We start from the raw sequence: 72,089 nt of genomic DNA on the forward strand, positions 1-72,089 counted from the left end.
AAAATCGAGCCGCCTAAATTCTAAGTTTTTTTTTGAATTATACAGGGGTATCCTGGCCCCACAGAAGTGGTCCATACTAGTCACGTGTTGCCACGTGTTGGTCCCCTGTCCCTGGCGATGCCAAAATATTAATTCCCAGTTGCCGGAACTCGAACCCTGGTGGTTTCACCGTATTGGGCTTTTTACCCTCAAGTTAATCACCACCAGGAAACAAGTCCTGGTTAAATTCTAAGTTTTCTTAAGCTAGCAGAGTTTTTCTAGGTCTAAGAATCTCTCCCTCTCACCCATGGCTTTAGATCCTCTTATATATCATTGTAAGTTGGTTCCCCCTTCCTTTTTTGCCCTTGGTTGAGTTTATTACTTCAGGGAAACTTCCCATTTTCCTTTGATCTTTTGTGTTTATCCTTTGAAAACTTAGCACTTATCTCCCGAACTTTACATTTATCTTCTCGTGCACATAAAAGATAAACCGTCATATCGATTGGGCTTGATTCTGTACAAGGTCGCGAGTGGGCTGCTAGCCTCTTTCCGGGCCTTTTCGGGCCGTTTCTCGGCTTAAGCGTTTTTCACGACTTATCGAAGAGTGCTCTCGAAACGACGTCGATTCCGAAGAAAGCCTGGATTTCTCATACGATTTAGGCAGTTCAAGGTGTTTAGTTAACCGTCGCCATTTCATACGATAAATCCGAACTTCATACGAGATAATTGTGGTTTTTAAAGTCGTAAAGTTCCAACGGCGCCTCTGATCGAAGTGAGAAAAGAGCAAGTTTGATCAAATTTCAGGGAGGAAGCTTTGCGGACGGGACGAGAACAACACGATCGTCCCAGCTCGGCCATCCGCCGATGGCCGAGCTGGTCGCATGGTCGATTCAGCTCGGTGGATGGCCGAGCTGGTCGCGTGTTTGATCCAACTCAGCCATCCGCCGAACTGGACTGGATCAGTTCGTCGAACGGATGAGCTGTACTGTTTGTTTTTGGTTTCGGGGTTCATCTTTCTTTGAAACTTATGGTCGGGACCTTTTGTCAAGAGTGTGTCAAGAAAGCCTCCGTTAGGAAAGGTGATATTAGACGCTGATTTCGAGATAACCGTTTTTGACCCCAACACAGAGGCTTTCTTCCAGCCCCAGATCCTTATCTACCAGTATTATGTTGTTGCCGGAGCTTCCATTATCTAACCAGTATCGTTTTCACCAGGCAATTCAATACAGCGAGCGATATGAAAATGGTGTCATGATGCGGAGTGAGCACTCTTTCTTGCTCCTTGGCCATGAAGCTTATTTTTTCCGTGTCTAAGAGCAGGCGTTTTGGCTTGGCTGCCTCCAGGCCGTGCGTGGCGTCCCAAGTGCTCTTCTTTGCGGCTGCGTGGCTTATACCGGTGATTTCAGAGCCTCCTGATATGACATGCATTATTAGGTCCTGTTGAGATGGCGAGATGGGAGCAACTTCAGTGGGCTTTCCCGTCGTCCCTTTGCTTAAATGGCTATGGGCCATTTCGGAAAGGAACTCCCTGAGGTGTCCTTTCTTAAGCAATTCGTTGACCTCGATCCTTAGTACGAGGCAGTCGTCTGTTTTGTGACCGTGGTCACTATGGAAGTCGCACTAATGACCAGGGTTCCGGAAGGAATCATGTGCTTTCATCTTCTGAGGCCACTTGATCAGTTCTTGCCTTGAGATGGAGAGGTGAGAGATGTCTGGCCACATGGACACTGCCATCCTTTCTGCCTTCTCGATCAACCGGTTCTGGTATCTGCCCCGGCTTCTGTTCCCAGAATCCCTGGGGTGTCTTGGAGAGGGTCTCTCGTCTCGCTCATTTCGGTCTGGTCTGACCGCCTTGGGATCTTGCTTCAGTTGCGCCTTAGCGCGACTGGCGACGTATTCTTCCCATTTTACATGTGCCCAGGCTCGGGATAGCACATCTTCCATGGTCTTGCACTGGTATTTAGTCAGCTCCTTGTAGAGGTCCCCGTCGGGGAGCAAGCCTCTCTTGAAGGTAGAGATTGCAGTGGGGATGTTACATCCGGGAATGGCCACCTTCTCTTAATTGAAGCGGGCTATGTAGCCTCGCATGGGTTCAGCCCGATGCTGGACAATTTGGTATAGACCGTCAGAGGCTTTCTCTATGTCTTTGCTGCTGGCGAATGGCTCCACGAACTTGTTGCTGAGGATAGCGAAGGAGTATATGGACCTGGAGAATAGATTGATGTACCATTGCAAGGAGGGTCCGGTCAGGGATGACCGAATCCCCTGCACATGGTAGCTTCGCGTGACTCCTTTGGGAGTGCTACCGCGAGCATCCTTTGCATGTATTGGGAGACATGATCGTCTGGATCGTTAGTATCGTCATACGCTTTTATGCTGGGAAAGGATAATTACATGGGCATCTCAATCAGGGTGATCTCATCCGTGAATGGAGTTTCGGCGTAGGAGTCGGGGTTGCTTTTTGGGATAGGGGGGCTACCTCTAGGAGCCTTTCCACCATAGATTGCATGGCGTCAAGTCTCTTGGAGAATAATTGCTCTAGGTAAGCGGCCATAGGAAACACCATCTTTGCTGCTCCCTCGGGTGCTTCCTTGTCGGGTTCCGGCTCAGATCCGCTATCTTCTACATCGTATATCCGAGCACCCTTAGGCTTCTCGCGCGTCGCTGCGTCTCCTTGAGGGAGATTTGTGTCTGTTCCAGAGTTAGGTGTCTACAGAGTCGGCATGGGTCGGATCTGAGTCCAGAAGTGACACTTCTTGTTACTTGCCGTGTTGAGGGCTTGGTTTTTGTCTCAGAGGGTTAGGTTCTCTGATTCGAGCTGGCTGAGCTTCTCGGCGCACTACTCCAGTTGCTTGGAATGTTCATCGAGCTTCTCCTTCAAGCTCTGGACTTCTGAGGAGAGGTCTTGATTCTCCAAAACCTCTGTTCAGGTCGGTTACTTGACTTTGTAGACCGAGTTGCCTTTGGAGCTCGGCTTCTCTCTGGGTAGCTTTGGGTAGCTCGTTCTGCTCATCCATCTCTATTATAACGTAGTTTAGATTACTCCCTTCCTTCTAGTGCCAAACTGTTAGGGGATTTTTGTGTAGGATCTTTGTGAGTACCACAGAACAATGGATGAGTCTAGTATTTCGTATTGATTTGCAAGTAATAAGGTCGAAAGAGAAGTTTTATTAGATCAAAGAGTTGGAACTGCAATAGATTGGTGTATGAACCCTAGTTCTAGCCGCTCTAATCTCTAAGCCTCCAAATGTCGATCCCTTGTTCTAGATGCCATGGATTTGATCCACTTTCACCCAAGGTTTATAGGTGTTTTTACTACTAATTATTATTTTATAGAGTCTATTTATTATATTTATAAGATAAGGATTGATTTGGAGATAAGTGATGATTTTGGAGTATTTTGGAGATACTTCGAGCAAGCACCCGAGATGACCATCGAGCTCGACCATCGGTCGATATTGAGGAACGAATATCGATCTATGTTCACATCAGAACATCGATCGACAGCAAAACGCGCAGAAAGCCACTTTGGTCACAACCGACTTGAAGCCCAAGTCTTCACCAATTTACAAGATTACCCCTAAGGAGTTTTAACCTAATTTTATAAGCTTTGTCATCATGTTAGTGGAAAAGTGTGCTTTCTTGTGTTTCTTGTTTTACTATTATCAGAAAAAGGTTTTTAGGATTTTGATAGATTGGAGAGAAGATCCAAAGTTATATTTGTGATTGGAACTCCATTGATATCTGTCTACTATTCTAATGATGTTTTCTTACCTAATTGCTGTTATGAATTGCTTGGCCATGTCTGTGTAGTTCCATTGTTAGATTTTAGGGTTTAAATAGGTTATGAGGGATTAGCCCCAACTATAGATTGCTGAGTTGTGATAATAATCATTAGGATTGTCATTAATGTCAAATTCTAGATTAGCTACCTAGAACTTGCCCTATGATTGCTAGATAAAAGCGATAGCTTCATTCCCATCCTCTAACCATTCTAATTGAGCTACGATTCTTGCTAGTGTAAGGCGAGAGCTGATCTAGTGAGCTTAGTGAGCATCATTCAACCCCCGCATAAATCTTAACTAGAAGCACGTCGATCGATATCCATACTGGATAATCGATCGACGGAGTGAAAGGTGTATCGATCGATATCCCTATAGGATAACCGATCAACACTTTTTATTGATCGAACACTCTTGTTTGGGTCATTAGATCTAGTTAATAGACAAGTCCAGAAATGCGAGAGCTGATTGACTTGTTGTTTAATAGTTGAGCTCTACATTATCATGCATGCAACTCATTAGGCACCTGTAGGATTCTAATTCCAAGTTTCCTGAATAAAAATCTGAAGTCTAGCAATGTCCCTTTAAGCACCAAAACCTCAACCAATCAATCGAGCAATTACTTGCTCAACAAAACTGCAATTTTACATTTTAATCATTAAACCATCCTACTTAACAAATCCCATTAGATTTATTAGGTTTCTTAGCTCCTTGTGGATTCGATCCCTAAGTACTGCAATTGAACCTCTTATTTGAGAGAGTAAATTCACTCTTTAGAGAAATTTGAGTGATATCAAATTTGGCCCCGTTGCCGGGGAGCTTTGATCGCCTATTAGATTTAATTTTGTTAAGTTTCTGACATAAATATTTTTTTCTTGGATTTCCATGTACATGCCCAGCAGTACCAGAAACAACAAGGAAACTCAACTTCTATTCTCACCATATCCTGCAAGTTTGGAGCGTTCAATCCGCAAAAAAGCGCGCTCCTCATCAATCGACAACATCGCTTGTTCGTCGCTCGATTTTCGTCAACCACCGTCGACCCAGGCACTAGTCCCGTCGACCAATACTCACCCATCACCGTCGACCGAAGACACTCATCTCCCGTCGACCGACATCTTCCATCCGACATCGATCTATACTTCAGTCCGAACATCGATCGATACTGAGCCGCGAGACATGGTTGCAACTTTCATTCTTGTACGTGATGAGAGAGGAGATCTCAGCTGACACATACGCCACAATTATGAGACATCAGTTCAATCTTGAGAGTCTTGGAGATAGATTGCAGAAGATAGAAGATGCATCTACAATAATGAAGGACAAATGGCGCAGGGGAGATGAAGTAATGCGAGACTTCACTGGTACATGGTTCAACAAGCGCGAAGAAGAGATGGAGACTTGTTTCATGACAAGTGCCAACGTTCAACATTACTAGCCCAATCACCTCCAAAATCAAGCTAAATGATTATAACAAAGCGCTGAGTGGGAGGCAACCCACTATTAGGTAATATTTACTTGGTTTTTATTAATCTTCTATTTATGTTGATTTTAATTATTGCAGGTCATTATATATATTAAAAAAGAGAGATCCGAGTAGACGATTGCCGTGAGTATCGACCGACGAGACACTGTCGACATTGATGGACAGACCATCACCTACCGCGACCGATATCAACATCCTTACATCGTTCTGATATATCGTTCAAACTTGTTACATTAAGTACTTATGATTTAATTAACACCATAACTCTGACTAAATTTACACTGGGAACAGTGTAGTTTAAGTCTGGGGTGAAGTTTACTGATATTAGTTAATTCATGAATTTTATTAATATTTTCAAAAATAAAGTTTCTATTGAATCAAGAAGGGGATAATGAACTTATTAGATTTTTGCTTGTTATCTAACCACTCTTTAGCACCATTCTAGATTTACTGATTGCAGATAGTACTAAAGATGCTAAAGTGGATCAACCTGTCAACTATGTTACACTTGCTGAGATTGTTTGAAGGAACCAAAGCTGACCTCAACCACTAAAACTTGACACAACTGCTTGTTTTGGGGCTTGGTATACATGGGATCGGATTCGTCAAACAAGTCTGGAAGGTAAAGCCTTGTGTAGATAAATTTATCACCCTCTCTCTTTCTCTATGTTCGAAATATAGATATTAAAAAAAAATTATATATATACATATCTATTAGAGATTTATTAGAAAGGGATTCGAACATGACTTGGTGGCTACAACCATTAAGGCTTGCTTCATAATAACTCTATAGGTAAAGGATTAGAACATGACTTGGTGGCTACAACCATTAAGGCTTGCTTCACAAATAATCCTAGGATATGGATCAAAAAGAAGTGAACAGGACTTGGTGGCCATTAAGGCTTGATTCATGGAAGACTGTCCAATCTTAGTCAATGTTCTTCCAAATATAAGCAGACTTTGACTAAGAGTGAAAATTAGTAGAGAGAGAGGATATGAACTAATGTGTACCTGCAGGTCCAGATACTTGTTCAAAAATCCTTGCATCCTGTAATCGATACTCCCAAGGTAAAGCGTGCATTTTTATTTATGCTAAGAAATGAGGTTGGTAGAGGGGAATGTCAGACTAGATTTGCTAAGTTGTTAACTAGGTGAACTTGAATCTGATCCACGCAATTTTGCTCCTCAAGTCTTAAACGCGTGCCTCATCAAAGAAGTTTCGCAAGAAAGCATTCTTGATGTTGACCCAAAGTTTAGAGATCTTGTGGGTAGCTGCTTAAGCCAGTGCATCGCTTCTCCAGTCCTCAGGGACTCCATCCATACGAATAGCAGCGATAAGATCCTCGAACCTCTCCAGATGGTCCATAGGATGCTCGTGCGGTAACCCAAAGTAGGGTACCTGCGACACGAGTGTGTAGTACTAAGGCTTCAGCTCGAAATTCTCATTTTGAATCTCTGGAAGGCGAATAGCTGATCTGTTGGTGTAGTACTTGTCTGGACGATTTTTGTCGGCTAGTGCCTTTGGTGGAGCAGCCTCTTCTTCAGGTTGAGAAGCTCCTGTAGCATCAGCATCAGTGATTACATTCCCCTGAGCGTCTAGTTTCTGACCTGTTGCATTACGCAGATGACCATCCTGGTCATGCAGGTCTCCATTCTCATCCTGTCTGAGAATATCAATCACAACCATGCTTCGCGACTGAGGATCGATCGATGTACGCGGTGTAGAATTGATCGATGTACGCGGTGTAGAATTGATCGATGTCGAACGATGTGGATCGGTCGACAATGAAGGTCGGGTGTCGGTCCATGGGTGGATGCGATAATCAGTCGATGTAAAAGCTGCTGCGTCGAGCGATGTGGAACGTTGATCTTTGCGGATCGTGTGTTCCAAGTTAGTAGGATCTTCTGAGAATAGCAGGTGTTTTTCCTTGTTGCTTCTGGTACTGCTGGGCATGCACCTGAAAAGACAAGAAATTTTTCTTGTGTCAGAATGGGGGTAAAGAAAAGAAAAGAATTAATAACATTAAATCTAATGGCGATCAAAGCTCCCCGGCAACGGCGCCAAATTTGATACCACTCAAATTACTCTAAGGAGTGAATTACTCTATCAAATAAGAGGTTCAATTGTAGTACTTAGGGATCAAATGCACAAAGAGCTAGGGAACCTATTAAATCTACTAATTTATTAATTTTAAGTGTTTGTTGTTTTATGGTTTTAAAGTAAATAGCAATCCTAATTGAGCAAGTCTATTGCTCGACTAACAAGATGATTGGGGGTGTAACTTATTGGAAAGGTATTAGATGCAGGGTTTCTATTCAGGTGTTGGAGATTATAATCCTATAGATGCCTATCAGTTGCATGCATTATATACTAAAGCTCAAATTCTTGAACACAGTGATCAGCGATGGCAATGTTTCACTGGTTAACTAACTAGATCTTGGATCTCAACTGTCGTTTTTTGATCACAAGAAAGTGTCGATCGATGGTCCTATAAGGATATCGATCGATACACCTTTCGCAAATATCGATCGATTGTCAGAAGACGATATCGATCGATGCTTCTAGTTAAGCCCTAGGCGCAAGTTGATAATGCTCACTAGCTGTCTAGTTCAGCGGTAGCCTTTTTCTAGCAGTCTAGCCTGACATATTTGATTCAGGACTGGATCGTCAAGGATGCTTGACTCATGCATATTCCTAGGTTCAATATTCTAGTTAGCTAATCTAAAACAAGCATTAAGAACAATCAATCAATAAAATACCACAACTTAGTGATCTATAGTTGGGGCTAATCCCTCTAACTTATTTGAACCTTGAATCTAACAGGTAAACTACCCAGACATAGCTAAGCAATTCATGACACAAAATATAAATAAAAACTGCATAGAATTGAATAGATGAATCAATGGAGTTCCAATCACAAATCTCTATATGATCTTCTCTCCTAAAACTCTCTGCTGAAAATAAGAATACAAAGGTGGCCAAAGGCTCTCTTGCCTCCTAACACTTAGGCAAGTATCTAATTATTAGGTTAAAAACTGATCAGGGGTAATCTTGTAATTTGGTGAAGTCTTCGGTTTAAAGTCGGCTGGAACCAAGTTGTGCTTCCACGTCTCGACATCGGTCGATGGTACAGGATGTACATTGATCGATCAAAATCTTCAATCGTCGAGGCTTCTCTTTTGTATCGATCGAAGCCACTGGATGTGCATCGATCGATTGTTTCTTCTTCGTATCGACCTCTTATGGTCAGCTCGGATGAAATCTCATTTAAGCTCTTAAATGCTCCATAATCATCACTTTACTCCAAGATACTTCTGAACCTGAAAACATACCTAATAGGATAGAATATATAGTATATAGATAGTAAAATACTTATATACCATGGGTGAAAATGGGTCAAATCCATGATATATCAACGTGATGAGAGAGGAGACCTGTATGCCCAGGAAGATCATTGGCGTAATGCAACATGTCAGAGGATAGACTCTCAGGGGGCTGCTATCCATGAGTCTGATACTGAAGCTACATGAGCTACTCTACCTGTATATGAGGCCGCTCGACCCAGAACATTAGCTGACTACAACTGTCCAGATCAGTTCTACACCAACATATCAGCCATTCGACCTCCAATTATTCAGAGGGATTTCGAGTTGAAGCCACAGTACTACACACTCGTGGGACAGACACCCTACTATGGGTTATCTCACGAGCATACTATGTACCATCTGAAGAGGTTCGAGGATCTCATATCTGCTATTAAAGTTGAGAGAGTCTCTGAAGACTACCTCCTATGCAAGCTCTTCAAGTATTCACTTGTTGGAGATGCTTCACATTGGCTTAAGCAGCTACCACCAGGATCTCTCACATCCTGGAACGACATCAAGAATGCATTCTTATGCAACTTCTTTGATGAAACAGGTGCTGAAGACTTGAGGAGCAAGATTGCTACATTCACTCAGGAGCCTACATAATCATTCTGAAGCTCCTGGATCAGATTCAAGGCTTATCTGAGAGACTGTCCTCACCATGGATTCAATGAAGTATAAGTGCTCAGTACTTTCTACTGAGGCATCGCGGTGCAGTACCGGATGGCTCTTGATGTTTCCAGCAATGGGAACTTCAACACCATGAATCCAGAGGAGGCAGTAAAGGTCAATGAAAACCTAGCATACAGCAGCACCAAGAACACTGACTTTGAGAGGAGAAGATCTTCCACCATCCTTGGGGATGACCAGATGGATGAAGTGAAGGAAAAGCTGGACAGTGTTCACAAGCTTCTCAGGAAGCAAGTCTGCTTGGTTGAAGATGCAGAAGCTATAGACACAGAGTGTAGAACAGAGAAAACAGATGTGAACTTCATTAGTAGAACTGGATTCCAAGGTTCTGGAAACCAGGGTGGAAACAAAAACTCCTATGGAAGTAGGAGCAATTTCAATCAGAGTTTGCAGCACCAGAAACCCTACAACAGCAACTACAACAACAACTATAGCAACAACAAGGGTTATGGAAACTCTTACTACCAGAATCCACCACCGCCAACTCAAGAGAGCAAGATTGAGGAGATGCTTGATAGAGTTCTTCAGAGACAGCAGCGCATGACAGTGGACTTCAATGGAAAGATTGATTCTGTCTACACCAACCTGAACACAAAGTTTGAGACTTTGAGCACTCATGTGAAGAAGCTGGAGATGCAGGTTGTTCAGACATGAGAAGCTGTTAAGAGGCAGGGAGCCTTGACAAGAGGGGTAGAAGATGATGTGATGAAGTACCATGTGAATGTCATCACTGGGGGTGATTTCTGGCAAGTGGTGAAGGAAGAGAAGCTGCAAGAAAGAGATTTCAAAGTAGAAATTCTGTTGAGTTTTGGCGGATCGCATTGGTGTCGATCGACGCCGAGCCACGAACATCGGTCGACAAAAGTCATCCAAAACCGATCAACATCCTCTCTTGAACATCGATCGACAACACCTACGGAGTCAACCGCATCTTGCAATGCCGTGAGGATCATGACTCACAAAGATTTCGCAGCAAAACACCCACATCCGCTCAGCCCTGTCTACGTCAAAATCGATCGACATTCTGACCCCGTCATCGATTGACATCAGGAGACAGCCATCGATCGACAACCTCCAGCACCCATCTATCGACGAGTACCTCTTACGTATCGAGTGCAGATGCCGATGATAGATGTGGAACGTCTTAATGCACTCAGGCCCAAACCCAAACCTTCGAAAAACTCACTAGAGACCGTCAGGACACCTTCAGATGATGGAGTAGATCCTATGGAAGTCGATAGGGTTCCTATGGGAAGAAACCTAAGGAGAAGAAAAGAAAAAGTGGCGAAACATCTGAAGAGGGGCGCTAATGAAAAGGAAAATGAAAGTTTCCAAAAAAGAGTTTTCATGATTCCTCTAGATAAGCCATTCGTTAAAGCTTATTTTACCTACAAATTGTGGATGTTCTTCAGAGAAACTAAAGAGACAGAAGAAGACATTACGAGAATGTTCTGTGAGGCTAGAGAACAGATGAGGAAAAATATTACATTGAAGAAGAAAAGTGATCCAGGACAATTTGCAATACCTTGCACAGTGAAAGGTATTGAATTCCCACATGCCTTGTGCGACGCAGGAGCATCAGTCAGCATCCTACCTAGGATTAAGATTATGGTAGACCATATGGGTCTGCAGGTGCAGCGTTCCAAAGAATTATTTATTTTTGTGGATTGTTCTTAGAGGAACTCAGGAGCAATTGTGAGAGACGTAGAGGTGCAGATTGGTAATGTCCTAGTTCCAGTTGATTTTCATGTCTTGGACATCTAGCTAAACTGGAACTCTTCTCTATTACTTGGGAGAGCATTCTTGTCAAGTGTAGGAGTAGTGTGCAACTTCCAAACCAACCAGTTGTGTCTAACACTGATAGATCCTCATGTCCACTACAACCCTCTTCCAATCAAGAAGCCACAGACGACTCCCACAAGAATTAATGATATAGGAATCATTGCAGCATGCCACTGTGGAGCTGAGTACGAGATAGAATACTTGGCGTCGATCGAAACTAACACTGCCACATCGATCGACAGTGCCCAACAAAAATTGACCGACGCAGCAGGAGAAGAATCAGTCGACAGTAATCAAGGATAATGAGAAAATGATTACTACAATCCCACTATGGCAGCACACAACATGCATACGGAGGAGTATGATGAAGATTATGAGGAAGAAGATAGACTTCTCCATCATTCCTCTTGGAAAAAGAAGTCGCCATCGATCGACAGGAACGGTTCAACATCGATCGACACTAAACTTCATCAACCAAGCCACCTTCGAGCATCGACGGACATCGCCTATTACCCATCGATCGACACTAATGTTGACGCTACCCGAGATAAAGATTACTCAATTGGAAGTTGGGCAGATGATCGCCATCACGAGAGCTACGCAGTAGAGATTGCATACCGTAATTAAGGAGATGATGAACTGCATGAGGGTTTCACATATGAGGAACTTCTCAACATGCAAAGACGCGATGACACATATCAGAAACGAGCAGAAGCTGCTTGGGAAAGAACACATTTCAGCCATCCGATCGATAGAGCTATTCCTCCATCGATCGACATCAATCCTTCAACATTGATCGACATCAACCATACAACATCGATCGACATCCGTCCAAAACCAAAAACCACTGTAAGCGAAATAGATAAATTTGATAACCAATATCTAACTCTAGACGAATTTGGTATTTTCAAAGACCCAAATGGCTACGCAAGAGCAGTCGATGGACGTACACTGCATGTATCTCGAGAGGATATTGCAGACATCCTTCAGACGGCTAATGGAGCAGACAACCTCTTCGTGCAACAACACAACTTTCCAGACCACCAGCAGAAGGTTACAAAGAATTTCTGTGACACAGCTGGTGGCATAGATAAGAGCTTCAAACAAAGGTCTCGACATCCTACTCGACCATCGATCGACGTTGACGTCTCAACATCGGCCAACATACGTCCTGAATTTGGCAGAAGTGCCTTTGATCTTTCGGTACTAGGAAGTTTTATTGGAAAGAGAAGGATGAGTATGAAATCTACAGAGATGATCAGGGATACGCCAGAGACGTTGATGGACACACCATTTGCGTTCACAACAAAGATATCAGAAGACTTATGGATAGAGTTTCAAGAGATGAGCACACCTACATATGTTTTCCAGAACATGCTAGCTCATTCACACAAACTACGCTAATACCATAGATCCACACCAAGGACGAGATCAATGAGATCTTCTATGGAATCTGCGGAGAACAAAGAAGACTTCCAAATGAAGCTGGATGGAGTTTACTATGCATTGAATGATAGTATCTGTTGGCTAAATACTTGAATGGAAGAGATGAGGCAAGACTAGTTATATACCTTGGATTTGACCCATTTTCATCCATGGTATATAAGTATTTTACTATATATATATCTATGTTTTTTACTCTTCTATGTATGTTTTCAGGTTCAGGTGCATTTCGGAGAAAAGCTATGACTTTGGAGCATTTTGGAGCTTAAAGGACATTTCACCCGAGCTGACCACGTAGAGGTTGATGAGAGGAAGAACAATCGATCGATGGGCATCAGTGCTGTCAATCGATACCAGGAGATGCCTCGACAGATGAAGATTAATATCGATCGATGTACACAAGTACCATCGATCGATGTCAAGACATCAGACACGCGACATTTTGGATCCAGCGGACTTAAAACCCAAGGCCAAGCCAAATTACCAAAATGCCCTGACGAGTTTTTAACCTAGTAGATTATATACTGCCTAAGTGTTTTTGACGGCAGGGAGAGTTTTTTGTTACAGTTTTACTTTGAGAGAGAGAGAAGAGAGTTTTGGAGAGAAGATCACTTGTGATTGGAACTCCTTGTTTTTATTTATTTTCATCTATACTATGAGTTTCTATTTCTTCATTGTTATGAATTGCTTTGCTATGTCTGAGTAGTTCAATTATTAGATCCAGGGTTCAGATAGGTTTGTGGGATTAGCCCCAAACTATAGATCTGCCTTGTTGTGATATTCATGATAGATTTGTATTCATTGATTGTTTTAGCCTTGCTAACTAGAACTTGATCATAGGATTGCATACTCAAGCACCCTTGTTATCCCGTCCTGACATCTATCTATCTATCATATTAGGACTGCTAGAGAGGGCTAACCGCCAATTTAGTATCTTAATAAGGTATATCATACTCGCGCATAGACCTGGCTTGAACCCGTCGATCGATGTCCTCAACTGACTATCGATCGATGTTGGCAAAAGTGTATCGGTCGACGTCCCAATAGGACCATCGATCGACACTCTCTCGTTGTAGACATACTAACCATTGAGACACGAGATCTAGCCTGTTAACCAGTGAAACATGCGACAGCTGATCACTGAGTTAAGCGATTGAGCTCTAACATATCATGCATGCAACAAATAGGCATCTATGGGTATTATAATCTCCAACACCTGGATAGTGGCCCTGCATCTAATATTATTTTCAACCAAGTTACATTTATTATTTACTTCGCTTGTTACTATTGCTATTTCATTTAAACATTTACAACTCTTAGAATTAATAAACACTAGATTTAATTGTTCCCTAGCTCCTTGTGGATTCGATCCCTAAGTACTACATCTGAACCTCTTTTGATGAGAGTAACACTCCTTAGGGTAATTTGAGTGGTATCAACTAGCCAGAATTCAGCGTGCGACCGACGTTTCTTGCCCTACATCGATCGATAGATATCGACAGGCGTCGATCGACAATCGCTTACATGCATCGATCGACAATCGCTTACCAGCATCGGTCGACGACAATCCACCACAGTTACATACGACGAAGTCTAAACCAGATTTTCACACCATAGAAGAGATAGATCAGTTGGTAGAAGGGATCTATAGAGCTCTGGAAACTACAGAGGAGAGGCTTGATATGAGATGTGATGACATCTATTTCCCAATGGACATCACCATTAGTGCTTTGACTTCCAAGATAGAAGCTATTCAACAGGGATTAGTGGAGATTCAGAGTTACATTACCCGTCGACCAGAAGCATCAGCAACAAGATAGATTATTGAAGACAGAAGATGCAACTACAATATGAAGGACAAATGGCGCAGAGGAGATGAAGCAATTTGAGACTTCACTGGCACATGGTTCAACAAGTGCAAAGAAGAGATAGAGACTTATTTCCCAACAAGTGCCAGCTTTCAACATTACTAGCCCAATCACCTCCAAAGTCAAGCTAAATGTCTATAACAAAGCGCTGAGTGGGAGGCAATCCACTATTTGGTTATATTTATTTGGTTTTTATTAATCTACTATTTATGCTAGTTTTTAATTATTGCAGGTCATAAAAAAAGAAGAGAGATCCGAGTAGACGATTGTCGTGAGTTCGACCGACGAGACACTGTCGACATCGATCGACAGAGCTGAACTTGCAGCGACCGATATCAACATTCGTACATCGGTCGACAATCATTCCGGTCTGGTATATCGTTCTAACTTGTTACATTACGTACTTGTTGGGGTCAAAAACGGTTGCGACGAAGTTAACATTCAAAACGTCCGAGGAAGAAAATGATAATTTCTCCAATAAATACTTTTTCGAAATAGATTCTTTCTTACGAAAAGCTTTGCGGAGGAATAAATGAGACGTCCGACGAGAGCTCGAAAAAGGTCGTTACGCAGCGACTAAACGCGCCACGATCGGTCGCTACGTAGCGACCGAGCTCTTCCGAAACGTCGATACGACACCAGTCCATGCATTCTCGTCAAACCTTCGATGTTATCTCCCGAAGACCGTAGCGAACTCGGTTCATGTTTTCCGCTATTCTAAATCATGGATCAAACTATGCGGATTGAAACCGCGGAAAGTTTGTTCTTTATCGAAAGAAGTCGCAGTAAACGCTTCGAGTCGGAAGACGGCCCAAAGGGACCTAAAACACGACTCGAGGCCCACCCTACGATTTCTTAACCAAAACCCCGTAAACCGTATCACGGTTTACGCTTGGCGCGCAAGGAAGGATAAATGTCAAGTTTCTGCGGATAAATACAAAATTTTGAGGATAATTACGAAGATCGGAAAAAATGGAATATCTCCATTTTATGCTATGACGGCTTAAGGACAGAAGAGTAAAAGCGTAAACCGACCTTGGAGCGAGTATATAAGGAGTCCTAGGCGAGAGGCATGGGAAGGAACTTTTTCAGAGCAAACTTAGCACTTAGAGCAATTTAGGAAATTTTCGGTTTTTGTTATTTCGAGCTGTGACTCAATTAGGTTTAGTCGTCTTAGGGTTGCTAGAACTAGGAATCTCGCCGACAGCTCTCGAGCCTAGGCTTATACCTTGTTGTAAACGCTCATACGCAAATTCGGAATAAGATCTACTTTGCTCTCTTTTCGATTTCTTATACTTTATCGTTGTTTTTCTCGCGTTCTTATTGCTTGACTTGTGATATTAGCAGATATCCAGGTCCTTTGGGAAATTAGGGTTTTCCTAGTTTCCTTATTTAAACGGAAATCGACAGTGGGAATTTAGGTTTCCATAGTACTTATGATTTAATTATCACCATAACTCCCACTAAGTTTACACTTGGGACAGTGTAGTTTAAGTCTGGGAAGGTTTACTAATGTTAGTTTATTCATGAATTTTAAAAATATTTTCAAACATAAAGTTTTTATTAAGTCAAGAAGGGGATAATGAACTTATTAGATTTTTGTTTGTTATCTAACCACTCTTTAGCACCAGATAGTACTAAAGATACTAAAGTGGATCAACTTGTCAACTATGTTAAACTTGCTGAGATTGTTTGAAGGAACCAAAGCTGACCTCCAACACTAAAACTTGACACAGCTGTTTGTCTTGGAGCTTGGTATACATGGGTTCGGATTCTTCAAACAAGTCTGGAAGGTAAAGCCTTATGTATATATATTTATCACCCTCTCTCTCGTCTCTCTCTCTCTCTCCTCTCTCCTCTCTCTCTCTCTCCTCTCTCTCTCTCTCTCTCTCTCTCTCTCTCTCTCTCTCTCTCTCTCTCTCTCTCTCTCTCTATTTTCGAGATATTAAAAATAAAAATAAAAATTATATATATATATATACATATCTATTAGAGATTTATTAGGAAGAAATATGAACAGGACTTGGTGGCTACAACCATTAAGGCTTGCTTCATAAGAATTCTATAGGTAAAGGATTAGAACATGACTTGGTGGCTACAACCATTAAGGCTTGTTTCACAAATAATCCTAGGATATAGGTCAAAAAGAAGTGAACAGGACTTGGTGGCACCGACCATTAAGGTTTGATTCATGGAAGCATGTCCAATCTTGGTCAGTGATCTTGCAAATATAAGCAGACTTTGACTAAGAGGAAAAATTAGTAGAGAGAGAGGATAGGAACTAATGTTTACCTGCAGGTTCAGATACTTGTTTGAAAATCCTTGCATCATGTGATCGATACTCCCAAGATAAAGTCTGCACTTTTATTTATGCTAAGAAATGAGGTTGGTAGAGGGGAATGTCGGACAAGATTTGCTAAGTTGTTAGCTAGGTGAATTTTGTTGCTAAGCTAGGATATGGCATAATGTGCTTTTGTGATTAAGACTTCTTAGATGTGGATTGCAATATTGTAGAGGTGATGATTCTAACTTTAAAATTGTGTGAGTCCTTGCTGTTTTCAAACCTCTTTCAGAGAGACTGCCTGTTTGTTTTGCTTGAGGACAAGCAAAAGGGCAGTCTGAGGAAGTTGATAGACCATGGATTTGACCCACTTTCACCCATGGTTTATAGGTGTTTTTATTACTAATTATTATATTATAGAGTCAATTTATTATATTTATAAGATCAGAAGTGATTTGGAGATAAGTGATGATTTTGGAACATTTTGGAGATATTTGGAGCAAGTACCCGAAATGACCATCGACCTCGACCATTGGTCGATATTGAACAAATATCGATCGATGTTTACATAAGCCAGTTTGGTCACATACGACTTGAAGCCCAAGTCTTCACCAATTTACAAGATTACCGATGACGAGTTTTAACCTAATTATATAAGCTTTGCCACCATGTTAGAGGCAAAGTGTGCATTCTTGTGTTTCTAGTTTTACTATTATCAGCAAAAGGTTTATAGGATTTTGATAGATTGGAAAGAAGAGCCAAAGTTATATTTGTGATTGGAACTCCATTAATATCTATTTACTATTCTAATGAAGTTTTCTTACCTAATTGCTGTTATGAATTGCGTGGGCATGTCTGAGTATTTCCATTCTTAGATTTTAGGGTTTAAATAGGTTATAAGGGATTAGCCCCAACTATAGATTGATGAGTTGTGATAATAATCATTAGGATTGTCACTAAAGTCTGATTCTAGATTAGCTACCTAGAACTTGCCCTAGGATTTTTAGATAAAAGTGATAGCTTCATTCTCATCCTGAAACAATTCTAATTGAACCAAGATTCTTGCTAAGAGTAAGGCGAGAGCTGATATAGTAAGCTTATTGAGCATCATTCAACCTGTGCATAAAGCTTAAATAGAAGTGCGTCGATCGATTATCTCGATCGAAAGAGTGAAAGGTGTATCGATCGATATTCCTATAGGATAATCGATCGACACTTGCTATTGATAGAACAAGCTTATTTGGGTCATTAGATCTAGTTAATAGACAAGTCCAGAAACGCGAGAGAAGATTGACTTGCTATTTTGTAGTTGAGCTCTACATTATCATGCATGCAACTCATTAGGCATATGTAGGATTATAATTCCAAGTTTCCTGAATAAAAACCCTAAGTCTAGCCATTTTCTTTTAAGCATCAAAACCTCAACAAAATTAATCGAGCAATTACTTGCTCAACAAAACTGCAAATTTACATTTTAATCATTAAACCATCCTAATCCTACTTAACAAATCCCATTAGATTTATTAGGTTCCCTATCTCCCTGTGGATTCGATCCTTAAGTACTGCAATTGAACTTCTTATTTGAGAGAGTAAATTAACTCTTTAAGGTAATTTGAGTGATATCAAAAAATCGATAGCCAAAAGGACTACTCCATCTATGTGGAATTCCATGAATGAATGCAAAATCCTCTAAAAAACAATCAAATCATTAGTAAAGTGAACAAGACAATCAAAATATTTTTATTAGAAAAATATATGCATAACTTTTTTGAAAAAAAAGTCTCAACGCCAATGATATCTTCATAAGAACATTTTGCACATCCTCTCCAATTACCACATAGAGGACCTGTAAAATTTTCGCTGGCTTTTGTGCCACAAATTTCTCCTAAAGCAGGAATAGCTTCCATTATCCAAATCTGTAAACCAAACAAGAATCCTTCCATCAGGTACCCCTCATTCTGCTCCAATTTATCCCTTGTTTTATCAATTTGCTTTAGCAGGAAATCAAACTAGTACAGACCCCATGGGTAATTCCGAAGCTTCTCCAAATCCATCGCCAACTTCATGTACAAGTGTGGGAAATTCACCTTCTCATCCCTCCCCATCACCACACCCATAATAACGCAAAAATAGATCAGCCTCACCCTATCAACCCAAGTCCAGGTATTGCTCTCTTCCAAATACATTTTTTTCTGATATGCATGTTTATTTTCCCATATGTCTTTATCTGCGTGTTCCAAAAATCATCATCATCTTTCCATGTCACTAACCCACTGTTCTTCTCTTGCTCCACTTTCAGATAAGTGACAGCATGATACTCTTGCAATCCAAAACACAAAGGCCTTCTAGCAAAGGTGAACCACTTCTCATGTCTCTTGCTTGTCATCAACTCTTTACACAAGAAAGAGTGTACCAGCCTCGCCGAAAACTTCAGATTATTCTTCTTGATAACCATAATATGCGAGAAAAGGGGATCTTTCATCACATCATCAAATTTTGGCTTCATTTTATCCATCAGCAACTCGAGAAGTCCCAGTCGGCAGCTGTTATTAATCTTCTTAACCTGAGGTTCCAAGCCCTCACCTTATAGACGACTAGGCAACTCCAACTCCATACCTGAAAACTGAACACAATAAAACACATTAGCTATCAATAACCAAAATCACAGCTCAGTAAAATAATGTCTTTTAATACTCTATCAATAACCCATGTCAACACCAATGCAATTCAACAACTCGCATCAAAGGACTAGCATTCTCACAGTATCAAATCCAATTTTCGAGTCTTTTGATTTTTTTTTTAAGAACAAAACCTAAAAATCCTAAATCTATCCTAAAACTGTGTGGGAACCGAAATTCGTACTGTCGATTTCCGTTTAAATAAGGAAACTAGGAAAACCCTAATTTCCCAGAGGTCCCGGATCTCTGCGAGAGCCAACGACAAGTGACCAAATATATGCAGAAATTATGAAAAGATAACAAACGAGTTTAGAGAAAACAGCTGATCTTATTTCGAGTCTGCGTAACAGTGTTGCGATCATTACAAGCGATCATGAAAGCTTTGGCCGCAAAGACTGTCAGCGAGTTACTTAGTTCTAGCGGCCTAAAAGCTCAAACCTAGTTGAGTCGCAGCTCGATAACGAAAGACGAAATAGATAAAGAAAAGGTTTTTGATTGATTTCGGACTGAACCTTGTTAAAGGCTGCCTACGTACCCCTTTCGAGGATCAAGCCGAACGTAGTTCAATTGATAGAGCTGGACAAGAAATCGAACTGCCTAGGCGAGTTTGTCTAGTAATTGAGTGCCAGTCATAGAAACCGAACTTGTCGAGAATAAGCCTAAAGTTTCTAAGTGCGAAGAATTCCGAATCTAAAAAGTTCTCCCCTTGCTCCTCGCCTAGGACTCCTTATATACTAGCTCCAAGGTCGGTTTACGCTTTTACTCTTCTGCCCTTAAGCTGTCATAGCATAAAAATGGAGATATTCCATTTTTCCCGATCTTCACAATTATCTTCAAAACTTCCGTATTTATCCGCGGAAACTTGACATTTATCCTTCCTTGTGGACCAAGCGTAAACCAGGCTGTGGTTTACGGGCTTTTGGTTAGGAAAATCATAGGATGGGCCTCGAGTCGTGTTTTAGGTCCCTTTGGGCCGTCTTCCGACTCGACACATTTACTACGAGTTTTCCGCGGTTTCTAATCCGCGAAGTTTGATCGATGAATTAGAATGGCGGGAAAGATGGACTGAGCTTGCTACGGTCTTCGGGAGATAGCATTCGAAGGTTTTGACGAGAATGCAAGAACTGGTGTCGTATTGACGTTCGGAAAGGTTCAATCGCTACACAGCGACCGAACTTTGGCTCGAGCCCGGTCGCTACGTAGCGACGGAGCTTTGGCTCGAGCTCGGTCGCTACGTAGCGACCGAGCGGGACGATCACTCGGTCGCTACGTAGCGACCAAGCTTTGGCTCGAGCTTGGTCGCTACGTAGCGACCGAGCGGGACGAACGCTCGGTCGCTACGTAGCGACTGAGCTGTGTGCATGCTTGGTCGCCGCGTATCGATCGAGCTTGGCTTGTCTGCGGTCTAATTTCCATACTCGAGCTTGTCCGCAGCCGATTTGGATACATGTCCGTTGCCTTCGGACAATCGGTATTTAGTGGTTCGATTGAGATTTGGACGATATTTTACTGCAAGGCTGTTCGTAAAGATATCTTTACGAAGATTACTTTTCGTAAAAACGGGTATGCTGATTTTTACGGACTTTCAGACATTGATTCCGTCGTGACCGATTTTGACCCCAACAGTTAGCCCCCCAGCTCGTTAGAATCATGAGCTTCTAGCGTGAGGTTCTAGCGAGTGGCTTGGCAAGTTAGGCAAGTTAGGTGAGTTAGGCGGAATTAATGGTTGAAAAGGTCTGTGGTAAGTGATCTTCTCGCTCTCCTAAAAGTAGAAAACGCGATAAGATTGGGGCTGCGCCTTATGACGGCTGCCTACGTACCCTTGTTGAAGGGATCAAGCCTTTCGTAGTTCGTCTTTGAGTTAAGGATCTTATGACTAGTTTTCTAGTGAGACCTTTATGGTCTAGTTTTTATGTAGCGGTTATAAGGCGTGTTGCTGCCGATGGCATTTTGTATGGATGTAGAAGGAAAACTACGAGTTGTCATCTCGTAATCTAACTCTGTGTGAATTGCTATATCCGTAATCTGTTTCGAGAGTTTTCTGCAGTGTGTAAACTTGCGGGATTTCTGAAGATTCTCGAATATTGGCAAATAGACAAATTTTGGGATCTCGTATCAGGGTGTTTGATACTATGCCTAGAGATGTTAGAGACCAGTGCGCTGGGTTTAGGGCAAGACCTAGGTTTACTTCTGGTTTTAGAGGGTGCGATGACTAATTCGACTTACGTATCCCGTTTCAGTTTCATCCTGATTCCATACCGATTTAAAGTCCGCGATAGGTTCTCGGCTTATACGACTTGTATGGTTGGAATCGAGCATCTCTCCGGAGATCGGAAGTGCTGGACCAAAATTTCGGATTTCTTTTATAGCGCTATTATCCTTGTGTCGGATGTACAAGAGTCATCTCTACGAGATGGCTAAGTCTGTTTAGGACGTTGAGAGTTTGTTGTGATCAGCAACAAACTTAATGGTAAAAAATACCGTTTCGAGTCTTTGCGAAGGATATGTTTTGAGAAGATGTTAGTGCGTATGACTGTCTGGTCTTCCAAGAAAATGTTTTTATCGAGGAAGGAAATTTCGTCGAAGAACGAATCTTCAGGCGTCTGCGACGTCTCGCGATGCTGAAGATTTGTTATTCTTTCGTATGCCGCGTTTCGGGATTGAAATGTTCGCGGGTTTGTAGATGTTTCGCGATGTTGCAAGGGTTTAGTCTTAGCCCTGCGTTTGAGAAACATTCTGGTTTGACTACGAATGTTCGCAGCCAAAATTGTTGTTCCTGTTTGGATGCTAATAGTTTTATTTATCGAGGAATTATGACTGAGGTGTCGTGTAAATTTGTCCATGGGAACAGGCGTTTTTCTTCATAGTGTTTTGTGAAGTGTTGGCCTTCCGAGATCTATTTCGTGGATTCTTAATGATGTTTCGTATAGCTTTAGGAGCTTTGTTATGAATTTTTCCTTACATGCCGCGTATTACGGTTAAAACGTTCCGGGCTTGGAGGAGCGTATTGAACTTGGTCAATTTTCGAAAAGTTTAGATTTTCCGTTAACCGTTTGGTTGTTAGGACTTAGTTTCGTTACGAAGAATTTATCATATGATTTCCGACTGTGGGCTATACGATAATTTATCATATCACATAACCGATTTTACAGAGGTCGTAACTCAGTGATATGTACACATATGTCAAAGTAGCATTGTTTCTGCGGGTTCTACGAGAAACGTTCCCGCTGTGATTTTGATCTTAGGTGAAAGTTGCGTGGAGTTACCCATGGAGTATTACCGAAGTTTATTTCAATACGATCTAGTCGCGGGACGTTTTTCATAGGTTACGCTTGGACTGTGATTTGGTTGTTTCCACGTTGACGACTTGGGATATGTCGGTTCCGAGGAAATTGCCATAAATGAATCGGTTTTAAGACGACGTTTATGACTCTAACTTTTTCTCTTTTTAGGAAGCGAGCTTGATATGCATGGCGATCGTTTCTCGACTTTCGGAGAGTTTAGATCGGTTTGCAAGATCTGGATGACCAATTATGGAACAATATATCGAGACAGGAAAAAATCGCTTAAAACTTAGTTCGCTAGACTATCCGCCTAGGTTTTACGTTCCCTAAAGTTCTATGGCAGCCTCAAAGTAATTTCCTACGAAAATTCCAAGTCTGATTTCAAAAATTTCAAGTCGGAAATACCTTAGTTCTCTCGAAGATGCAGTTTTGTCCCTTCTCAGTTTTGCGTGCTCATTTCTGTTTCCTATTCTCGTGTATCTTCGCCATTTTCGATATTGGTGTTTATCCTTTGAAACTTGACATTTATCTTCCGAACTTGACTCTTATCTTCTCCTTAGATAAGACGTCGATTTTTGTAGAAAGGTCCAACGTAATCGTATAGTTAAGGCGGCTAAGGTGTTAAGTTAACCATTGCCGTTTTATACGATGAATCTGAATCCATGCGAGAAAATAGGTCTTTGCGGATTTTTTTTTTTCCTTATATCGTAAAGTCTCAATGGTAACTTCAATCGAGGCGAAATAAGAGACGTTTCGATCGAGATTCGAAAGTGAACGCAAAGATGGAGGTAGGGTGAGCAGAAACAAGCCAAGGAGTTTAAGATGAGGTTTACTTGTTTTTGTCGTAAAATCTCAACGGAAACTCCGATTGAGACGAAACGAAAAGCGTTTCGATGAGAATTCAAAAGAGACCGCAAAGGAGGACCCCTTTGAGGCCTGACAGGTCACTATAGCGAGTGAGGATGTCATCTCGGTCGCTATAGCGAGTGGAAGGGAGCCGAGACGAGTCCCACTTGTTTTCGTCGTAAAATCTCAACGGAAACTCCGATTGAGACGAAACGAAAAGCATTTCGAAGAGGATTCAAAGGAGAACGCAAAGGAAGGACCCTTTGAGGACTTACAGGTCGCTACGTAGTGACTGACAGTCTGACAGATCGCTAAGTAGCGAATGGAAGCAAGCCGAGAAGCGTCCTACTTGTTTTCGTCGTAAAATCTCAATGGAAACTCCGATTGAGACGTAACGAAAAGCGTTTCGACGAGGATTCAAAAGACAACCCAAAGGAGGACCTTTCTGAGGCCTTACAGGTCGCTACGTAGCGACTGACAGTCTGACAGGTCGCTACGTAGCGAGTGGAAGCAAGCCGAGACGAGTCCCACTTGTTTTCGTCGTGAAATCTCAACGAAAACTCCGATTGAGACGAAACGAAAAACGTTTCGACGAGGATTCAAAAGAGAACCCAAAGGAGGACCTTTCTGAGGCCTTACCGGTCGCTACGTAGCGACTGACAGTCTGACAGGTCGCTACGTAGCGAGTGGATGCAAGCCGAGACGAGTTCCACTTGTTTTCGTCGTAAAATCTCAACGGAAACTCCGATTGAGACGAAACGAAAACCGTTTCGACGAGGATTCAAAAGAGAACCCAAAGGAGGACCTTTCTGAGGCCTTACAGGTCGCTACGTAGCGACTGATAGTCTGACAGGTCGCTACGTAGCGAGTGGAAGCAAGCCGAGACGAGTCCCACTTGTTTTCGTCGTAAAATCTCAACGGAAACTCCGATTGAGACGAAACGAAAAGCGTTTCGACGAGGATTAAAAAGAGAACCAAAGGAGGACCTTTCTGAGGCCTTACAGGTCGCTACGTAGCGACTGACAGTCTGACAGGTCGCTACGTAGCGAGTGGAAGCAAGCCGAGACGAGTCCCACTTGTTTTCGTCGTAAAATCTCAACGGAAACTCCGATTGAGACGAAACGAAAAGTGTTTCGACGAGGATTCTAAAGAGAACCGAAAGGAGGACCTTTCTGAGGCCTTACAGGTCGCTATGTAGCGAGTGGAGAGTTGGCTTGAGCTCGGTCACTACGTAGCGACCGAGCAGTGTGTGTGCTCGGTTGCTACGTAGCGACCGAGCAGCGTGTGCGTGCTCGGTCGCTACGTAGCAACCAAGTAGTGTGCGTGCTCGGTCGCTAAGTAGCGACCAAGCAGCATGTTCGTGCTCGGTCGCTACGTAGCGACGGAGCAGCGTGCGTGCTCGGTCGCTACGTAGCTACCGAGCAGCGTGTGTGCTCGGTCGCTACGTAGCGACCGAGCAGCGTGTGTGCTCGGTCGCTACGTAGTGACCGAGCAGCGTGTGTGCTCGGTCGCTACGTAGCGACCGAGCAGTGTGCGTGCTCGGTCGCTACGTAGCGACCGAACTGTGTAATCGTTTTGTTGCGTTTCCTTTTTCCGCGATTAACATAGGGGTTTTTCAGCGGTTTTTTGGGAGAACAAGTTTTATCCTTCCGAAATGTTTCGGAAAATGTGTTTTGGTAAAACCCTTACGCATCGAGATTTGTTTACGGGGTTTTGATAAGATTTATCGTTTCCCTTCTTGTTTACAGGGAGAAATCGCGAGCTTGTTTTAGTGCTCTTCCTGTGACGGAAGGTCGCGACTAAGTTTTCGATTTTGTTGAAAACTACGGCGTTTGCGTAAGCGTTGGCCATAGGAGCAGTCAGTGCTGCGAGTTTGTCTTTCATATATCCAAACATCGTTTCGATGAAGCGTTTTGTGGCCATGAGTAAGAGTAATCCGTAACCCCCCCTCCTTCTAGCGCCAAACTGTGGGAACCGAAATTCGCACTGTCGATTTCCGTTTAAATAAGGAAACTAGGAAAACCCTAATTTCCCAGAGGTCCCGGATCTCTGCGAGAGCCAACGACAAGTGACCAAATATATGCAGAAATTATGAAAAGATAACAAACGAGTTTAGAGAAAACAGCTGATCTTATTTCGAGTCCGCGTAACAGCGTTGCGATCATTACAAGCGATCATGAAAGCTTTTGCCGCAAAGACTGTCAGCGAGTTACTTAGTTCTAGCGGCCTAAAGCTCAAACCTAGTTGAGTCGCAGCTCGATAACGAAAGACAAAATAGATAAAGAAAAGGTTTTTGATTGATTTCGGACTGAACCTTGTTAAAGGCTGCCTACGTACCCCTTTCGAGGATCAAGCCGAACGTAGTTCAATTGATAGAGCTGGACAAGACATCGAACTGCCTAGGCGAGTTCGTCTAATAATTGAGTGCCAGTCATAGAAACCGAACTTGTCGAGAATAAGCCTAAAGTTTCTAAGTGCGAAGAATTCCGAATCTTAAAAGTTCTCCCCTTGCTCCTCGCCTAGGACTACTTATATACTAGCTCCAAGGTCGGTTTACGCTTTTACTCTTCTGTCCTTAAGCCGTCATAGCATAAAAATGGAGATATTCCATTTTTCCCGATCTTCACAATTATCTTCAAAACTTCCGTATTTATCCGCGGAAACTTGACATTTATCCTTCCTTGTGGACCAAGCGTAAACCAGGCTGTGGTTTACGGGCTTTTGGTTAGGAAAATCATAGGATGGGGCCTCGAGTCGTGTTTTAGGTCCCTTTGGGCCGTCTTCCGACTCGACACGTTTACTACGAGTTTTCCGCGGTTTCTAATCCGCGAAGTTTGATCGATGAATTAGAATGGCGGGAAACATGGACTGAGCTTGCTACGGTCTTCGGGAGATAGCATTCGAAGGTTTTGACGAGAATGCAAGAACTGGTGTCGTATTGACGTTCGGAAAGGTTCAATCGCTACACAGCGACCGAACATTGGCTCGAGCCCGGTCGCTTCGTAGCGACCGATCGGGACGAGCGCTCGGTCGCTTGGCTGAGCTCGGTCGCTAAGTAGCGACCGAGCGGGATGAACGCTCAGTCGCTACGTAGCGACCGAGCTGTGTGCATGCTTGGACGCCGCGTATCGATCGAGCTTGGCTTGTCCGCGGTCTGATTTCCATACTCGAGCTTGTCCGCAGCCGATTTGGATACATGTCTGTTGCCTTCGGACAATCGGTATTTAGTGGTTCGATTGAGATTTGGACGATATTTTACTGCAAGGCTGTTCGTAAAGATATCTTTACGAAGATTACTTTTCGTAAAAACGGTTATGCTGATTTTTACGGACTTTCAGACATTGATTCCGTCGTGACCGATTTTGACCCCAACAAACTGCGATTTAAGGCATGGGCTGTGTGCGAAATCGTCTCTAATCATCACCTTAACACACGATTGAAGCCTAAACATCCCAACAAACTAAAAAAAAATTCATCTTTTACCTTTGTATTTTCAAACTCTAGAAGTGGAGATAGAGTTTCATACCTTTGCAGATTGAACAGAAGTGATAGATTCGTAAAAATCGTCCAAATCAGAGTGATTTGAGTGAGTTAGGGTTTATGAACTTGAGACTTTGATTTTCTCCCCCTTATTCATGGAGAAGATGAGAAATGATGGGTTTTTTCCCAAAGAAATCGAGTTTAAAGAGTTGAAAACGTGTTTGGTCGGTTCAAATCAAGTGGAAATCAAACCGGATATAACCGAAGAAAACCAGGAAATCGATTTGGAATACTTATTCGGGCACGGGATCGATTGGTCTACAATTAGAGATCGATCGATCCAAGTAAAATCGACCTTTGTTGATCGAGTGAAATAGACCATGTCAATCAGTATATGCTCGGCGTTTTTTTTTGTTATGCGTAATGATCTGGATCGATCGGTCAGATCGACCTGGTGATAACAGATCGATTGGTCCCGCTTGATCGAGCACATTATTTATTATATTTTAAAGGGATATTTAACAATTGTTTTGTTAATTATAATTACGAAATTAAAATTAAAATTATAATGGCATTATTACGATTTTAAAAATAATTAGTTTAATGAGACATAAAGTATATGAGATTAGTTTAAAGGGACATAATTGTCATTTTTGGTCTAAATAAACAATTGTCCCCTTTTCAAATTACATAGTTATTCTTTACTATAAGATGGAAATAAAGAAAGATAAAAGAAAACAAATAAGCATTAACTGGGCATATATATAAAAATTAACAAGAATAGATAAAAAGTTTAGAAGGCATGAAATCATGCAATAGATTTTGGAATTTCTACGCTAAACTTTTAAAGTTTAAGAATTTGTCAAAATTTAAATCTACTGGATTAATTTTAAGAAGTGTTAGAGCATCTCCAACCCCACTCCATTTTCTTAATTTTGGAATAAAATATGGAGTGGGGTTGGAGATGCCCTTACTACGAACACAAAAAGAAATTATAGATAAGCCTTTCAAAATGTTTTTAATTTTTTTTTATGAATACAGGAATGTGTCTTCTTTTCTTTAGACATGGCCCTGCTTGCTTAGTAAACGTTAAACTTATGTTTTTGCATGAGTTCAATTAGACAGTTCAGCATATTCAAATTCGTCCATATAGTTCTATAAGTTTTAACCAACTTGCATCAATATCGCACTCACATTAAGCGGGACTTATTTTGTATGACTTACATTGACTGGTTTCTTATTTAATTGCTAGGAAATGACATTAAAATCTGAAAGTGGATGATATCAAAAAAAAAACAAAAAAACTGAAAGTGGACTACATATAGGACGGTGGTTAAAACGAATTTTATAAATATTAACTTTGGACATGACCCTTATCCATCACGAAATTTAATTTCCAACTACTTTTAGTTTCTAATATACGTAAAAGCAAGTGGAAATCTCATACTCTTCCATTTTCATTAATAATTGGATCGAATTTATTTCAAATTATTTTTCATGTCTTGCTTTGTTGCCTTAATGAGCTACAAATCACCTGTCACTAATAGAAAATGAGGTGATTTCCCTTTTTATTTGTCAACACTCAACATCACCAATATATTTAAAAACTGGACTGATACTCTTCGGAAGGTAAACAATGTATAAAGAAACAAATCAATAAAGCATAACTCTAACAGAGAGGACCAGGAGTGGATCTACATTCGACAGTGTCAAAGGGTACGGCACGTTCGCCAAAAGACTACTGAAAATCTGGTAACAGTTATACATCATAATTAATTCGTTCGAGGGCAGTTGATTAGTAGTTACCAATAACCACTAAAATCAAAAATAAATAGTGTTTTGAGGGCTGAATAATAGATCCAAGGTTCTACTATTCAGACCTTCAAAATATAAAGGTTTGAAAATCTGTTGAAAAGCAAAAAACCTCAAAATTTAAGAGTTTGAGAATTTGTTAGAAATGCCTTTAATTTAATATAAATTATTTTATTTTTATTATGACATTATTTCAATAAAAACTAGTGTTAGAAGATGGATAACATAAACGTACAAGAGAGCAATATAATTAAATTAACTCTTTTCATGGGTATTTATATAATTACATGCAGTAGGATTTTTAGTATTTGAATATATGGTGGGCGACAGTTTCAAATAAAACATGATAGGTTTTAGAAAGTACTCCATTAATTTCATAATACTTATCGTTCTAGAGTTTAATTTTAAGTCTCGTTTTATGTTTTAATGCGTTGATTTGATAGCTTTTCTAATTTTATTACTATTTTTTTGTTAGTTAGTGAACATAATCAAATAAAATAATATATTTATTAGGAGTAAATATGATTTTTTTAATCAGTGCGAAAAAAACTAAAACGACAATAAAATGGAGAGAATATATTTTTATAATATTTCAATTTTTGGTGTATAATAAATATTGTATGTTTTAAGGCTTACAATTTTATTTGGACTTTTCAATCACCAAAGTGCTTACTTTTCAGTTACACATTCAGAAAGAACTTTGAAATTACATTGCCAAAATTAGAGTAGTGGAATGATGTATGGCATACTTGTGATACTTACAAATGAGGTCGAAGCATGGAGAAAGATCACATGGTGATTACATGGCCAGTAAATAAGCTTGTATCCTATAAAGGATATTGCAGACATTTTTCAGATGGTCATGCACTGCAAGTATCCATAGAAGACATTGCAGACATTCTTCAGATGGCTAATAGAGCAGATAATCTTGTCATGCAACAACGCACGGTCCCAACAACTCATCAGAGGGTTACAAAAGAGTTCTATGACACAGCTGGTGGCATAGACAATCGCTTCAAGCAGAAGAATTGACATCACACACCATCAATCGACGTCGTCCAGAATTCGGCAGAAGAGCTTTTGACCATTTTGGAACAAGAAAATTCTACTTGGAAGAGAAAGATGAGTATGGAGTCTACAGATATGATCAGGGATATACAAGGGATATGAATGGTCACATCATCAGTGTGTCCAAAGATGATATCAGAAAGCTAATGGAAAAAGCTTCGAGAGATGAGCACATCTACATATGTCTTCTAGAATATGCTAGCTCATTCACACAAACCAAGCTAGTACGAAAGATCTACACAAAGGACGAGATCAAATGGAGTCTGTGGAGCCCAAGAGAAGTATGAAGTTGATTTTCAGATGAAGCTTGATGGTGTCTACTATCCATTGAATGATAGCATCAATTGGTTGACTATATGCATGGAGGAGATGAGGCAGGACATAGAAAAAATTCAGCATGCGTCTGACAAACATCGACCAGCATCGATCGACATACACCACTCAACATCGATCGACGATAACCCAAAAAACTCACACTCGATGAAGTCTCAACCAGATTTTTACACCAGAGCAGAGATTGATCAGTTGATAGAAGATATCTACATAACTATGGAAACTACAGAAGAGAGACTTGATAGGAGATATGATGACATCTGTTTCCCAATGGACCTTAGCATGAGTGCTTTGATTTCTAAGATATAAGCAATACAGAGGGAATTAGTGGAGATTCAGAGTTACATTGCCCATCGAACAGAAGCATCAGCATCGATCGACAGATGCGACAACAAATCGACCGACTCTCATAGACAGACATTTGTTGACGACACTACAAACCAAGGCCGGCTAGTACCAAAGGTGACATCAGACATGTCTGATACACACAACCATGGAGAGGAGATCTCAGCTGACACCTACGCTACACTCAGAAGACATCAGTTCAACCTTGAGAGTATATGAGATAGATTGCAGAAGATGGAAAACACAATTGCAACAATGATGGAATATTGGTGTCGAGGAGATGAAGCAATGCGAGACTTCACTGGTACATGGTTCAACAAGCGCAGAGAAGAGATGGACACTTGTTTTCCAGTAAGTTCCAGCTTTCAACACTACTAGCCAAATCACCTCCAAAGTCAAGCTAAATGACTATAACAAAGCGCTGAGTGGGAGGCAACCCACTATTAGGTAATATTTAATTGGTTTTATTAATCTAGTATTTATGTTGGCTTTTATTTATTGCAGGTCATAAAATAAAAAAAAAGATCTGAGTAGACGATTGCCGTGAGTATCGACCGACGAAACACTGCCGACATCGATTGACAGAAAATCACCTGCCGCGACCGATATCAACACCTTTACATCGGTCGACATCCATTCCGGTCTGGTATATCGTTCTAACTTATTACAATGAGTCATGATGATTTAGTTATCACCATAACTCCGTCTGAATTTGCACTGGGGACAGTGTAGTTTAAGTCTGGAGGCAGGATTACTGATAGTAGTTTATTCATAAATCTTAAAAAATGTTTAAAAAAAAGAAGTTTTTATTGAGTCAAGAAGAGGATAATGCACTTATTAGATTTTTGCTTGTTATCTAACCATTCTTTAGCACCATTCTAGACTTACAGATTGCAGATAGTACTAAAGATACTAAAGTGGATCAACATGTCAACTATTCACACTTGCTGAGATTGTTTGAAGGAACCAAAGCTGACCTCCAACACTAAACTTGATACAACTGCTTGTCCTGGGTCTTGGTATACATGGGATCGGATTCTTCAAACAAGTCTGGAAGGTAAAGCCTTGTGTAGATAGATTTATCTCCCTCTCTCTATTTTCGAAATATAGATTAAACTTATAGATATAGTTTAAAAAAATAATATTATATATATATATATATTATCTATTAAAGATTTAGTAGGAATAGATTCGAATGTGCCTTGGTGGCTACAACCATTAAGGCTTGCTTCATAAGAATTCTATAGGTAAAGGGTTATAACCGGACTTGGTGGCTACAATCATTAAGACTTGCTTCACAAATAATCCTAGGATATAGGTCAAAAAGAAGTAAAGAGGATTTGGTGGCAACCACCATTAAGTCTTTATTCATGGAAGTCTGTCCAATCTTGGGCAATGATCTTGCAATATACGCTGACTTTGACTAAGAGAGAAAATTAGTAGAGAGAGAGGATAGGAACTAATGTTTACCTGCAGGTCCAGATACTTGTTTGAAAATCATTGCATCATGTGATCGATACTCCCAAGGTAAAGCCTGCACTTTTATTTATGCTAAGAAATGAGGTTGGTAGAGGGGAATGTCGGACAAGATTTGCTAAGTTGTTAGCTAGGTGTATTTTGTTACTAAGCTAGGATATGGTATAATGTGCTTTTGTGATTAGGAATTCTTAGATGTGGATTGCAATATTGTAGAGGTGATGATTCTAAGTTTTAAATCATGTGAGTCCCTGCTGTTTTCAAACCTCTTTCAGAGAGACTGCATGTTTGTTTTGCTTGAGGCGAGCAAAATGGTAAGTCTGGGGGAGTTGATAGACCATGGATTTGACCTACTTTTACTCATGGTTTATAAGTATTTTAACTATTAATTATTATATTATAGAGTCTATTTAAAATATTTATAGGATCAGGAGTGATTTGGAAAAAATAATGATTTTAGAGCATTTTGGAGATATTTGGAGTAAGCACCCAAGATGACCATCGAGCTCGACCATCGGTCGATATTGAAGAGGAATAATTGATCGATGTTCACATCTTAACATCGATCGACAGCGAAGCGCGCAGAAAGCCCGTTTGGCCTCAGCCGACTTAGAGCCCAAGTCTTCACCAATTTACAAGATTATCCCTGACGAGTTTTAACCTAATTATATAAGCTTTGCCAACATGTTAGAGGCAAAGTGTGCTTTCTTGTTTATTGTTTTAGACAGAAAAGATTTTCTAGGATTTTTAGTAGATTGGAGAGAATATCAAAAGAGATTTGTGATTGGAACTCCATTAATATCTATCTATTATTCTAATGTAGTTTTTATACCTTATTGTTGTTATGAATTGCATAGCCATGTCTGAGTAGTTCTTTTGTTAGATCTTATGGTTTAAATAGGTTATGAGAGATTAGCCCCAACTATAGATTGCTAAGTTGTGATATTAATCTTTAGGATTGTCATTAATGCATGATTCTAGATTAGCTACCTAGAAATTGTCATAGGATTGTTTGATATAAGTGATAACTTTCATCTCATCCTGAAACCATTCTAACTGAGCTAAGACTTGCTAAAATAAGCGAGAGCTGATCTAGTAACCTTAGTGAGCATATTCAATTGCATTAACGCTTGACCAAGCGCGTCGATCGATATTCCTATAGAATAATCGGTTGACGTTTCAACAAGTATATCTATCGAAATTCCTATAGAATAATCGATCGACACTGGTCAATAGACAAACCTAGAAAGTGAAAGTCTAAGGGTTTTTTATTAAGTGTTGAGCTCTATGATATCATGCATGCAACTTGTTAAGCATCTTTAGGATTATAATTCTAAATTTTCTGAATAAAAACCTTAAGTCTAACTATTTCCTTTAAGCACCAAAACCCCCACTACAAGAAAACGTAACTTTAACGAGGAAGTTTAACGAGGAAAAATAATCCTCGTAAAAAAACGTTGATTTTGCGAGGAAAGTACGTGGAGAAAGAAAAGCATCGTTATTTCGTCGTAAGGTAACGACAAAACATATTCGTCGTAAAGACGATGTAAATTGACGTGGCTTTTACGAGGAAATAGTTTTTCCTCGTAAAAGCCACGTAAATTTCGCGAGTGCTTTACGACGAAATATTTTACGTGTACTTAACGAGGAAATTTTGAATCCACCAACTTGGTAGGTGGCTCACGTTTTTTTTTTGGCCATACAATTAATTTTCGTCGTAATTTCATAGTAAAATTACAACTACCAGATTCGAAATTTTCTATAAATATGGATGTTGGAACATCATTTTAAACACACCAACAACAAAAAACGTGAAAGAAAAAAAAATGGCTGGCTCTGGGACTATTTACGAGTTGCGGAATTGGATGTATATGCATAGAGATGCTAACGGGAGAGTGACGAAAGAATACCTTGCGGGGCTGGAGACATTTATGCACCAAGCAGATTCAACACCGCTCGCCCAAGAAAGTGGTAAGATGTTCTGTCCTTGTCGGAAATGCAACAATTCGAAATTGGCAAACCGTGAAAATGTTTGGAAGCATTTAATAAATAGAGGTTTCACGCCAAATTACTATATCTGGTTTCAACATGGGGAAGGTTATAATTATGATCAGAATGAAGCTAGTAGTAGTAATAGCAATTTTCAGGAAGAACCGGTTAATCATCATTTGCATAATGAACATAGTTACCATCAGGAGGAGATGGTAGATTATGATAGGGTTCATGATATGGTAGCTGATGCATTCGTAGCTCATGATGAAGATGAAGAACCTAATATAGATGCAAAAATTTTACGGAATGTTAAACGCGGCGAATCAACCACTTTACAGTGGTTGTAGAGAAGGTCTCTCTAAATTGTCGTTGGCTGCTAGAATGATGAATATTAAAACTGATCACAATCTACCTGAAAGTTGCATGAACGAATGGGCGGACTTGTTTAAAGAGTATTTGCCGGAAGACAATGTGTCTGCTGATTCTTATTATGAGATTCAGAAATTAGTTTATAGTCTTGGGTTGCCTTCGGAGATGATAGATGTCTGCATCGACAACTGCATGATCTATTGGGGAGATGATGAGAAGCTAGAAGTATGTCGATTCTGCAAGAAGCCACGATTCAAGCCGCAAGGACGGGGACGTAATAGGGTACCGTACCAAAGGATGTGGTACCTACCAATTACAGACAGATTGAAAAGATTGTATCAATCAGAGCAGACTGCTGCAAAGATGAGATGGCATGCCGAGCATACTCAGACGGATGGTGAGATGACTCATCCATCAGATGCAAGAGCCTGGAAACATTTCAACAAAGTACATCCGGATTTTGCTAGCAATAGCCGGAATGTGTATCTCGGATTATGCACAGATGGATTTAGTCCGTTCGGAATGTCAGGGAGACAATATTCATTGTGGCCAGTCTTTCTTACGCCATACAACCTGCCACCGGAGATGTGCATGCAACGGGAGTTGCTATTCTTGACGATATTGATACCTGGTCCGAACCATCCAAAAAGGTCCCTGGATGTTTTCCTACAACCACTGATAAAAGAGTTGAAGGATTTGTGGTCAACAGGGGTGAGGACGTACGACTGTTCAACGAAGACGAATTTTACGATGCGAGCTATGCTTTTGTGGACCATAAGTGACTTTCCTGCATATGGGATGTTGTCTGGATGGACTACACATGGGAGATTAGCTTGTCCATATTGTAATGGAACGACAGATGCGTTTCAACTGAAGAATGGTAGGAAGACAAGTTGGTTTGATTGTCATCGTCGATTTCTTCCCATTGGCCATCCTTACCGAAGAAACAAGAATTTGTTTAGGCACAAAAGGGTTGTGAGAGACACTCCTCCACCATATCTAACTGGAGAACAAATTGAAGCACAAATCGACTACTACGGAGCTAACGAAACAGTTCGTTGGGGTGGTAATTGGCATGTCCCTCGTAATATGCCTGATTCTTACGGTGTTCATCACAACTGGCACAAGAAGAGTATATTTTGGGAGTTGCCATATTGGAAGGATCTTCTTCTGCGCCACAACCTCGATGTGATGCATATAGAGAAGAATTTCTTTGAGAACATCATGAATACAATATTGAATGTCCCAGGGAAGACAAAAGACAACATAAAATCGAGGTTGGACTTGCCGGATATTTGCTCAAGAAGCGAGTTACATATTAAAAGCAATGGACAAGTTCCCGTTCCGATATTCAGACTGTCTTCAGAAAAAAAGTCGGTGTTGTTCAACTGGGTGGCATCAGAAGTGAAGTTCCCCGATGGGTATGTTTCAAATCTCTCTAGATGTGTTGAAAAGGGTCAAAAGTTCTCTGGGATGAAGAGTCATGATTGTCATGTCTTTATGCAACGACTACTGCCCTTTGCATTTGCGGAGCTACTTCCAACAAACGTACATGAAGCACTTGCAGGTTCGTAGTGTTTTATATCACAATAATTTTATAACGGTCTAGTTTGCAAAATAATATACGACTAACAATGTGTTTAATTGTTTTTGGAATATAAAAGGCATTGGAGCATTTTTCAGGGATCTGAGCACACGCACTCTTAAAGAAGAAGTTGTAGAACAGCTTCAGGAGAACATTCCCATCTTATTGTGCAACTTGGAGAAGATATTTCCTCCTGGATTTTTTGACGTCATGGAGCATCTAGCTGTCCACCTCCCATATGAAGCATTGCTTCGTGGACCTGTACATTACGGATGGATGTATCAGTATGAGCGAGCCATGAAATATTTGAAGGGAAAAGCAAAGAACCTCGCCAAAGTTGAAGGTTCTATAATTGCTGGAAGTTTGACGGAAGAAGTTTCTCACTTCACATCGTACTACTTTGCGTCAAAAGTACGTACCCGTAGAAGAGCTCCAAGAAGATATGATGATGGTGGAGTTGCGCCAACATATGCAGTTGCTGGTGTTCCAGACATCTTTAGCCAGATTGGACGACTCGGTGGGAAGTCTAAAGAGGTTTGGTGGTCGAGTGAACAAGACGCTCATAGTGCACACACCTATATTCTACTCAATTGCGAGGATCCATTGATGCGTTATTTTGAAAGGTAACATATATGGACACTTCAAAACACATATAATTAATTATATAATTGCAAGAGATTCATTCCTATGAAATGTGATTAATTTTACAGCCTATTTGTTTCTCAAGTCGAAGAAACATTTCCTGGTATATCCACAAGTGACGTAGACAAAAGGAAAGATCAGCACTTCATTAAGTGGTTGCGGAATCAGGTATTATAACTCAAACTATTTTTTCATACATGATTTGTATTTTAATGTTCTCTTTATTTTTGCAGGTTGATTATGACGACGATGCAGATTATCCTAAGTGGTTACACGAAGTAATTCAATCTCCACTTGTAAAGGTCACCACATCACAGATGTATTTCACACGAGGCTACACTTTTCACACATATGAGTATGGTAGACAGCGGGCGACCAGTAACTATGGAATATGTGTGAAAGGGGAAACAGATTTCTACGGGATCTTGACGGAGATTATTGAAGTCGAATTTCCAGGGATACTGAAGCTGAAATGCGTCATCTTCAAATGTGAATGGTTCGACCCCGTCGTCAACAGAGGTGTTCGGTCTAACAAATTTGGTGTAGTTGATGTCAACGGTGGACGTCGGTACAACAAATTCGAGCCTTTCATCTTAGCTTCACAAGCAGACCAAGTTAGCTTCCTTCCATACCCTCGGATGAGAGATTCGGGTATAAATTGGTTAGCAGTGATCAAAGTTACACCTCGAGGACGAATCATCAGTGGAGAAGAACCACCATTGCAAGAAGAACAGATAAATGAAGTCGAGGAACCTGAACAAGAAATTGATGACATCCTTCTCATTGATCCGCATAATCACGAATACGAAGATCTTACCGATGATGCCACAGACGAAGCTGTAGAAGACGAGTTTAATGAAAATGATGATATTTCTAGTGATGACGAGAATGTCGATGTATCCGATTGATGTATTTGATTTTGTGTAGTTTGTTTTATGAATAAGGTAATGTGAGAGTTTGTTTTATGAATAAGGTAATGTGGGAGTTTGTTTTATGAATAAGAAATTGTGGGAGTTTGTTTTATAAATAAGTAAATGTGGGAATTGTGGTTTGGAATGGAAATAAAGATGGGGTTTGGAATATATGAAGTAGAAGATAAGGAATATGGGGTTTTGGGGTTTGGGGTTTCGGATTTTAGGGATTTAAACGTACTGCTCGTTAATTCCTCGTAATTTGACGTCGAATGTACGACGTAATCCTCGTTTATTCCACGTAGGACAAATCGTCGTAAAGAACTCGTTAGCTTACGTGGAAATAACGACGAAAGTAAAAAAAATAAAGAAAGCGAAACCCGTTAATTCCACGTAGGACGGAATCGTCGTAAAGACCTCGAAAGGTAAATTGACGTAAATACCACGTAAAGTAAATGACGAAGGAGGCACTCGTTAATTCCACGTAGGATGATTTCGTCGTAAACACCTCGTAACAGAAATCGTCGTAAAAACCTCGTAGACTTAAAAACTAGAAAAAAAGGAAAAGAAGAGAGACACCAGATTTACATGTGGCAAGACTTCGAGCAATTATAATACTTAAGTCTCGCCCACATAAATTCTAATATCTTCTTCTCTTTCTTTTTTTCCAAATATTTCTAATTTGGTGAAAAGCGAGACTAGCTACTTCCTCATAGTATAAAAACTAGAAAAAAGAAAAAAAAGAAAGATACTGGAATTATATGTGGCGAGACTTAAGTCTCACCCACATAAATTCTAATATCTTCTTTTCTTCTTTTTTTTCAAATATTTCTAATTTGAAAAGTATTTTGGTGAGAAGTGTGATTTGAGATAGGGTGTGTTTTGTGAGTTTGTGTGTGGTTTGAGAAGGAAAGTTGTGGGTATTTATAGAAAATAAAGGCTCGCTAATTCCTCGTAACTGTTTAACTCGTTAATTCCACGTAACCCATTTCGTCGTAAAAATGTCGTAAACGAAAACGCGGGCCTTTGTATTTCGTCGCTATTTCGTCGTAAATGAAAACGCGGGCCTCTGTAATTCCTCGTAAGTTTACGAGGAAATTACGAGGACAAGTAATCTTATATATATCCTGAGCGAGCTCGCTCCGTCTTTCCTCTCCACTTCCTCTCCATTTCCTCCCTAATTCGTAGCAATGGTAAGTCTCTCTAATTCCTCTCTAGTTTGATTAGTTTAGGATAGATTAGGTGGTTAGTATAGGGAATTTAGATAGGTTTACGGATCTTATGTTATTTAGTGTTGATTAGGTGGATAATGTTGGGAAGTATATTGTTCACGAAAATTTAAAAATTAAATTTTTTTCTCAGGTTCGAAAAGGTAGACTTACTGCCCATTACAGAGAGATGTTCGGTGAGCCGGGTAGTCGTTTAGACCCGTCGTCTTCTTCAGCTCCCGGTTCTTCGGGTCAGGAGACTGTCCCCGAGACTCAGTACACTCAGAGAGTCATTGGATCTCCTTCTTCTAGTGCACCATCGGTTCCTCACGTGCCTCCCCAGATGGCTCCTCCTCCTGTGCCTCCTCGATGCCGGCACCTCCGATGCCCGCGGCCGAGATTCATCCCGATTTGATGGTGCCTCCGAGTGCTCCTTACTCGCAGTACACCGTAGAGGACATTCTCCGTCTGCCAGGCAGAGAAGGTTTACCAGTCATCGACCCCGACCGACCGGACGGAACTTTATGGTATGTTTCATTATTTTTTTATTCTTTTTAAATTCTTTTATAACTTTAAAAAATAATTTATATTTTAAATTTGTATTTTTCAGGTGGGGGATTGACGGATGTCTTGCATCGGACGTAACCGACACGATAAAAGGTTACTTCTCCATGCCACATCCGAACTGGAAAACGACGCCCCACTACGTCAGAAAGACGTGGTTCAAAATTTACGCTGTAAGTTCTATTAATTAAATATATATCTTTAAATTTTTTTATTATTTATATATATATTTTTTTCTGAAAAACTAATTATAAATTATTTTTTCCAACAGCAAAAATATAATTGGGCCTTGGGGATCACTGAGAGGGTGAGGAAGAAGTTTGTCGCGAAGGCGAAAGTTCGCTTGTTGGACACGGTCTCCAACTGGAAGGGTGACTGGATCGTGAAGGGGTATGAGCGTGGCAAACCCGCTGAGCTCACCACGGATGTCTGGGATGGCCTCATCCGATATTGGCGTCTTCCTGATTCCATTAGAATCGCCCAGTCTTGCTCTAACTCCCGTAACACAGTCGATGAGCACGGGAACGGGCCGATGCTTCACACTACGGGCCAAAAACCCCACGCCGGTGTCCGTTTGGAAATGGTAATTAAAAATTTAATTATATTAAATTTTTAGTATATTTTTATATATATTCTAATTAACAACTTTCTTAAATGTTTTTTTAGGCCAAAGAGACGGGAGAATTCCCGTCTCTTATGCAACTTTACGAGAGGACCCACAAGAACAAGGCGGGCCGATTTATAGATGGCAAGTCCGAGCAAATCTACAACGATTTGGCTGCTCGGGTTGAAGAACGCCAGACCCAGCTGACCCAACAGTCCACCGATGGATTACCCGTCACCTTATCCACACCTGAAGTGGATAAGCTTTACGAGGAGGTAAATTTTCTAAAATTTTAATTTTTTAAATATTCATTTAATTTAACTTTAAATTTTTACTAACAAAATTTATTTTTTGTTTTTAAGGTTGTCCCTAAAAAAAGGGACGGACGTTGGGGATTGGTTCCGTCAACGATGTTCCGAGAGCGACATCGTCTTATGTTCAGCGACGGGATGATGAAGTCTCTCAGCTGCGTAGGGAGTCCGAAGAGCTGCGTAGAGAGTCTACTCAGCTGCGATCTCGTATGGGTGGACTCGAGGGCTTCTTGGACGTTGTAGCGGCCACAAATCCGGAATGGGCGACTTTGTTGAGGAACATGCGACAACAAAATCCTATCCCAGGCCAGTCACCGACCGACGACTCACATGCCGAGGCGGATGTTCAGGCGAGGAGTGATGAATTCTACGAGGCGATTAACGACCACCCTTAGTTCTTTTTAATTTCGGTTCTTGTATTATGAATTCAAAACTTATTTATATATAAAATATTTTGGTTTTGATTTTTTTAGAATTTTAATTTTATTAATAATTTAAATAATTTAAATTATATTTATAATTATAATTTTTTATATTTCTATAAAATAATGAAACGAAGTAAATTCGTAGCTAATTTTGCGGCTTCTTTACGTGGAAGCTTAACGTGGTTTTTACGAGGAAACATTTACAAGAAAATAACGTGGAAATCTATCAAGGTTTTTACGTTTTCTTTACGTGGAAAGCTGTCAAGGTATTCACGTTTATTTTACGAGTATTTATTTACGTGGGTTTTACGAGGAAAGTTTTTCGTGGTATTTACGAGGAAACTTAGCGACGTCCTTACGTGGAATCTTTACGTGGTCTTTACGACGAAATATCCTCCTTCGCTTTTACGACGAAATTATTTCCTCGCTACCTTACGACGAAATAGCGAGGATATATGCGTTACGACAAACGTATAACGACGAAACGGGTTTCCTCGCTAATTCGTCGTAACACTGCTTTTACGACAAAGTAACGAGGAAAACTGCCCTCGTAAAACTTGTGTTTTCTTGTAGTGCCCAACCAATCAATCGAGCAATTACGTGCTCACAAAACTTGCAACTTTACATTAAAAACATTAAACAAACTAGCTTAACAAATATGATTAGAATTATTATGTTCTCTAGCTCCTAGTAGATTCGATCCCTAAGTACTACATCTGAACCTCTTATTTGAAAGAGTAATTCACTCCTTATGGTAATTTGAGTGATATCAAGTAACCCCATCGTCATAACCATCCTTTGCATTATCAATGGCTCTGGATTTTGGAGATTAGAAGATTGAGAGATTCGAGAATTAGAAAATTTAGGTTTTGCGGAAGAGGGGATGATTTAAATGTTTACAGATGTAAAACAACATCATTTCGTTAATGTTTAATCAGTTTTTAAAACGACAATGTTTAGCGAGTTAACAAACGTTTACAGGTTTAACAATTGATTTTTCTGGTTTCTTAAATGGCCTAGTCAACAAAAAATGAGAGTAAAAATTACCAATATTTGAAAGTTGGAATATTTTTTTGGTTCAAACATGAGTTCAAGGTTTTTTTAGCTTTAATTTGAAAGTTCAAGATTTTTAGGTTTTTTTTTCTAATAAAAAAGAAAGAAGAAATCGCAGAGAAGTTGAAAAACTGAGAGAATGAGAACATATTTTGAAGAAGAAAAGAAATCTGAGAAGACGAAAATATTTCAATGAAGAAAAAGAGATCTGAAATCTGAGAAGGAAAACAGATTTCGAAGAAGAAGAAGAACATATCTGAGAAGAAGAAACAAGAGATTCAAGAAGGAGAAGAGAAGAGAACATATTTCTAACGGGGAGCAAAAAATCAATGAAAATTCAAAGAAAATGTAGAAGAGATTTTGAGAGATTTGAAGAGGAAGAAGGAGAAGGAGAAGGAGAAGAGATTTGAGAAGAAAAAGAATAGAGAGAAGAAGAGAGATGCATAAGTTAAGAATTGTAATAGAGTGAAGAAGATTAAGTTTAAAGTATGAATGGTAGAGTTTGTAATTAGGTTGATGTTTTAAGGTTTTTGGTCTTTTGACAAATTTTCGAATGACTAGAATGTATAACAAAAGTTGGTTTATTACTAGAGTGTTGAACATCTTTTTAAAATGACTAGAATGTTTGGACACCCATAGTAAATGACTGTAAGGGTCTTTGCTTAATTTTTTTAAATTAAAATTATTTTTAAACATATAATCTACATCACTAATTAAAATTATACATCACCAACACAATAGAAACTAAACCGTCTCTTCTCTTGAGTTAACTAAATCGAAGTTTAAAAAAAAAACTAACTAAGAACATTGTTTTCTCGTCTCGAAGAAGGAACCGTCGAAGAAAAAAAAAACCATCTCTTCTCCCACTCTTCGTCATCGACATTGTCTGTGTTAACTTCCTCTTCGTCGAAGTAGCTCTCTGTCGACATTGTCTGTGTTAACTTCCTCTTCCGCGAGGATACTCTCACTCTTCGTCATCGACAGAATTCTGAACTCGTTTATAAGAAATCATCTTTGCCGCCATCTTCGCCGCATTCCTATCTACGAGTTCGTCTTTCCGGTAGGATATCGCGACGTTATATATTGTGTTTTGTTGAGTTTGTGGGTCAGTTATGTATTATATTTTATCTGATTTATATATGGTTACGAATGAGATATGGTTGTGTTGCGGCTGTGATTTTGTTTTGTTGGGGGTTTCGTTGCGTCTGAGTTAGGGTTTTGCTGCGGCTGAGTTATGGTTATGTTATGGCTGAGTTATATTTGTGTCGTGAATAACGTAATGTTATGTTATGCTTTTGTTACTCTTATGATGCGGCTGAGTTACTGTTTTGTTGGAGCTGATTTTATTGTTTGATTATATGATCAGATGGATGCTGCTGAAGTTAAATCAGGGGATTACCCACCAAAACTTTACCCTGAAGGGTCTTCTAACCTAGATGGTAAAGTGATTAATCACAATTTCCATCCAGGGCATTTCCCCCACGTTAGAGAAACAATAGGACTTGATGTGTGGGAAGAACTGGTGAACTCTCCCATTGGAGTAGTTGCTAGGCTAGCTGAACGCAAAAGCATGTGGTCTGGTAGGACCGTGCACTATCTACTGTGTAGACAGCTGCGAGTTATAAAGAAGGAGATATGGTGTCTCGTGGCTGATGAGGCTATCAGGTTTAGCTTGCTCGAGTTTGGTGAGATCACTGGGCTAAACACAGGTCCATTGCCAACAGAAAAATTTGATCCTAGTCAATACAACGAGTTTTGGGGGGAGTTGAAAGTGCCACTTGGGATGGGACCAAAGTTAGATGAACTGAAGGCAGCATTAGCGTTCTGTCCGCGTTGGAGTTTTGAAAAGCGCAAGTGGTTGGGGCTGCTACTTCTTCAAGCCATGGAAGTCTATTGTTTGCATCACAATTCAGGGATACCCTTTCAAAGTGCAATAAAGGTATTCTACGATGAAGCCATGAGGTCGTATCCATGGAGTCAGACTGCATACGAAGTTCTAATTGACTCTATTAAAACGTTGGCTCCAGATGGAGGTTCATACACAATAAGCGGCATGAAGGACGCATTATTGATTTGGGCTTATGAATCCGTCACATGCTTCGGTGAGAGTTTTGGGAGAGTGATCATTAACGAAGACGTTCCGCTTTTGCGATGGGGTGGAAAGTGTACACGTGCAAGCTTTGATAAGTTGTTGTCTTCCGAAATCGAAAAGCATGGCGAGGTAAGATTTAACGCTGAATTAATTTATTTGATGGCTGAGTTCGTACTTACTTAATGGCTGAGTTATGTATTAAATTACGGCTGAATTATGTTAATTGATGCCTGAGTTATGTGTTAAATGACGGCTGAATTATTTTAGTTGATGGCTGAGTTTTGTGTTAGTTTGGAGGCTGAGTTTTGTTATAACCTGGTGTTGCAGGTGCGTGTGAGGAGAATAGTTTTGAAGGACTCAATTGAAGAGATGTTTCCTATTTGGCCGGGTGAAGATGACACCCACAACTCGTTAGGTTGATAACAGACATACATTCAGGTAGATTTGTAAAAGGTTTGTGGGAAGTGCAGGGGAATGCAAAGGGGAAGGGGAAGGTGAAGGGGAAGGGGAATGAGAAGAAGAGAATGAAGGGTGGAGTTTTGTCAGAAGCTGAGCCACCCACTAAGAAGCAGAAGAAAGTTAAGACACAGAATGAGTCTGAAGCTGATGCAGCGGGAAATGAGTCTGAAGCTGATGCAGCGGGAAAGGGTTCTAGCGAGAAGGAAGGTAGCAAAGAGTTGGAGTTGGAGAACAAAACGACTCTAACGACCATTGTGAATACTCTGGATATTATTTCCAGAAAATTTGATCATGTTGACTCACGGTTGGAAGCTTACGAGTTAGACCGGAACATACCATTGATGGACCAAAAGACCATTGATGACAGGGTGAATGCTTTACTGGAGGAGCGTCTGAAAGATCTGGGGATTAGGAAAATTCCCGAAAACCATGATAACCCCTCTCCACCATTATCAAACCCCTCTCCACCATTATCGAAGGCATCACCGGTGGTTCGAACGCATCAGAAGTCTGTCAATAGTCCAGCGTTAGTAGATGCGGCTCCTCGACCGAAAAAGAATTTGGCCAAGGAGCTTGAAAAGGAATCAGGGGTGAAAAGGGATTTGGATGAGGAGTTTGGTAGTGTCGATAAAGATATTGATATGCGGCCTCTTGATTTCCTAGTAATTTCTCCTGCATAGGCTACTAAGGATGATAAGTCTACTAAGGATGATAAGGCTGCTAAGGATCCAGCCTATGGACGCGGCTGCAGGCGCACGCGTATTGTTAAGGGTGAGGAAGCCGATGAGAAGAAAAAAACAGCGCAGGCAGATGCTGCGTTTAAGAGGAAGGAGAAGGCTGAGGCTAAGAAAAAAGCTGCTGAGGAAAAGAAAAAAGAGGCTGAAGCTAAGAAAACAGTGGCCGCAGCTAAGAAAAAAGTGGCTGAGGCTAAGAAAAAAGTGGCTGAGCTAAAGAAGCAAAGCCAGGCTAGGTCAAAGTACAAAAAGGTGACTCCACCGCGTGACGGTGTAACAAGATGCAATGTACAACCTGATGTAGAGGATAGTTCATTGGCTGATATAACTGATGAAGTTGTTGTAGAACAGAACGAATTCGCGCCGGAGTCTGATGTCGAGAATTCTGAATTGGTTAGATCTGCCATAATTAAGGAATTCTGGGAGAAATATGTTCAGTTAACTTCAAAAGGGTTGTCAACGACGGCAGTTTCTTCATCATTTGATTTTCCGACGGTAGGACATGATGGAACGACGTGTATGAGGAAGAATGTTACTCCTTCATCAGCAATATATGACCCTCTAGCACCTGATTATCCGGCGCTATTGGAGAAACTTATGCAACACATCAAGGCAATTCCACCCAAACCACCAGCACCACCAGGTAAAAAAGAAGTACTAACAGCTGATCATGAAAGTGACTTCTACAGCATACTCATCCATGAGAGACCGTGGCCGGAGACTGAGTATGGATGGGTGTTTGATAATGTAAGTCTTTATAATGGCTGAGTTATATATTATTTTATTTTATTAAGGCTGTGTTATCTAATTTTTACGGCTGAGTTATATATTATTTTATTATATAACGCTGAGTTATATATTCTTTTATTATATAACGGCTGAGTTATATATTTGATTACGACTGACTTGTTCATATTATTTATGTAGCATATTGTGGCGTATATGAACGTCCTCATTAAAAGGTCCATGCGAGAGCCCACTCCATTTTGGTCCAAGCGGATTGCCTTCGTTGACGGTTGGTGGCAAAGTTCTTTGATTCACGATTACGGTCAGTTCAAGATGAAACCCACAATGTTCATGTTCAAAGGCAATGGTTATGAAGTTATGATAAATGGTAGGATTCCCAATCATTGTCGAACAAACTTGAGGTGGTATGATGATGTGGATCACTTGTACGGATATCTTCAAACCGGCAGAAATCACTGGGTTACGTATCACGTGGATCTGAAGAAGGAGAAGATTGATTGCTACGATCCAATCTTTGGTGAGGTAACACCCGAAATTCAGCAGAGAATTCTGAATTCATTTAAACCGCTGACGCACATGATTCCCGCTATGTTGAGTGTACATATTCCTGCCAATATCAGACCCATTAGCAGGAAGAAGTTCTCATTCAGAAGGAGGAGCAAAAAATACACTCCACAAAACACCCAGATTGGCGATTGTGGGGTGTATTCGTTGAAGTTTGTGGAGTGTCTAGCGCTTGGTGTAACGTTTGATGGGATAAACGATCAAAATATTCAAGGTTTACGGATGAAGATGGCAGCAGATATCCTCGCTGAAGGAGGAAATATTCAAATGTCTAGCGCTTGGTGTACTTAACTTTTGTTGTTGTTGTTTTATGATGAACTTATGTTGTTATTTTTTACTTGACTTATGTTGTTATTATAAAATTTGACTCAGTCTTAGCGTTTTTATAACCCTGCCGTGTCGTATATACGTAACTCAGCCTTACCCAAAACATACCCTATAATCGTAACATAGATATATAAAAAGATATGATAACTCAAGCATACCTCAAACATACCCATTAATCAAAAAAAAATGTTTATACTTTAAAATGTTAAATTGAAACTCCAATTATATATCTGAATTGAATATATAATCAACTGAATGTGTCTTCTTTATTGAATCTATACGAGTTTAGAATCAATCATGATCTTGAGGTATATGTTGTCTTACAATTACTCATAAACTTAACTGATACATATGAGATGTGAGCATAATTCAAAACTAATAAACTATTATTGTGTTATTTATCATGAATTTGTGTTTTTATAACTATTCTTGCACCATAAAATCCAAATCCCAAACTTAAACACCCCAAAAAGCAAACCGAAACCCTAAATAAGCAACCCTAAACCCTAAACCCATTTACTAAGTCAGCCGTAAATGTGGTATGTAACACAGCCGTAAAGTGTAACTTCATCCTGACGTTTGGCGGGAAAAAGATAACTGTTTCTTGGGAAATTTTAACTCGAGACGTTTGACGTTATGTACCTCTCTATATATTGTCTCCTCTCTTACAACTTTCTCTCTCTAAAAAAAAACTAAACAAAAACTCTCTATCCCCGTCAAAAGTTATGCCGATTGTTCCTGGTTATTTGACGATGTTAGAGAACAGTGTCAATGCGATACTAAGCTCTGCAAATCGTGAAAACCTCCCTCTTCTATACCCTGGTCCGGGTGAATTACTTGACACAACAAGTACTATCTGGTTCAAATTTTTAAGTGATCTCTCTCTCGTCATCCCGTCGATTCTTGCAGAATGCTTGGTTCATGATTGGCCGACATACCGCGCAATTCCGATCATTTTAAGGAACGCTGGTTTCTTCAACTCGCTGTAAGAAACACGTGGATTCGAAGGCATAATTTGACAGTTTGGACACATTTTAATCTTGTGGCCAGAACGATATTTCGTTGCCAGATGCACTATTTGAAGAGAACTTGGGCAATCGGAGGCGACAAGCCTCCGTGGATGTTAACAAGAGTCTGGTGTGATCTCTTCCACATATTTGAAGAGTTTGGTCCTGACAATTTTGGTTTCTGAAAGTGATGCCTTGTATGTATTTTAAATCTGCTAATTTCGGTTCCTGAATGTAAACATGTCGAATTCATATTTCTTGTATATTAAGTACTATAACCCAGTCATAATGTGTTTGTTTAATTCAGCCGTATTTATAATAACTCAGCCAAAACGTATAATGTAACTCAGTTGTGAATGTTAGTTTACAATAAACCCAGCCATAAGTGACCGAAACTCAGCCGTAAATAAATTAATCATAATTCAGCCATTGTAAAACGGAAAAACCCAGCTGTGAATGTTAATATAATAAATTTCTAATGTGACGTTTCCACTTGCTTGATTGGACTGAGTTGTCGATTAATTATGGCGCATGTGGAAAATATGGCTCAAACCTAATATCGAGGCTAATTATTAACACTCTCTGACGCATGTGTCGAGAGATTTACAATACCGACACATTTAAATATAATTTAATTATGGCGCGTGTGGAAACGATGCCGTTTCATCATGTCGTCTTTCTCACCCTAATTCCATGTAATTCCATTTCGTTTCTAATATTGTTTTGAGAATCTGCTAATTTCGGTTCCTGAATGTAAACATGTCGAATTCGTATTTCTTGTATATTAAGTCCTATAACCTAGTCATAATGTGTTTGTTTAATTCAGCCGTATCTTTATAATAACTCAGCCAAAACGTATAAGGTAACTCAGTTGTGAATTTTAGTTTACGATAAACCCAGCAATAAGTGACCGAAACTCAGCCGTAAATAAATTAATCATAATTTAGCCATTGTAAAACGGAAAACCCAGCTGTGAATGTTAATATAATACATTTCTAATGTAATGTGACGTTTCCACTTGCTTGATTGGACTGAGTTGTCGATTAATTATGGCGCCTGTGGAAAATACGGCTCAAACCTAATATCGAGGCTAATTATTAACACTCTGACGGGGTAGTCGAGGAATTTACAATATCGACACATTTAAATAATATTTTAATTATGGCGCGTGTGGAAACGATGCTGTTTCATCATGTCGTCTTTCTCACCCTAATTCCATGTTATTCTGTTTCGTTTCTGAAATTGTTTTGAGAATAAAAATGTCTTCTTTATCGGCCGTTTCAAGAAATTCTTACAGACGCCGTTCGAACGTGGAAAGAGAAACGCCGAAACAGTGTTGGTGTGGTGAACCCTGTTACATTTCTACATCTGGAACCTTTACAAATCCAGGAAGATTGTATTATTGCGGCGGAAAAGGATATAATAAGGTTCGTTTTGGTTTTTATTTCGCATGTTCTGTTACGTAGTACTTAGATCTGATTATATTGTGGAAACAGAGACATTTATTCAAATGGGCGGATGAGTGTTTGGTTGAAGAGGTTGATGATATTAAGTCACTGATAAGTGGCATGAACAAAGACATCTCGGAATTCAGAGTTAACGTTGCTCTGTTGCAGAAAGAGATTGAAGTAATGAAGACGGCGTCTGGGGGAAAAGGAGAAGAATGTATGAGTCAGGGTCGGTGTTTGAGGAATGTGTTTGTTTGTGGGGTTGGAATGTCGTTACTTTGCTACTACTACTACTTTGTCTAGTAATGTTTTGTAAGTCAGCCTACGATTAATATAACTCAGACTTAACGTATTATAGTAACTCAGCCGTTATGTATAAAGTAACTCAGTTGTTAAGTAACTCGGCCGTTATGTATAAAGTAACTCAGTTGTAAAGTGTAAAGTAACTCAGCCGTAAAGTGTAAAGAAACTCAGTTAACTCATCATTGTTTATACCACAACGAACATTATCACTCACCCACTTTCATTATTAATGGGACGTTTCCACTTGCTTGATTTGACTAAGTTGTCGATTAATGGTGGCGCGTGTTTAAAATATCGAGGCTAATTATTACTTTAACTCAGCCAACGATATGAGAATATCGATGCTAATTATTACTCCATCTGTTGGTTTGTAATTGACGTTTTACATGTCTGCACGTAAACTAAGAAATCTGAACGTTTTGCAACGCACGTAAATGAACCTATTTTTTTCAAGTGTTTAATACATAATAAATCATCCGTGATAAAACAGTAATGCAGCCGTAATTGAACAATAAATCAGCCAAAAGAAACAATAACCAAGCCTTCATTACATTCATTTGAACTTAAAAAAAAAATAGCACAGAACTTAAAATAATAAGGTACCAATAGATTACATTTTCACCACTTTCTTGTGTCCCTGATAACGCTTATCGGTTTAAAATCACAAAAAAACAAGCCAACCTCTTTGATCCACAAAAACAGCACTCACACATGTTGTCATCCTTAGTTGTATCAAGGTGCCACAAGCAGAGACATTGTCGCTACACATGTGTTGCACATTGGCATCTGTAGAACGACATAACAAACTTTGAAATGAACAGCGCCCTATTTTGGCGGAACTCGTCAGAATGCCACAAACCCCATCCCCATTTCACAGATCGCACTAGTTTCCCTATCCTCTGAACCCATTCTCTTGGAATACCGTGAAAATACTGTGCATCACACAAAAAGATTGCTTGAGTAATTGCGTGTGTATACACAGCACGCTTCATGAGAGTAATGCCTTCTTCGTGACGGCCGAATGTGAAGTAGAATTGTACACCCTTTATATAAAGTGTGCTTAAATTTCCCTCAGTGTAGCAAGATTTCAACAACTGCGAATGCATATTGAGTTCCCAGGGAACGGATAACACATCGTAAAAATAGTATACACCACGCCACTCTGCTAACGCTTTCATCGACTTGGACGATGCTTTGAGGCCATAGAGATCTTGGAAGGAGTTACGGGCCACACGTTCAACCACCAACGCCTGAATTTCTTCAGACAATTCAAGAAGAGGGAAATATTCCATTTAGATAGAGAGAGAAGTTGTGTAAAAAATAGAGAGATGAACATATACATCCGTTCGAGAAATGCCTTATTTATAAGAGAAGCCGGTTATTTACTTCGCGACGTTTGGAATTTTGGGCGTGAATTATGAGTGAAAACAAGAACCCAGCCGTAATTCAAATACATGAAAATCCCTAATCCAGCTGTAATATATAAGTGAAAACAAGAACCCAGCCGTAATTCAAATAAATGAAAATCTCTAATCCAGCTGAATATATATAAGTGAAAACAAAAACCCAGCCGTAATTCAAAAACATGAAAATCCATACAACACTTGCTTAAATCTGACAAGTTTTCGCATTATGGCCACTATGTCTACATCGAGAACATGTGTGTTCTTTCCTAGGACGTTTGTTTTGAAGTGCAACTTCTAAAGCATATTTCATCCTATTTTTCTTAGGTCTTCCTGGTTGTTGACGAATATACGGGGGCAAGCACGGTTGGTCTGCCACGATTTCTGCTTCGTCAGCCGGCATGATAGATTCAGCGTATGCGCTCACCAAATATTCACTGTTATAGTACGGACTGCACAGGGATATACGACAAACATTGTTGTACTCCGCAGCTGCGATTACGTGTACACATGGTAATTTCTCGCGTTCGAAACGCCGACATGTGCACTTTCGCTCTACCAAATTAACAACATTCAAAGACTCGCTAGAAGATCCATATTTAACTTCAGTGTGATGATCATCAATCCTTTGGACCGTCAATTCTCTGGCGGCAGTTACACGACCCTATTAATAAATATGAAACGACTGAGTTATTACATATTATGGCTGATTTAATAATTATAATGGCTGTCTTATGAATTTTATGAAACGGCTGACTTGAGAATTTTATGAAATGGCACTTATTTTTACTGTTACGACTGACTTACATGTAGTAGTTTCTCGACGCCACATGTAAGCGTCGTTGGCTGCGATCTGGCATCCTCTCTCCGTTCAGCAAACCATCTGGTCATCATAACCCGTATCGATTTTAATATTCGAACAATGTTTAGACCTCTTGCATGTGACAATGCTCTGTTCATTGATTCCGCTATGTTTGTAGTCATCAAATTGTACCTCTCGCCCGGCAAATGAACACGCGTCCACAGGCGGACATCAGCTCTTTGGAGGTAGCCGTGGAGTGCAGGATGAATCGCTTCAATCTCCTCGAAAATCGGTGTAAAGTGAGACATCCTAAAACATCTTGCCGCTTTCTTCACCAGACGGAATGCTTCTTTTCCTTTGTACCGTCCCAATATGTTCTTATATAAATGGTAGGTGCATATTCCCCGAGCAGCCAACGGATACACATTTCTAATTGCTTTTCCTATCGAGTTATGCCTGTCCGAGATTATCGCAAGACCCTCGTCGTCAGGAATCAGAAGTTTTAGTTGCGTAAAAAACCAATGCCACGAATCATCTTTTTTTGTGTCAACCATTGCGAAGGCTATTGGAAAAAATCTGGAAGTTACCGTCCTGAGCTAGTGCTGTGAGTAGCCTCCCTTTGTATTTACCATTGAGAAACGTACCGTCGACTACAACAACTTTGCGCATGAAAGGAAACCCACTAACGCTCGCACCAAAGACAAGAAACACATACATGAATCTTCCAAGCTCATCGATTTGAAGACGCGTAACTGTACACCGATTTGCCCTTCTTATCATGTATAAGTAAGAAGGCAAGCTTTCAAACCCACACTCAGGTGTTCCCTCATCGATTTCCCTTGCAAATTTCAACGTCCGGTGTGATTTCCAATAATCCATCTGTTCACATGAAAAAAACGATCCTCATTACTCAGCCACATCAAATAATTAAGACAGCCATAACGTACTGAATAACTCAACCCTATTTTACTATAACTCGGCCGCATCTAAATATATAGTAACCTAGCCGAATTGTATGATTATGTCAGCCTGTACATTTGACATTAATCAGCCGTGACGTTGAAAATAACTTAGCCACAACAAAGTAATTACCTTTATACCAAACTGCTTAGTGATAGCTATTCCGACGCCCGTAGGGCGAACGGCCGGACCAACGTCGCCGAGAAAGTTCTTGTACAACATACCTAAAATATCTGGTGTTGCTTGTCGAGATCGATTAGAACGCTCTGTGCAGGAACATGTATGCTTCGAATCGTAAATACGAACAAAAAACGCCTTGGATTCTTCTTGGGTAGAAGCACAAACTCTCCAGAAACATCCATCAACCCAACACTTAAAAACGTATGATGTCGGGGTTGATGTTTCTACATCAAAATCAAATTTATACCTCACTGTAAGAAGTTTCAGTCGTCTCTCCAAATCGTCTTTACTATCGTAACGTTGACCTACCGCAATGTCTATCGACGACATCTCCAAACTAAGAACCTCCAGATTCCCTTTAGATCTGCTCATCGAGAGGTTCTGATATCTCTTCTTGGGAGGTAGCGTTGGTGAATCTTCGTCATCTGTAGGAGACTCACCATATGAGCTGAAGTTATCATATTCAGATGACGCACCGTCTGAATCGTCGAACATATCAAATCGGCTTTCAAATTCATCATCTTCTTCGTTTTCTTTGCCTATTTCATCTTCTCCGACTACGTCATGTTTTTCTCCTTCGACATTACTAGAGCAGTCATTCTCATTATCCTCTTGTTCCTTCTCCAGACTGCAACCATCGTAACTCCCACTGTAATTTTCGTCTCTGGACTCAACTACTGAAGCTTCTGCTTCTACTTCTGAGCCAAAGCTCAACAATGTTTTACTCTTCTCGCTTGCTTTGTTCTCCGTAATCTCCACACAGAGACGTAGTCTTTCGATTTTCTTCAGGCTTAGAAAACCTTGCAATTGCCGAGTATTGGACATGTAAACTGGTGGAGTGTCGTGCGCCATCGTTTTTAATGCTTTATTCGAGAACATGTAGCTAAGCTGAATATGATCCTTCAAATCATTCAATCCGTAATCTTCGAGAACAGACTTTTCGAAATCTTCATGTGTTGTTTTCTCATCTAAATGAAGAAATTTACACCCTCTACTGTCGACGTTGAATACATATTTGTTTTTTTTAATCCACGTACCGGAAACAATAATTACCGGATCCATAACCAGCTGAGAAAGATGAAGACGATAGATAACTAAGATGAAGAAGAACATGAACAGTCTCATAAAGCAAGTTATAAATTTTGTTCATTAGTGATGACATGGCAAGGAGTTTGTTGACATGGCGGATTCCGAGTCTGTATCTTGGATTTTTCATAAAACTCAGCCAAAAAGTTAACATTACCTCAGTCTTTAAGTAACAATAACTCGGCTATTACGTATTTAATTAACCCAGTTATGCTCGAGTTTAATAACACTCTAACAAAATATCTCAGTTATTATGAAACTAAAACTCAGCCGTAATTAAAAGAAAACAACCCAGCCATAATGTAAAATATAAACCAGCCGTAATAATATCACAGCAAAAAACATAAAAAGAGAAATGATTCTGATAGAATACATCTTCACCACTTCCTTGTGTCCATAATCACGCTCATCGGTTCAAACTCACGGAAGAAGAGCCCCAACTCTTTGATCCAGAAACAGCGGTTACACATTTTGTCACCCTTACTGTTTTCAATGTACCACAAGACTCAATCTCGCTCCATAACAGGAACACACTGGCAACTATAGAACAAAGGAACAACGGTTGAAATGAACTTGTCCCTCTTTGCCATAAACTCGTCATTGTGCGACAAACCCCATGCCCATTTTAGAGATCGAACTAGTTTCCTGATCCTGTCAACTGATTCCCTTGTAAAACAAGCAAAATACTCCTCATCATCCCAATATATTTTTCTAGTCATTGCGTATGTATACACAGCACGCTCATATCATTCATCCGCTGCAAGCTTCATGAAAGGAAGTCCTTCTTCCTGAAGGTTAAATGTGAAGAAAAACTGTACACCCTTCATATAAAGTGTGCTTGGATTTCTCTCTGCGTAGCAAGTTTTAAACAACCCAGGAGGTATATTGAGTCTCATGGGAATGGATAACACATCGTAAAAATGGTTTACCCTGCTCCGCTCTGCTAACGCCTTCATCGTCTTGCACGATGCTCTTAGGCCATAAAGATTTGTGAAGGAGTTACCGGCCACACGTTCAACCACTAACGGCTGAATCTCTTCAGGCAATTCAAGTATCGGGAAATAATCCATTAATGTAACGTTCATATAACTAAGCAAAGATATTTCAAATAACTCAGCCATGTTGGTTAATATAACATCGATGTCTTCGTAGAGATCGAGACGGTAATACTTTATTATTTAACTCATAATATAACTCAACCATTAATATTAACATAACTCAGCCGTTAATATTTTGGGTTTTATCATGGCCCATCGAGATTTAGGTTTGATACTTTGGGACGGCTGAGTATGGAAAATACGGCTCAGAACTAATATCGAGGCTTTTATAACATCGAGCCGATACTTTAGTATTTAAAAACTGATTTAACATTCACGGTAATCCTTTTTTATAATATTAAACGCCTTATAATAATGGGACGTTTCGTCTTTCTTGATTTGACGGCTCAGAACTAATATCGACGCCATTTATAACATGGAGACGATAACCACGAGGAGTAAAAAAGTTAAATAAGGCAGACATTAATGATAACTCAGTCGTAATACGAAAACATTAAAATCCATACCTCAGCCGTTATACTAATCAAGAAAACACAATATAATCGTAACATGTTTATATAACTCAGTCGTAATGTAAAACATTAAAACCCAAAACCCAGCCGTAATACAAAATATTTAAACCCAATTCTTTTAATCGTCTCTCTTGCTCTGTCATTCCGATTCATTTCGTCATCCTTGTTCTCTGGAAACTGGTGGAGTGTCGTTCGTTGAATACATATCTGTTGTTGCGAATTCAATCTGTTGTTCTCAATTCATTCAATCTGTAATCATCGAGTACGGACTTTGCAAATTCTTCATGTCGGCGTTGAATACATATCTATTTTCTTAATCCAGTTACCATAAACAATAATTACCGGATCCATAAGATCTCGGAGAAAGATGAAGAATAAGATGAAGAAGATAGATATATAGATAGATGAAGAAGATGAAGAAAAAGATGAACAGACAGACAAACGTAGTTGTAAAGTAGTTCGTTAGCAATGACATGGCAAATCCGAGTTGATGACATGGCAGATGACATGGAAAATCGGTTAATCAGCCGACAAACAAATATATAACTCAGCCTACGTAAATCAGGTCTCATATACAATGTAAGTCAGCCGAACCATCGAAATATTTCAGTAATTAATCTTTTGATCCTTAATCAGCCGTAATAAAGATGAAAAACGATAAATCAGCCGTATCGTCACATAGATCAGCCATCAAACGAATGATTTTCTAGTAATTAATATTTCGCTAATAAGTAGCTGTAACCGAGCTGAGTTTACTGTTAATCCATCCTATTACGGCCGACTTATCATAAACTCAGCCGTAACAACATCACATTAGTCAGCCGTAAATTATATAACTCAGCCAGTCGGTATTCATTAACTCAGCCGGGAAAACATAACTCAGCCGTCTCTTAGTTACAACTCAGCCAAATTTCTAGAAAACAAACCGCTGATGTATAAGTCAGTCGTAACCTTTGTCTGTAAGTCAGCCTTTTTCTCATAAATCAGCCACATTTTTGTAATTCAGCCATACTTTCCGGCTGATTTATGTTCTTAAGTCAGCATTTTCCTCTTAACTCAGCCGCGTTTGTTTATTCAGCCGACATATAGATATAAATCAGCCGTATCGACGTATGTAGCGAATTACGGCTGGCTTAATGAAAACACGGAACATAATTTCTACGTGGCGCCGGGTTATTGCTTATGTGGCAGCGAAAAGTAATGGCATTCGTGTAAATATGTTTTTTTCTCATAACGTAAAAAAAGGGGCACGCTTGGTATTTAAAAAATGCCAGTAATAAAAAAAAAGATTTGTATGGTTCTTGTCAATTGTCCTAAAATTTTGTATATCTGAGTAAACTCCCTTAAAAATAAATAAAAATAAATAAAAATAAGAGAGAAGCATATGGAATTATTCTTTTTTTCCGGGGAGGACATCTGATCATTTCATTCATATATGTAGTGTAGATTTGAAATCATATTAATATTTCAGAAAAATATTTTGTTTAATATAAATAATACAGAATAAAATAAAATATTTTCTCTTGAACATACTATATAATTTTAAGAAATATATATATATATGTTTTTAAACATGTTTTGGCGTATGTGAAAAAAATTAGATGTATATTTCAACATGTAACATATATATAAATGTTGTGTTGAAAAAAATGTAATGCAAAAAGAGGTGAAAAATTTATTAACAAAATATAAAACACAAAAAAAAAAGAGAGAGGCGAGATGAGAGCTTAGGACACCCCTTCCCAAGCCATTTCTCCAAATCAAAAGGATATTTCTTTCAAAACCTAAGATAACCATTAGTGGTAAATACCCTCTCATAAGTATTTAACATATATAATAATATTATCAATTATTATTAGAAATAAAATTTAAAATAAAATAAAAAAGAAATAAACCAACAGAAAGTAGATACGTTTGGATTTGAGTCTTTCTAACAGTAGAAAAAGTTTCTCCAGCAAGATACTATCTCATTCATTGTCACCCTCTTTCTATTTTTTCATTTAATTTCAATACTAAAATATAACACATCCTAAACTTAATTTTTTTTTTTTTTGACATCCTAAATATAACACATCCTAAACTTAATTAAAAACAAAATTCTTGGTTGTAGAATGCTATTCCTTTTTTTTTGAACAACCAAATTTGATTAGAACGAAAGTAGTTTAGTAAAAGTAGGAGAGTAGATATGCAAGTCTACCTTCCTAGTGGAATCGGCCAAACTGTTATGCTCTCTAGGAATAAAAGAAATCATGCACAAAGTAAGGTAAGATGATAAAAATTTAATATACATGAGAACTCCGTAAAGGTCCACCGGATAGATCTTAAAATTTATAGCTCTAATGAGCTCCTGTGAGTCAGATTGAAACTATTCTTTTGGTAGACGAGATTGATGAGCTAGCTCTAGATTCTCTCGTAGTTCCAGAGCCTCTGCCATGAGCGGGGAAGAGATCTCCTTGTACCATAACTTGTACTTAGGAGAGAAGGTTGGTCGTTGTTCAGGACCCAACGAAGACCCGCCGTGAGTTAGTTGGGTGACCAGGAGGCGTCGGTGTTACAGATGCTGGTGTTGCTCGGTAGCGGCGTGAGAGGGACCGGATGTTGCATCGGCCGACTTCATTCTAAGAGCATCTCTATCCCCACTCCATAATTTACTGCAAAATGGAGTGAAAAATGGAATAGTGAAGAAACAAAAAAGTGATTACTCCATAAATGGAGAGATTTTTTATTTTTTGTTCGTACTCCATTTTCCACACTATTTTTGGAGTACAATATGGAGTGGGGATGGAGATGCCCTTATTGAAGATAAGGTTTTGCACATAACATTTGCAGTTAGGGTTGCCCTGCTCTCAAAGATTATGAGCTTGCCAAATAAACCAACAAACCAGTGATATAATGAAATTCCTCTATTTGGTAAACAGCCAAATATATAATCAAAGTTGGCAAACATGTGGATAGTTTTCGAAAAACAGTTTGAAATACCATAAATTTGCTACCACTTTTCAAAAACACACTCAACTAAAAAATAATAATATTCAGCTTTAGGGTTTAATAATGACTGTTTAAGGTTTAGTATTAAAGGGTGAAGTTGGATTTATAAATTTTTAAAATGATTTAAAAGAATTACTTTTTATCACAAACTTTAGGTATTTATGAAAATGACTATCATTTAAGATAAATTTGAAAAGTGAAATCAAATTTGTGGTTAAATTGAAATTATCCCATAGTTTTGAAAATAAGTAATGCATCTTGTTGAAATGTTTTTTCAAATACATTTTTCACAATTTTATGTAAAATATTGTATTATCAAATTAAATAACATGATGTTTTAAAAGAATATACCCAAAATATTTTCTACTAAAAATATATGTACAGTTAATAAACTATCGTATAAACGAAAATGTGATATTCAGATTTAAATATATAAATAAAGGTATTAATCTATTTTCTATATATTAGTATGTCAATCAAGGTTATTTTGAAAAGTTGGTGACAAATTGTTTTCCGACCACACATTTATTTATTTTAAACTAAGTACTCTTTAGTTGGTGACAATCCATGTCGTTTCAATATTTTATTCCCCAATATAATATTAGATATGGTTAACATATTCAAAATATGTTATCCTCGTTCGCTCCCACTTCGATTTTTATTCGAAATGCTCTAATATTGAAATGTGGGGGATTACGTGATCTAGTCGATTGATGTTTCATCGTTGGAAGGGTTGTTTTCCTAGGCAAACATACTTCTGCACGTCAGTAAAATTCGAAGAAATTTGGAAGCTTATTCCATGGTATATTATTTATATGTTTACTTAAATCATTTCTTTCTCTTAATATATTTTTAACTTCCTTCTGTTCAATGTTGTAAAATGATTATTTACAGGAAATTGTATGAAATATCATAAGTTGGCTACCAATTTTTTTTAAATATGCTCACACTAAAAAATACACTAGCATTTGGGTGTACGATCTAATGATTATTATTTAGAATTTAGTATTAGGAGATTAAGTTGTGTTTTAAACTTCTATAATTTTTTTAATTAATTATTTAGAAATATTTATAAATGATTTAAAATGCTTATTTTAGATTTTTTACAATAAATTTAAAGTATTTATGAAAAAATTATCATTTAAAGGTGCATTTGAAAAGTGATATCAAATTTGTTGTAAACTGAAAGTTTCCCCACCCCCACCCTCATTATTAAATATTCTTATTGATGTAAAATATATACAGAATCACTTTAATGTTATCAACTAAGTATTTATCGCTAGCCTTTTTACAAGTCTTTCAAGCTCATTTAAATAGCATATTAAAAAAATTATATCAATCTTATTAAAAGAAAAAGAGTCCTAAAAATCTACTTACAAAAGTTTGTTGGACCTATTCATTAGAAAATTAAATATATATACAAAATTTGTTATTAGGTTTCCCTTATTATTTGCTAAGCGTTCCAACGATTAGTTCCTATATATATACATTTCATCATTTATTATCTTTACATATATTTTATTATTTGCTAAGCCCTCCGACGATTAGTTCCTATATAAATGCATTTCATCATGTGTTATCTTTACATATATTTTGATATCTATTACTCCATACAATTTTTAAAAAAAAATATTTGGAGGTCAAAATTAAATGCCTTCAAACTACACTATTACCATACATGCATACAAATATTTCATCAATAAATTTGTGTTCATCAACTTCTTACGATAACAGTTACCAAAAAACGGTTGTTCAGAATTTGTTTTACCAGCTAAAAATTAATATCATGTAAAACCAAGTATGTTCGATGAAAATTGATGATAGAATTTAAATAAAACTATTATTGAGTTTATTCTTAGTTTCACTATATGCAATTCAAAAATTGGTCTACCGGCTTAAATTAACGAGTTTTTTGTTTATAAGGGCGGGTCACACTTGATTGCGAGTTTTTGAAGTTCACATGCTTTAAATTAACGAGTTTTCATTAAATTCCAACCAGCTTATGTACAAGTCAATGTTTACCGGTTCGACCGCGGGTCCAAACTTGATATAAATATTTTTTCTTATCGAATTTTAAATAATTTATTTTAAAATAATAGGCATGCTGAGTTTAATCACACCATATAAAATTTTTAAAAACAATTAATAAAATCAATTGAAAATATAATTACATTAAATAACCAACTTAAAAAACAAATCTCTTTTGATAATATGACTTTGTAACATAATAATGTACAAAAGACAAAAATACTAATTCATATCAAATATTTTTATCAACAAAAAAACTCGCACTTTTAATCGCGGGTCAAAATCTAGTTGTATATTAAAAGTTAATGATTATATTCCAGTGAGAAGTTTCCCATATGGCAAAGTCATAATTCTTTTATACATGAAATCCGAGTCGACAATTCGGTAGTTAGTGACTCAAGCATCATTTGAACTTTTGTTTTCACCAACAGAATATTTTAATTTAGATTTTGGCATACCGCATACATGGCAACCATGATTATAATGGTAACAATGGCCATACTTTAGGTTGGATTTATAACTAATGTTGGTGGAAATTTGGACATGCAGACGAATTTATGGAGAGTAGCGTAATTAAAACACTAGCTAGCTAGAGGTGTACAAAAAAAAAAGAAACAAGTTAGCTTTTTCCTAGTGATAGCATGAGCAGCGGCGGCTGTCAATAGTAATCCCTCGCAGGTTAATAAGAAAGATAAGCAACCAAGGTTGGAGACAGCGTATATGTCAAGCTCACATATTGGACCATTGGTTGTCTTGATAGCTGCACTATGTAACTTGAAGGTCGTTCGATAGATTCGCACTGAGACGAACCATTCACCATAGCTTACAATAACATTTTTTAGATCAAGGCGCTTGACCTCACAGTCGCAGCATATCAGTGGCGGACCCAGTGGAATATTAACTGGGATCAAAAAAGGTGTTTTAACTCCAGGTTTTGAGATATCAATAAGAAGAGATTAACCATTTTTGCTAGAGACTAACAAAATCTATGCAATTTAATTTTTAATTTTTCTTTTTTTGAACAACTGTGCAATTTAAATTATTTGTTCATTTTAGGGGCGTCAACGGAACCGACAATACCCTTAGCGAGTCCGCCCCTGCAGCATACACATGTCAAATAGGGATCGAGTATTAAAATATCCCACACTTAGTGAAGATCGTTCTATACTATAATGTAGGTCAGTTTACTCACTACTAGTTAATTTAAGTGAAAATCTATAATTTTAATATTATATTAAAACTCGAGTTTGACTCTGGCATGAGTGTCGCGTTATAGGGTTTATTCAGGGTCATAAAATCGGATTTCCTTGTATGATTGTATCTAAGACACTAAAAAAAAAATGTGGGAGTAACGATTACGATTTACGACTACAAATGTGTAGTCGTAATTTACCTTCGACCTTACGACTAAGTTACGACTGCCACGACGTTCGTTGTAAATTAGATGTAAGTTTGCTACAAAAAGAAATCATCGTACATTGGTCGTAAATTAACTTTTCGTTTACGACTACCGTTTCCAGTAGTCATAATGTGCGACTAAATAACATCGAAAATCTACCATCTCATGAACGACCAATTTACGAGGAAAGTTGCAGATTGGTGGTTAAATTATTATCAAACGTAAATTCGTTGTAACATTGTTACCTACCAAAATCAAAATTTTCCTATAAATATGATCTTCTCCCTCATTCTTAAGATGCACAAAAAAAAAACGAGAGAAAAAAAAAATTATTAGAAATATCTATGAGCTTTGGAGTTGGATGTATGCGCATAAAGATTCAAGCGGAAGAGTAACAGAAGAATTTCTCAACGGAGCAGAGATGTTCATGTACCACGCCGGACAGACGTCTCTCACACTAGAAACGGATAAAATGTTTTGTCTTTGTCTTAAATGCAACAATATCAAGTTTGCTGCTAGTGAAACGGTTTGGAAACATATAGTAAATATAGGACTTACTCCACATTACTATATCTGGTTTAACCACAGAGAAGCTGATAATAGGAATGAAGCTAGTAGTAGTAATCAGGTTGGAAATGTTCGTAACAGATCAGAAGAACCACATTTACCTTCTGGAAGTTGTAACCTTCAAGAGGATCATATGGTAGATCATGATAGGATGCATGATATGGTTACAGATGTATTTCGTGAAACAAGATCAGTGATAGAGGATGTAGAAAATGTAGAGGGGCCTAATTTGGATGCAAAAAGTTTTTATGAAATGCTAGCAGCAGCTAATGAGCCAATTTATGACGGTTGTAGACAAGGTCTTTCTAAATTATCATTGGCAGCTAGGATGATGAATATCAAAACTGATCATAACTTACCTGAAGTTTGTATGGATGCATGGGCTGAGTTGTTTAAAGAGTATTTGCCTGAAGATAACCAGTGTGCTGAATCTTATTATGAGATTCAGAAACTTGTTCATAGCCTTGGTTTACCTTCGGAGATGATAGATGTGTGTATAGACAACTGTATGATATACTGGGGAGAAAATACAGAATTGTTATAGTGTAAATTTTGCAAGAAGCCACGATATAAACCGCAAGGACGTGGGCGGAATAGGGTGCCGTACCAGCGGATGTGGTACTTACCTATCAAGGATAGACTGAAGAGATTATATCAATCTGAAAAGACGGCAGCAGCGATGAGATGGCATGCAGAACATACTCAGAAGGAAGGCGAGATCAATCATCCCTCTGATGCAAAAGCGTGGAAACAATTGAATTCGGTGTACCCTGATTTTGCAAGCAACCCCCGCAACGTTTATCTTGGGCTCTGCACAGATGGCTTTAGTCCATTTGGAATGTCTGGAAGACAATATTCGCTTTGGTCAGTCTTCTTAACGCCATACAACCTTCCACCAGAGATGTGTATGGGAAAAGAATTGCTTTTCATGAGTATATTGATACATGGGCCAAAGCATCCAAAGAGGTCCGTTGATGTTTTTCTACAGCCTTTGATAGAAGAATTGAAGGAATTATGGTCAACAGGCGTGCAGACATATGATTGTTCAACGAGCACAAACTTTACAATGCGAGCAGTTCTTTTGTGGACCATTAGTGACTTTCCTGAATACGGGATGTTATCAGGTTGGACGACGCATGGAAGGGTATCTTGTCCTTATTGTATGGAAAGCACAGACGCATTTCAGCTGAAAAATGGTAGGAAGACATCCTGGTTTGATTGTCATCGGAGATTTCTTCCCATTAACCATCCGTACCGAAGGAACAAGAAATTGTTTAGGTCAAAAAGGGTTGTACGAGACACCGCTCCGCCATATTTATCTGGAGAGGAAATCGAGAAGGATATTGATTACTATGATGCACAAGACACAATCAAGAAAGGGGATAATTGGCATACTACTGCAAATATGTCCGCTGGTTACGGGACACAACATAATTGGCACAAGAAGAGTATTTTTTGGGAACTTCCATATTGGAAAAATCTACTTTTACGCCGCAATCTTGATGTGATGCATATAGAGAAGAACTTCTTTGACAACATCATCAATACAGTGTTGAACGTCCCCGGGAAGACAAAATATAACAAGAACTCAAGGTTGGATTTGCCTGCATTATATTCTAGGATTGAGCTGCATATTAGAAACGATGAGAAAATTCCGATTCCCATTTTCAGATTGTCAGCAGAAGCAAAAACAGCGTTGTTCAAGTGGGTGGCATCAGGTATGAAGTTTTCTGATGGATATGTTTCAAATCTATCAAGATGCGTTGATCAGCAGGGACAGAAGTTTTCAGGGATGAAGAGCCATGACTGTCATGTGTTTATGCAACGACTTCTACCATTTGCATTTGCGGGGTTGCTTCCAAAAAATGTTCACGAAGCACTTGCAGGTAACAAATAAAGCTATTATTACTTCTTGTTGGAAAAAAAACTTATGAAAAGTATCTTACGTTGCCTTGTATATACATTTGCAGGCATCGAAATTTTTTCAGAGATCTTAGCGCATGCACCTTAACTGTAGATGTCATCAGACAACTTGATGAGAATATCCCGATCTTGATGTGCAACTTGGAGAAAAAATTTCCTTCGTCATTTTTTGACGTCATGGAACATTTAGTTGTCCACCTTCCGTACGAGGCATTGCTTCACGGACCTATTCATAACGGATGGATGTATCCTTACGAGCGAGCCATGAAATATTTGAAAGGGAAAGCCAAAAATCTGGTTAGGATGGAAGGTTAAATAGTTGCTGGAAGTTTGAATGAAGAAACATCTCACTTCACGTCGTACTACTTTGGGTCATACTTCCGGACAGATTCCACACGCTGGGAGGGCACTACAAATTGTAAGTCTCGATCTTTCTTAATTTTTATTAAAAAATATTAATTGACTATTTATTTAATGCGTGAGTTTAATGTATTTTTTTTATACAGGCTGGCCAAGAAGGAGCACCACCATCTCTGGCCCAACTTTACAAGACGACACACCAGCATTCTGATGGCACCTTCTTGCATCCTCGAGCAGAGAGGATCTACAACATTGTTGAGGCTCGGATCCAGGAGGTCCAGACTCAGTTGTCGCAACAAAATCCGGAAGGTGCACCGGTCGAGTTGTCCACCGTCGAACAAGACAAAATTTTTGAACAGGTTAAAAATTAGATTTTTAATAAATATATGTTTATTTACATTTTTTATTCTTTAAGTTAATTTTACATATGTACTAATTAAATATCTATTTATTAATTGAAGGTTGCCCCGAAAAAAAGGGGACGTATTGTCGGGATCAGGTCTGTCAATGATGTCCCGAGGGCGAGAGCTGAACATGCTGCAAGAATGGAAGAATAATCTTCTCTCCGTAGGGATTTGACTGCGGCCAAAGAAGTAATAGCCGACCACAGGGACAAATTTGCATGTATGGCAAATATGTTCGATATGATGATAGAGACAACCCCAAACGTCAACCCGGCTCTTGTTTCTAGGTGGCAGTCTCTACGTCCGAGCTTTTTCTCCGAGCCCACTCCGGAAGAGCAGGCAGATTTAGAGCGACGTGCGGATGAGCATAGTTCCGACCTCTTCGACGAAATAAACCTTAACACTTAGTTTTTCGGTATTAGTTAATTAGTATTTTGAATGTTTTATATTATGGATATTATTATGTTTCTGAATGTTAGATATTTTCTTTTAATTTTATCAAAATTTTAAAATTTAAATCCAAATAAATTTAAATATTTGATTTTAAATATTATATTAAATTCGTAATTAAATACAAAATATGAAAATAAATAAATAAAGTGGGCTAACTTACGACCAATGAACATCTAACATCGATGTAAAATGGTCGTTCTTTTGCGATGAATAAACATCGACGTAGAGGCAAATTGGTCGTAAGTTTACGACTAATGTACATCTAATTTGTGAGACGTAAATGTGCGTCACATTTACGACTGATGCTTTTACGTTTACTTTACGACCAACTTCTGAGTCGTACTTTTTCGTCAGCTTTACGACTAACTCATTTACGTTTAACTTACGACCAAGTGATTTAGTCGTACATTTACGTCTGCTTTACGACTAACGCCATTAGTCGTAAACTTACGACCAATGTGCCTCGAATAATTATTTACGACCAGCGTCTAACGATCAATCGTGTTTCAAAGCTAATTGGTCGTAAAGCCTATATTACGGCCAAGTAGCTACTAATACTGTAGTCGTTAAGGTCTTGTTTTCTTGTAGTGAGATAGGACATAGTAATGATTAACGAACATACTCCCTCCATTTCGAAGGGGGCGACTGATTTTTCCGCTACCATCCGCATACGCAGCTTTTGCGGTTGGTAACGGTTGTCGGCGGTTTGCAACAATCACTCAAATCGTTCTAAACCGCTTCAAACCATTCAGAATCTCATAAATTTAAAAGTTGGCTCCAGCTAGCGTTTGCGGTTGCGAGAGGGTAAATTTTTTTTCTTTTTAAAAAAAAAATATATATACAAAAGTAAAAATATTTAATAAAAAATTTAAAATTGAATTATGAAAATATTAAAATATATCTATTATATTTTAATTAATATTATAAAATTTTATAATAAAAACAATTTCAATAAATTTTCAAAAATTAAAATTATAACTTTCTAAATATAAATTTTATATTTATTATATTTATTATAATTTTATGATTTTTGATATTTTATAATTATATTAAATGTAAATATTATTAATTTATTATTTGACTGTTACCGTATTTGGTAGTTAACCAGTCATAAGTCATCCGCAAACGCACCAATTTTTAACTGCAATACCAGTCGTATAAATCTCTTAAAACTGCTAGAAACCACAACCGACTGCATCCACAAACTTCCGCAACTGCAACCACTGAGTTTGAACCAGCCATGCCCTAAATAGATGATGTTTTAAAGAGTTTTTGATGTTTCAAAACAGATGAAATGTTTTTAACTTTATTAAAAACTGTGTAACCAATGATATTTTATAGTTTTATTTTATGATTGGTTGAATATTTTTTAATTTATATTTTAAGATAAAAAAACAAATTTTTTAATTGTTGTGCATAATTTTGAAACAGAGGGAATATTAGATATCACACTGGAAATTGATAAACAACATAAGTAATGTATAAACGACATGTGTCAATCTACCTATAAATCTTAACATGTGATCATACCTCGCTAAGTCCGATAAAATAAATCGATCACAATAAAAGAAATAAAAATGAAATAATATTAGATAAATGAGTAGGTTTTTTTGTTTTTTTTTTTTTTTGAACATTGAAAACCACATTCTCTCAAATGAACTTCTTAGAGTAGAATACATCAAAATATCATTTTGGCAACTTAATAAAAAAATCCAATTTACATTTGCATATATAGTATGTGGTTCAATTCATTTATTAACATTCCGTTTTTTAATTAAATTATTATAATATAATACCGTGTAATTTGTTGAACTTTTGTAACAACATTAGCGACTCGATGTTTATTCAAATATATTTAACTGATGGTTGGAAAATTGCCAATCCGCACTACGTAAGTTTCAAAGGAACGTAACTAATTCTAAGACATAAACGAAATATTTTACTTAAACAAAAACTGGACTTTTTTTACTAAAAAGAATTGGGTTTTAATTTTCAATTTTTTTTTCAAGTCTAGAAATAGTTTTTGAAAATACGAATTGTTAACTCACCATAGGGTTTATTTCGCCTAATTTCGATTAGAGCACAACAGCAGCAACACAAGTTTTTAAACTACTAACCTAGAACATATAATGATACCAAAACTAAATTTTGATTACCAGTTTGCTGTCTTTTTTGCACAAAGTAATTAGCTGTCTTCTAATAACTATAGACAAATAAATTTCAAAATACTCACTCCGTTTATGAATAAGTGTCACTTTGACATTTTTCACACATACTAAGAAAGTAGCAGAATTATATGTAATTGTTATTAATTACATTTTTTTGACCAATAATATTTGAGATAAATAAAATTATTTATAAAACCAATGCAGCTTTCAATTATTTTAAACTGAAAGTAAGTATAGTTTGTATTAAAATTGTAAAGTGATATTTTTGTGTAACAAGAAAAAAAACTAGAATTAGGGGTGGGCGTTCGGGTACCCATTCGGGTTCGGGTCGGGTATTTCGGATTTTCGGGTATTTCGGTATAGAAGTGTAGAACCCGTTCGGGTATTTCTGTACTTCGGGTCGGGTTCGGGTATTTTTAGTTCGGATTCGGTTATTTCGGATCGGGTTCGGATATTTAGATTTTGAAAAAAAAATTAAAATTTTCATTTCTCAAGTTTCTTGTATTTAAAAGTATAACTTTAAGTTAACTAATTTTTTTTGTTTTTAATAGATTGAATGGTTAATAGATTTGGACATAACATTTTAAAACTAAAAAGACACTAATTTAGTTATTTTTTAAAAAAAAATTTGGTTGTAACTTTTTGTTAATTTTTGAAATAAAAAACTTGACATGCATTTTAAGTGAGTAGCAAATCATTTTTTCTGTAATTATATGTATATCATATGAACTTAAAATATGTGTAGTATCAATATAAATATTTTATATAAAATGAGAGATGTAAACTAGAAATATAAGGTTAATTATACATATGTTCGGTTATCTTCGGATATCCATTCGGGTTCGGGTATTACCCGTTCGGGTTCGGGTATCCAATCTCTCCTTATTCAATACCCGTTCGGGTATTTTGCTACTTCGGTTCGGATTTCGGTTCGGGTTTTTCGGATCGGGTTCGGGTGCCACTTCGGATATCGGGTAAAGTGCCCACCCCTAACTAGAATGATACTTATTATGAAACATAAGGAAGTAAGAAACAAAAACCACCCCATCAATGTTCAATTATGAGGGGAATCTTTTTTACGTTTTGAAAAAGAGGAATCTTTGCAGTGAAATCCACATGTGTTAATATCTCTTAATACTCGTTGGTACTTTCCAAAGTAACTAAGATTCTTTGATATTCTGTTTTCAACTTTTCACCCCGACGAGATTCTCATTTTACAGTAAAAATGAAACAAAACACTAAAATAGGAAAATATTGACGTTTCTACCTTTTTATATTTAACCTCAGTAATACCACTATAAATGCTTCCCAAAGATTTTCCCCGACACTCAACTCACACAGAATCAACTCGATATTCTCCCACCCAAAGATTCTCTTAATGGCGCTTCGCAGAGCTATCACCAAGCGTCTCATCGACGGTTACAAATGCGTTCGACCATCGAACACGAAGATCCTCCGTCATTACATGACCTCATCGAATCTTACGGATCCTATCATGGCGATCCGCATCGAGTCCGTTAGTCCTCCTAGAAGGGAGGAAGCAACGTCTGTGACGGGTTTATCAGTGAGTGAGACCAAGAAGTTGTTGAGAATGTATCAAATGGAGAAGGTGAAAGCTAGACTCAGAGAGATTCCAAAGAACTCTGTTTCGTATTGGGAGTTTGTTCAAATCTGTTGTGAGACCTGTGGGAACAACGACGAGCAAGGTTCTCAAATGGCTCAGTCTTTGGATCAAGCTGGAAGCGTCGTCGTTTTAGGAGACATCGTTTTCCTTCATCCTTATCAGGTGGATAATCTAACTACTAACTAGTGTCCTCTAAAAACTCTCTTTTATTTTGATTATTACTTCTGGTTCGTAATCTGTTAGGATATAACATTTGCTTTTGAAAATAATCAAAAAGCATACATAGATCCAATAACAGAACATGTCTAAAGAGAAAGACCATATTGTGTATTCTTGATAATGTTTTTTGTCTAATGTAAAATCATTAAAAAATGTTTAGTGTGTTAAAATCTATGATTTTCAAAACTATGGTTTTGGGCGTTTGAGAATTGTTGGGTCTTATATGAATGTTTCATACAAGAGCCCTCCTAGTTATGACCAAGAACTTTCTATACAAAGTATTATATTCTTATATTATTTTGCTATATAATTTTAGATAGCCAAGTCTATGGCGGCAATGATCCACCAAACATCAGCACTTCCAAACGATCCAAGAAAAGAAGAGTTAGCTCAGCTTGAGACTACAAAGAAGTGTATTGACATAAAGGCACGACGTATAGTCCAGGCAGAGTTATATTGCGGTCTGGGACTCCTAGCAGCGCAAACGATAGGATTTATGCGTCTTACCTTCTGGGAACTAAGCTGGGATGTGATGGAACCTATCTGCTTCTTTGTCACATCCCTTCATTTCCTCCTTGGTTACTACTTCTTTCTTCGGACTTCGACAGAACCATCTTTTGAAGGGTTTTATCAACAACGGTTTAAGACGAAACAGAAGAAGCTTATGGAGAGCCATGGGTTTGATTTTTTGAGATACACTGAGCTCAACTCCTTGTTTACACCGTTAGCGTGTAAATCTGAAGTTTCAACGGTTTAGCTAACAATAGAAGTTTATCCCGCCTAGACACATCATGTCTTTAGCCACTGTATAATTTACCTGGTGTATGTAGACTTAAATTGGGGTTCAACTTGTATGTGTATTTGATAAAGTCGGAATCTTAATTTTTATGCACCCATATATAATGCTCTTAGTTTTATGGTTTTTGCCTAAGCCAAAGAGCATATAAACGTTTTAAAGATCAAAAGTGGGAAAATAACATATAACCTCCAATGTATACAAAGGAAACAAGAGACTCTCTCAGTTCTCTCCTCTCTATATTTTAGAGAGAGAGAGAGAGTGTGCTTTCTCAGATGAACAACGTGTCCAATACAGCCTGGAGCCATTCACATATGAGAGACCGACCAATATACCTCCGGTCCGAGCTGGTGATTGTAGCGTGTACACTCTAAAGTACATTGAATGTCATGCTCTTGGGATAGAGATTAGTAAAAAAGACTTTGCTAAGCCCAACGGGAAGACTATGAGGGATAAGATGGTGGTGAATATATTTCAAGAGCTTCCTGATGCGCATGAGTTCGAAAACAAGGACAATGATACCAACCTGGGTGCGTAAGAGGGGTGCTAAACAGGCTACATTAGATAATTTTGTATGATAGATTAGGCTGATCTGTGTATTTGAACTTGATCCCTATTTTGTAACATATCTTATGCACAGAAGACTTACAGTTAAGTCGTTTGGAATGTTGGACGACTTAACTATAAGTAGTCTGAAAAGTCTTCTATGTAGTGACCTTTTGTAACCTTTCGGATAATATAAAGGGCAAGACCTTCTTATATTTGTTTGGTAGTGCAATTTGACAAAGAAGTTGACACAGATAAGTTTATAACACAAATTTTTAATACATAGACTAAACACTGGACGACTAACTGGACGACCTTCTGGACGACTTACTTGAAGGTCTTCTTGAAGACTAAACATTGGACGACTAACTTGAAGGTCTTCTGGAAGAATAAACCCTGGACGGCTAACTGGACGACCTTCTAGACGACTTACTTGAAGGTCTTCTGGAAGACTAAACATTGGACGACTAACTTGAAGGTCTTCTGGAAGAAAAAACCCAGGACGACTAACCTTAAGGTCTTCTGGACGACTTACTTGAAGGTCTTCTGGAAGACTAAACAGTGGACGGCTAACTTGAAGGTCTTCTGGAAGAAAAAACCCTGGACGACTAACTGGACGACTTACTTGAAGGTCATCCACGTCATTTCTTACATTGTGGTTTCGTATTGCCAGTTTCCTTGCATTTTGAGCATCTATAAACCATGTGTTGCTTACAGGGTTTGCGTCCTCTCATCCTGGATAGCTCCAACCAAGATTGCCATCTTGATTTCTTCTGTCTTCCTGGACCACGCTTTACATCCGGAGGAAAGCATGTGTGTTACTCAACTTGTTGTCCAACACAAGGATATATATTCTTTGAGTATCCTGCAAACAGAAAATCCTTTGAGTACACTGGATATACAAGTGTGGAGATATGCAAACTAGCAGATATTTCAGCAACTATAGCATGAGAGCAAAGTATTTTCTCCACTGCATAGACACCACAATCACACTTTCCATGTTCTAAATCAACCACAAAGTCTATTTTGCCACCTTTCACAAAGAATCGCCATCCAACAATTGGTTGTACCGTCATCGTATCCGCTATCTCCGATCGAACAGCAAGCAAGTATTCAACACCTCGACTATGTTGAGTTGGGAGACTCAAAGCATCTTCTCTCCTTTTCCAAAACCACTTTCCTAGCTTCTCCCTTATAAACTCCAACAGGAACTGAACCGGAAATCCTCTAGCTCGCTTCAGAGCGGAATTAATAGATTCAGGGATGTTG

The 72,089-nt window shown here is 38.7% G+C and overlaps 4 protein-coding genes across 5 annotated transcripts in view; 2 read left to right on the forward strand and 2 right to left on the reverse strand.

Moving 5' to 3' along the window:
• Positions 1–15,675: 15,675 nt before the first annotated feature.
• On the reverse strand, positions 15,676–53,867 carry LOC117132036. Of its 2 annotated transcripts, XM_033285389.1 has the most exons (4): positions 41,192–53,867; positions 36,438–36,439; positions 31,942–33,392; positions 15,676–16,635 (listed from the first exon to the last, which is right to left on the reverse strand). In XM_033285389.1, exon 1 carries the CDS (start codon positions 53,812–53,814, stop codon positions 52,597–52,599), a length of 1,218 nt encoding a protein of 405 aa, XP_033141280.1. In that variant the 5' UTR covers positions 53,815–53,867; the 3' UTR covers positions 15,676–16,635; positions 31,942–33,392; positions 36,438–36,439; positions 41,192–52,596. The 2 variants fall into 2 exon arrangements, with proteins under 2 accessions (XP_033141280.1, XP_033141279.1); XM_033285388.1 differs by lacking the exon at positions 15,676–16,635 and having other exon boundaries at positions 31,318–33,392.
• LOC103848585 lies at positions 43,030–49,344 on the forward strand. Its single transcript, XM_033285248.1, has 6 exons — positions 43,030–43,884; positions 44,023–44,082; positions 44,226–44,804; positions 44,895–45,695; positions 45,876–46,217; positions 49,090–49,344. Exons 1-6 carry the CDS (start codon positions 43,030–43,032, stop codon positions 49,342–49,344), a joined length of 2,892 nt encoding a protein of 963 aa, XP_033141139.1.
• Positions 50,953–52,428, reverse strand: LOC103848586. Its single transcript, XM_033285249.1, has 4 exons — positions 52,137–52,428; positions 51,742–52,084; positions 51,555–51,630; positions 50,953–51,411 (listed from the first exon to the last, which is right to left on the reverse strand). The coding sequence occupies exons 1-4, from the start codon at positions 52,426–52,428 to the stop codon at positions 50,953–50,955; spliced, it is 1,170 nt and encodes a 389-aa protein (XP_033141140.1).
• A 14,747-nt stretch (positions 53,868–68,614) lies between the features above and the next one.
• The window catches only part of LOC103848552 (calcium uniporter protein 4, mitochondrial), a 6,463-nt gene continuing 2,988 nt past the window's right edge, over positions 68,615–72,089 (forward strand). The window contains exons 1-2 of the mRNA XM_009125435.3: positions 68,615–69,421; positions 69,795–72,089. The exon at positions 69,795–72,089 is cut by the window's right edge and continues 2,988 nt beyond it. Coding sequence (XP_009123683.1) covers positions 69,014–69,421; positions 69,795–70,235 — 849 coding nt within the window. The 5' untranslated portion in view covers positions 68,615–69,013 and the 3' untranslated portion in view covers positions 70,236–72,089. The remainder of the gene's footprint in view (positions 69,422–69,794) is intronic.

Source organism: Brassica rapa, chromosome A02 (assembly GCF_000309985.2).
Source record: "Brassica rapa cultivar Chiifu-401-42 chromosome A02, CAAS_Brap_v3.01, whole genome shotgun sequence".
In the NCBI taxonomy this organism is placed as follows: Eukaryota; Viridiplantae; Streptophyta; class Magnoliopsida; order Brassicales; family Brassicaceae; genus Brassica; species Brassica rapa.

Coding starts and splice junctions, on each gene's coding strand:
- LOC103848585 (XM_033285248.1), top strand. CDS start 43,030: ATGGATGCTGCTGAAGTTAAATCAGGGGATTACCCACCAAAACTTTAC. Junction 43,885..44,022: donor AAATCGAAAAGCATGGCGAG/GTAAGATTTAAC, acceptor GAATTATTTTAG/TTGATGGCTGAGTTTTGTGT. Junction 46,218..49,089: donor ACGATCCAATCTTTGGTGAG/GTAACACCCGAA, acceptor TTGTGGAAACAG/AGACATTTATTCAAATGGGC.
- LOC103848586 (XM_033285249.1), bottom strand. CDS start 52,428: ATGGATTATTGGAAATCACACCGGACGTTGAAATTTGCAAGGGAAATC. Junction 52,085..52,136: donor CACAGCACTAGCTCAGGACG/GTAACTTCCAGA, acceptor ACACAAAAAAAG/ATGATTCGTGGCATTGGTTT. Junction 51,631..51,741: donor GTTCATTTGCCGGGCGAGAG/GTACAATTTGAT, acceptor TATGATGACCAG/ATGGTTTGCTGAACGGAGAG.
- LOC117132036 (XM_033285389.1), bottom strand. CDS start 53,814: ATGAGACTGTTCATGTTCTTCTTCATCTTAGTTATCTATCGTCTTCAT.